The sequence below is a fragment of the Cucurbita moschata genome, unplaced genomic scaffold, assembly GCF_002738365.1.
Source record: "Cucurbita moschata cultivar Rifu unplaced genomic scaffold, Cmos_1.0 Cmo_Scf00006, whole genome shotgun sequence".
In the NCBI taxonomy this organism is placed as follows: Eukaryota; Viridiplantae; Streptophyta; class Magnoliopsida; order Cucurbitales; family Cucurbitaceae; genus Cucurbita; species Cucurbita moschata.
The window spans coordinates 6,054,646-6,116,994 of NW_019268522.1; the positions used below are offsets into that span (position 1 = coordinate 6,054,646).

General features: G+C 37.4%; 1 long non-coding RNA gene across 1 annotated transcript; it reads right to left on the reverse strand.

Moving 5' to 3' along the window:
* Positions 1–22,123: 22,123 nt before the first annotated feature.
* LOC111444216 lies at positions 22,124–49,446 on the reverse strand. The gene is made up of 4 exons (XR_002710664.1): positions 49,378–49,446; positions 47,518–47,525; positions 28,413–28,420; positions 22,124–22,134 (listed from the first exon to the last, which is right to left on the reverse strand). It is a non-coding gene; the product is annotated as an uncharacterized LOC111444216 (long non-coding RNA).
* Between the last annotated feature and the right edge of the window lie 12,903 nt (positions 49,447–62,349).

Genomic DNA, 62,349 nt, shown 5'->3' on the forward strand with positions numbered 1-62,349 from the left:
CCTTACAAATACAACATACATGGCTTTATATAGCCTCAAAATGAAAGCATTCCAAAAGTTGTAACATTCATACTTAATAACCATAATTAGCCATTATGTAAATGTAACCTATAAAGTAAATAAAATGTCTTAAAATACAATAAATCTAAATTACTCTAAATTGTAACCCACCCAAAATTTATAACCATCAAACTTCATTCCTCTTCAATGTGACATGAATTGCAACCTCTTTTGATAATTTTGACAACATTTTCTTCACATCTTCATTGAAGTATATTGTATGAATGATGTCTCTTGGTTCATATCATTGATACCAAATGATAAGATAAGGAATCAACTACAAGGGGAATAAGATTCGGATTACCTTGTTGATCGAATATCTCAAGCCAAGAACACTTTGTTTGAGATTCGAATCACTCCAGAAGCAAATTTCGATCATGTCTTGCTTCAATGATTCTTGTTGATCAAATATCTCAACACAAGAACACTTGTTTGAGATTCGAATCACTCCACAAGCAAGATTGATCATGTCGAGTTTGAATGATTCTACATGCAATCTAAACTACATAGAATTGCAAATAAACTTAGCCATTGGCTAAAGAAAAGCACAAATGCTCATTTTATATATATTTTTCAAGTCTCCCTTACAAATACAACATACATGGCTTTATATAGCCTCAAAATGAAAGCATTCCAAAAGTTGTAACATTCATACTTAATGACCATAATTAGCCATTATGTAAATGTAACCTATAAAGTAAATAAAATGTCTTAAAATACAATAACTCTAAATTACTCTAAATTGTAACCCACCCAAAATTTATAACCATCAAACTTCATTCCTCTTCAATGTGACATGAATTGCAACCTCTTTTGATAATTTTGACAACATTTTCTTCACATCTTCATTGAAGTATATTGTATGAATGATGTCTCTTGGTTCATATCAAAATACCTACACTGGTATCTTGCTGTTGCACTTTCATGGATGTCGAGATTGTTGACTTCTTCCAGGCACCTTTTGTAAAGGATGAATGGCGGGCTATTTGACGATGAGCCTCCTCAGTCTATAGAGATGAGACGGTGGGGCCTTTTCAACAGCTGCTGACGCCATAGGCTTCTTGCCTTTGTCAGAGCTTTGGGCGAAGGGGGGATGATTTTCAGAGTTTGAACTTTCGCTTGCACCTTCCTCTTTCTTTTAGGTCTTTGGGGACAAGGATCAGCAAATATGTTTGGACACCTTCTTCGAGACCTAGTATGCTGGAAATTCACCTACCTAGGATGTTTTTTCCTGATATCACAAATTAGCTTTTCTCACTGAGAACAAAAGGTGAAGGCGTCAAATGGATCGAAGAGGCCTTGAGTGGAATGCGGCTTCCGTGATAAGCATGAGATCGTCAGTCAAGGTGAGTAAGGGCGTTGGTTTGCTTCCCAAGGCTGCATTGGTTTTATGGCTCCTTGCATCAGTTTTCGAGAAGCCTTGTGTACAGGTTGGAGGAAGAATAACAGCAGCAGAGCAAAATCAGATCTAACCTCGGTCGGAGATAGCAGCTCATGAGCTGCCCTGCTCGAAGGGTCATAGCCCTAACTGACCTAGCTTTAGAAGTGGCAGCAATTGACTAAAATCGGCCGAGCGCAGTAAATAGAGTCCCAGATGCAGGAGAGGTAAAAAATCTCACTCAACCCTATTGACATAGATAGGTGTGATTGAAGCGATTGGACTGCTTTCAAATGCCTTAAATAGCTCACAATTCTGACCTCGAATAATAAGAGGCCTTAAATAGCTCACAATCACTGATCCTTACATGTCTGTCTACTATAGGGATTGGGTTGGGAAAGCTGCTTGATACTCTTGTCATTCCCCTTCCTTAAGCAGTGGATATTTGGATATAGCATTTCTTTGAGCGACTTTCTAGCCTGGATCTTCTCACTATGGTTTTGACGAATCTGGAGGATTGTCATGTGGATATAAATCTGGAGGATTGTCCATCTCTTTAAAGTAGCTTTCTCCTACTCTGTATTAGGTATCTGTTCATCAGTCTGAGGTTTCGTGTCTAATGTAGGCTTTGTCACCTCTCTTCCTTCTTCTTTTTTATCGAATTTCCTTCTTTCTTCTGTATGACTACTTTCATTATCTGCAGAGGATTTGTCAGTATTTTTCATAGGATCAACCAGTGATTTGATCTCTCTCTTGTCTTTCTCTCTTTGTGGAGATAATTTCTCATTGTATTTTTTTCATTCTCTTTTCTCAGCAGAATTTCTTATTATTTGTCCAATTGACCTTTGAAAACAAGATGAATTGGTTAAGCCATGCTTTGGGATATTGCGGATCTACCCTTTCACCCCTTTCTTATCAACAGGTATCCTCCCCAGCGCCAGGCCAAGCGTAAGTCGATTCTTGATGATTTTCCGACTTTTCAAATCAACGCGGGATACCCGAACCTCTTTTTTTTTTTTTTTTTGTACGAAATGGATCTGCGTACTGTGACTCAAACCATTCTTTATTGACAAAAGCCTTTCGCAAGATCAGTTATTAAATCAGGTTGTTTCGGGGACAAGAGAAGAGAGTCAATTCAATCCTCAGCAGTACCGAGTCTTTGAATAGTGAAACCCCAATTCAAGGGAGAAAGAGAAGTTCAAGAATAAATAGGGAGAGGACAAATCTTTCTTCGAATAACTCACCATATAACTTCAGGGAATAAAACAAAGCTAAAGCTAGAAAGGCTAAGACAGAAGGTAACCAACCAGCTTTTAAAGGAGTTAAAGAAGATCAAGAATGAATAAGGAGTTGAGTCTTAGTTAGTTTACAATGAAAGAAGGATTGAAGGAGAGAAGCCCAGTTACCTAGTTCAATGACCTCTTTCTCTTTAATAGGGAATAGCGGTGATTGAGCTGATTTTTCTTTCCCCTTTCTCTTTGTCTTTTCTTTACTCTACTGTAAAGTCGAATGAATCTTGTCTTGCTTGCTTTCGGCTTTCCTTTCTCCTTTTGCTTTTTTCTTCTTCTTATCTTTCACAAGCTAAATAGGTCTTTCTTTGGTAATATCGTATAAGGTGAAGGTTGAACTATCTCTTTTCTTTGAGAGACTCTCCAGTAAAGCAGCTAATGTTTCGGCTTTCCTCTCCTATTCCGGAGTAAGTAAGTAGCTCGACCGATAGGGACAGTCAAAGGCAAAGGTGAATAAGTAGAGAGAGGTTAATGAGTTTGTTTACAGTTCAAGCGAAGAGAAGAGACCGAAAAACACCTATTCCATTTACCTCGTAAAAGAGTGAAAAAAATCATCCTCCTGTTTACCTCAATAAATAAGGGAAGGGAATCGAGTCAAAGGCTCCAGAGGGAGCGAAGCGAACATCCTTTCATTTTCTTTGACCTTGTCTTTGAAGGAATAAATAGAAAGAGGTTAATGAGTTTACAGTGAAAGAACAGAGAAGAGACCGTACCGTAAGGGATAGGTTCAGGTTCCTGGAAGGGTTTCATTCAATACGCTTCCGGTCATATCGAGGCAGGGTGAAATAGCTAATTAATGAATTTACTCGACTCGTTAGGTTCAGTAGTTCAATTAGTAGGTTCACTCTCAGTCATAAGGAGTTGATTGAGTGTTTACAGTTCATGAATAACAGAACAATAAGTCTCATGAGTGAAATCAGTAGGAGAAGGAGGTTGAGTCTGAACTCTCATTCATCTTTCTTACGGGGACTATCGGAAAAGGCGAATGCATAGGAGTAAGTCGCTCTCCTGTCCTGTTCCGGATTGAACTGTAAATAAAGGATAGTCAAACAAAGGGTCGAAGACATGAAACCGTATGCGGTGAAGGGGCAGGATCATTCATCTTTCATTTTCTTCTTCAATCAATGAATTAGCTTACTCGACTCCCCCCTTCTATTTACCTCGTGTTTGAATAAATAGGTGAATGAGTTTACCGAGTTCAATCAGGTGAAGGAGAAAGAAAGAAACAAACACACACCTCTTCTTGTATAAGAAAGCAGTAAGGATACCAGAAGATGCTAACACCTATTTACTTACCTCGGTTACTGTGAAAGAAGGGAATAAAAGAAAGCTAGCAAAGGCTAAGACAGAGAGAGAGTAGCGAAGACGAGTTGGAGAGGTTCTGGGGTTCAGTTTCATTCATCTCTATCTTTTCGTCAGGTTCCGAAGTTCCGTTTCATCTCTTTTCTTTCCTGTAAAGGGATCAAGAAGAAATAGGAGTAAGTAGCTCGACTGTCAAGTTCAGGGATGGGCATATCGCGGAAGGAGCTCTTAAGTTTGGTTCTCCCTATTCTTTCACTGTAAAGAATCGATCATCTTTCTTTCTATTCTATTTACCGAGTCTTTGAATAAATGCGTTCAGGAGCGAAGCGAAGCAATGAGACCTATAAAGAATGAGCTTGACCTTTCATCTAGCCCCTTTACTTACCTTACCTTGTGTTTGAGTGAAAGAAGGTGAATGAGTTTACTGTTCAAGAATGAATCAATAGGTATAGGTTCAGGGCGAGTCCATGAATTAGAAGATTAGCTGCCTTACCTCGTTCAATTAGGAAAATTGGTTGTTCATCAAGTCGTAAAATAGAATGAATCTTGAGTCTTCCTCAGCCCTTCCGATTCAGTCTCATTCATAAGCTTTCGTCTTTGTTTACTCTTCGTTCAATCAGGGATAGGATCAAGAACCAAACAAACAAACACCTCCTCCTGTATAAGTTCAAGGATAAAAGATAGCAGTCCAGAAGATGAAAGAAAAAATAGGGAGAAGTGAATGAGTAAGTACATGAAGACGCTGCTTTACCTTTTGAATAAATAGGTAATGGCTCAGGTTCTTCTTCTAGCTTGACCTTGTTTACAGTTCCAGAATAAATAGGTGAATGAATGGGCGAAGCAATGAGACAGACCTATAGGTTCAGTCGCTAATCTTTCTTTCCTTTCTCTTTTGCTTTTACCAACTGACTGTAAATGAACAAGAGCTGACGGGAATAGAGGTTCAGGAGTGAGATCAATAGAATTAGATATAGATAGGTTGGTTGAGTCGTTAGAATAGGTGGTTGGTTGAGTCTCATTCATAAGGAGCAAACAAAAGCTGTGAGACCGAGTTTACCTCCTGAAATAAGAGAAGGGAATAAAGGTTCAGGTTTTCTCTTTTGTCTTTCCTTGAAACACTTGAAGGGGAAGGTGAAGGAGAAGATTATAGACCGTCTGGCTAGCTTCTTGTTTCGTCTATCCTTAATAATGAATTAATTACCTTGACTAGATTTGATCCCCAAAAATACGGGGGGGGGGGGGGGGGGGNGGCCGATAGAATTTCTTTTCTTGAAGCTCCAGCTATTAGGGGAAAACCGCTTTTAATGTTTTACAGTTATATGGAGATAGAATTTCTTTTCTTTTTGCTGCTGCTATTAGGGAAAAAAGTCTTTTAATGTTTTACCCCTATGCTGGATAGAATTTATTTCTTGAAGCTTCAGCTGTTAGGGAAAAAGCTCTTTTAATGTTTTACCCCTATATAGGATAAAAAAAGATTTTCTTTCAGCGGCTCGACTGTAAAGGAGAGGATCAGCAATGGAATTGTAAGACCGACAATGAATAGATTCAGGAGTTTTCTTTACTGTCGAGAAGGAATCGGAGAATGCATAAAGAGTCTTGGCTTGTAATAGAGGAAAGGGAGTCAAAGAAGGTAGAGGTTCAAGTTCAGTAGTTAAGTCTCATTAATTCTTGAGGTCAGTCTTTCCTTTCAACCACTTGATTCATAAGGAGAAAGATCAGACAGAGACAGAGCTCAGATTCCCAGCCAGTGTGATACGATAAGGAATCAATACAAGGGGAATAAGATTCGGATTACCTTGTTGATCGATTGTCTCAAGTCAAGAACACTTGATTGAGATTCGAATCACTCCACAAGCAAGATCGATCATGTCTAGCTTGAATGATTCTTGTTGATCAAATATCTCAACGCAAGAACACTTGTTTGAGATCCGAATCACTCCACAAGCAAGATTGATCATGTCGAGCTTGAATGATTCTACATGCAATCTAAACTACATAGAATTGCAAAGAAACTTAGCCATTGGCTAAAGAAAAGCACAAATGCTTTTTTTTACTATATTTTTCAAGTGTTCCTTACAAATACAACATACATGGCTTTATATAGCCTCAAAATGAAAGCATTCCAAAAGTTGTAACATTCATACTTAATGACCATAATTAGCCATTATGTAAATGTAACCTATAAAGTAAATAAAATGTCTTAAAATACAATAACTCTAAATTACTCTAAATTGTAACCCACCCAAAATTTATAACCATCAAACTTCATTCCTCTTCAATGTGACATGAATTGCAACCTCTTTTGATAATTTTGACAACATTTTCTTCACATCTTCATTGAAGTATATTGTATGAATGATGTCTCTTGGTTCATATCACAGTGCTTACAGTGAAAGAAGGGAAAGAACAAGAACTGATGCTAATACAATAGAATAGAGAGAGGAAAAGGAGTGAAATGACCTCAAATACTGGGAAAATGGCATAGCCCTCAAAATAGGGAGAGGAGTCAATTGAACTCTCATTCATCCTTCTATAAGTCTTTCCTTTTTCTTAATGCTAGCTTGACCGAGTGAATAACATAGGCAGTAGGTTCAGGCAGGAGAATTCTTCTTTCTTACATACATTCTCGTCAGGTTCCGGTGAATGGGCTTGACCCTCTTCCCATCCAGCTTACCTAGGAAAAGAAGAAATAGGGGGCCAGAGTGAGGTTCGTAAACTAACTCTCTCTCATGAATAAGGAGTAAAGTCTTTACAGTTCATAAATAGGTTCAGGAATCAATCGGAAAAGGAGCGAAAGCAGTGAGACCAAGAAAGAGGGAGAGGAGTGAAGGAGTTTCCCTTACTGGTCTTGAAGGGAAAGAACAAGAACTGATGCTAATAGAGGCAGAGGTGACGGTTATGGAGAAAGAATCTATCAATAGATAGGGTCAGTAGTTTAGTAAGTATAATTCATAAGTAAGGTGCGAAGCGAACATCCTTTCATTTGTTTACAGGAGAGGAGTAAATTCATTAGCTGCTTGACCTCCTTACAGAATCCATAGGCGAAGGAGTGAAGGATACTTAATAAGTAGGTTCAGTAGTTCAGGCAATAGAGGCAAAGGAAAGGAGCTCAGCCAAAGACTGAAACAAAGGAGAGGCAATTCAATTGTGAGACCCGGAGGGCGAAGAGGCGAAGACACGAGAAGAGGTGGTTCAGCAGGGGCAGGGTCATTAGTTAAGTAGTAGGGAAGGGAGAGGGAGGAGTAAAGATCCGTTAAAGAATTAATCTTTATTACAAGGGGAGGAGGAAAAGATAGATTGAAGAATACTCGGGGAGTGGCACGGCCAAACAAGGATCATCCCAGCCAGAAGTGAATCCGCTTACCATCTGTTTACTGTGAGTGTTTGAAGGGAAAGAAGAACAAGAACAAAATTCAGGGAATAGACTCAAAGAGCAAATCATCCTCCTGCTGCTTTACCTCGTTCAAGAAGAAATAGGGTCAGGATCAAGAAGAAATGAAATAGGTATCGGAGCTTGACCTTCAGATCCTCCTATTTACCTCCTCCTCTACAACTCTCTCTCATTCTTTAGGCTTGACTTCCTTACTTAATGCAATAACATCAGGTAATAAAGGTTACGGTTCAGGAGTGCACTCTCATTCATCTTTCATCTTTCCTTTCAACACTTGATGATTCATAAGTAGAAAGATCAGAGCTAAGATTCCTAGTTGTTTACAGTCTTCTTTCGTCTGAACTTGATTAATAAGGCAGAGATTCAGTAGCTTGACCTTCTCTTACAATGAAAGCAAGAAAAAAGCAGCCGAGATTCAGGAGAAAGAACAAACACACCTATTACCGAGGGAAAGAGTCTTTGAAGGGATCTTGCTTGAGTTGGTTGAGTCCTTCCTTTCAACACTTGATTCATAAGCAGAAAGAGAAGTTCAATATCAGGTTCAGGGTCAGGTAATATAGTGATATGAATCCAACAACTGATCACTTTCATATACCCGAACGGGCAATTACAAGAAGCAATACAAAGAAGATTCAAGAATCAAATCAAGAAAATAATGGAGTGGCTGATATTGAAAAGTAATTAGAAGACTTGCCTTTGGTAGTTGAACTACCAATTAAGACAATTTATGAATGCCTTATTTTCTTCAATTTATATTTAATAGCATTTATTAATAGTTTGTATGAATTGCCTTATATTCTTCAATTTGTATTTAATAGCATTTATTAGCATTTATTAGTGGTTGGTGGCTGAACTTTATTTTGTTAGGGTTGTCTTTTGGGTCTATTTAAAGGCATGTAATACTCATGTTTGGGAGATTTTGTTGAATACAGAAAAAACCTTTGTGTTTTCTTGATACCCTTTTGGTGTTATTCTTTTTCAAACCTTGCTTTAGGTTTGATGTTTAAACCGATTCATTGAATTAGTTTTGATCAAGCTAATTCTGGAGTGAATTGTCTTGGTATCTAAGAGTGACCATCATAGATTCCAAGTTCGATCTAAGAGTCATTCATCTTCTAACCAACTCTTGGTTGGAATCAATCCGTTAAGTTAGCTTTCTCTGTGAGCGTTTTGCAAGGATTCTAGAAGGACCTCTAGCTTTGCAAATTCCAGCATTGTAGGCGCTTATCATTGTTCCACGGAGAATGCATCTTGTCTGGTTTTCGTCTTTCAAAGCAGCCAGCTAATTAATATCCCTCACTGTAAAAAGGAGTTCAAAAATAAGGTTTCGGTTCAGTCTTTCCCTTTAATTACCGAATGAAAGAAGAAGAAGGTGAACGAGAGAATAGGAACAAGAGAAGGAATCCTTCGTCCTTCTTGACTTTCAACACTAATAAGGGAGAAAGAGTATACGGAAATCAGGGAAGGGAATATCGTAAGCTGGGAAAAGAGTGAAATCAAAGACCTATTACCGAGGGAAATCAGTCAAAGAATAAGAATACATAGGGAAAGGGCATTCATTGTAAAGGGGCGAAGACAGATGCTCGAACATCCATCCTTGAATTTTCTTAGTTTACCATGGTTGAAGGTAAGTAAATGAATATGCTTGCAATGAATAAGGAATCTTTCCTTGGATGATTCAAGATTCTTCTTTTCATAATGAGATTTCCTTGTTATCAACTCTTAGCTTACTACTTTCATTATCAACTCTTAACTTACTACTCTCATCTGATTTAATAAGGAAGAAAAAGAGAAAGAAAAGAAAGGGATAGGAAAATAGTTAAGATTCCCTGTTTACAGTTAAAGAAAGAAGGTGAAAGAGAGAAGTTCGTAAACGAATAAACACCTATTACAGAGTGAAATCAGGTTCAGGAGAGAAGTTCGTAAACAAAACAGGTGAAATCAAGGGACATTACTTTCATGCTACAGCGCGAAGAAATGATGAAAAGGGATGGCTATCTTTGCTCGAGAATTGGGAGTTCCTATCGTAATGCACGACTACTCCACAGGTGGATTCACTGCAAATACTAGCTTGGCTCATTATTGCCGAGATAATGGTCTACTTCTTCACATTCACCGTGCAATGCATGTCGTTATTCATAGATAGAAGAATCATGGTATGTGCTTCCCTTCTGTGTACTAGCTAAAGGGTTACGTTTGTCTGGTGGAGACCATATTCCCGCTGGTACCGTAGTAGGTAAACTTCAAGGGAAAGAGACATCACTTTCTTTAGGCTTTGTTGATTTATACTACGTGATGATTCTCTTGAAAAAGATCGAACGGTATTTATTTCACTCAAGATTGGGTCTCTTTCTTTACCAGGTGTTCTGTCAGTGGCTTCCGGTGGTATTCACATTTGGGATATGCCTGCTCTAACCGAGATGGAGATGATTCTGTACTCCAATTCGGCGGAGGAACTTTGGGGCTGGGGGGAATGCACCAGGTGCTGTAGCTAACCGAGTAGCTCTAGAAGGATGTGTACAAGCTCGTAATGAGGGACGTGATCTTGCTCGTGAGGGTGAATTATCGATGAGGCTAGTAACTGGAGTCCTGAACTAGCTGCTGTTTGTGAAGTATGAAAGGCGATCATATTCTAATTTGAGTAGAGACTTTGTAACGCATGAATGAATGACTCTTCGTTCTTTTCATTGACTTTCAATTAAAGAAAACTCGGCCCCCACCCAATCTTTTACTAAAAGGATTGAGCCGAATACAATACAAAGATACTATTGGATAGCTTTTTACTAGATATACAAAATGCAAGAAATCCAAATCTAAGAGAACATAAACGTTTTTGTTGTTGTGCCGGATCATCTGCAATTAAGTAAGCCTATGGATCCTTAGAATTGGTGTAGTCGTTTAATATCTTATATCCCCCGTCGTTTCAGATCATGGATCGAGCCAAGTATTACAACTTCTTCTACCCATCCTGTATATTGTCCTTTCTTTTTGTTCTGTCTTGGAATACCCATTTGGTAGTAAAGGAGATTTTACGAAAAAAGTTCTTCATATGAATAGGGGGAACAACCAACCCTTCTTTTTTAAGACCGACTCGTTAGTAATAATCCGAGTGAATGGATTTAGATCCTATTCTTGATAGGAAATGAGATATTCATCAAATGATTGATTTTTGATCGAATGACTAATATTGTATTTGGATGGAAATAGGGGCAAGAAAGCTCTATGGAAAAAAGATGGTGAAATTCGAGGTTGGCCAACGGGGAGTTAGAATACAGGTATAAGCTAAGTAAATCAATCAATAGTCTTGGTCCTATTGAAAGTGAAGGATCAATAATAATATGAATCAAAAGATTCCTAGTCATAGTGACAATTCGAGTTATAGTACCGTTGATGATTTAGTCGGCCGGCATTCGGACATATCTGATGACACCTTTTTCGTTAGGGATAGTAATAGCTGCTGCAGTTATTCCATATATTTGGATAGTGCAAATCTAATACTGCTTGAGATTGACAATGATCCTTCTTTTGTAAGTGAACTAGAAAGTTATAGTTTTCCGAACGGAACTCTACTTATAAAAAGAATCCATCTAAGAGTGATGAGAGAGACTATGATCGTTACATAGATGATACTAAATATAGTTGGAATAATCACATTAATGCATTGACAGTTATCTTAGGGCTCAAATTCGTATTGATACTGACTTTTTCAGTGGTAGTCACACACAATTAGAGTGAGAGTGACGTTTATAGTGACATTTGGGGTTAAGGTGCAAATAGTAGTGAAGTTGAGAGTTCTAGTATAAGAACTAGCACGGATGGAAGTGATTTAACTAGAACGGAGAGTGATACCTCAAGTGATACCTCAAGTTCTACGGAAAGTTCTATCTCAAGTGATACCTCAAGTTCTAATGATCTAGATGGAACTGAAACAGGCATTTGTGGGTTCAATGCGCAAATTGGTTATGGATTCAATTATAAGAAGGATTTGAAAAAAAAATGAATAGTGTTCACAATGTGGATACCATTTTCAAATGAGTAGTTCATAGATAGAATCGAACTTTTGATTGATCGAGCAAGGTACTTGGGACCCTATGGATAAAGACATGGTCTCTTTCTTTGGATCCCATCGAATTTCATTCGGATGAGGAACCTTATAAAGATCGTATTGAGTCTTATCAAATAAAGACAAGATTAACAGCTGATGAGGCTATTCAAAGAGGCACAGGTAAATGAACCGGTATTCCCATAGCAATTGGGATTATAGATTTTCCGTTTATGGGGGTGGTATCTGTAGTAGGCGAGAGAATCACCCCTTTGATCGGCTGGCTACTTGACCTCTGATTTGAGTGTGTCCTTCCGTAGGAGGAGGCATGCAAGAAGGAAGAAAGTGTGAGCTTGATGCAAATAGCAAAAATATCTTCTTCTGCTTTATATGATTATCAATCAAATAAAAGATTCTTCTATGTAGCAATCCTTACATCTCCTACTACTGGTGGGGTGACAGCTAGTTTTGGTATCTGGGGGGATATCATTATTGCCGAACCCAATGCCTACATCACGTTTGCTGGTAAAAGAGTAATTAATTGAAGAACAAAGATTGAATACGAGAGTGAGTCCGGAAGGTTCCCAGGTGGCTGACGTTCGATAAGGGCTTATTCGATCTAAACCACGTAATCCTTTAAAAGGTGTTTGAGTGAGTTATTTCAGCTCTAGGCTTTCGTTCCCTCGAATCAAAATTCAATCAAGTCAAACCTTACTTAAAACTCTTTCAAAATTAATTCCTTGTAAGTATTTGTAAGGAACAAGTAGCTATTGAGTTTATAGGAATCAAAGTCCAAATTCGAAGAATGTATTTTTCTTTGGTAACATAAGATGAAATTGTAAAAGAATCATGCGTAGAAATGAGTTTGACCAATATTCCTGATTAGTAATTAGGAAGCCCCTATTGAATAAAAGAGCTAATTCTTTCTTCTGCTAAATTAGGTAGGCGGGAATAAAATGAATTTCATGCTCTCTTCCTTCTTACATTACATGTGGATATATAATCCAACTACAGCAAATAGCGGCATAGAGTCTTGCATCTTTCAACATCTCTAGAATATCTCTAGTTTGACTACGAATCCCTGTTGTTGGATCGGATTATAACGAACTTTTGGGTAACAAGTAGATATTACTTAGTGTAATTCTATATGAATTAGTTTAATTATCCGATACCTTTTATAACAATAAATAAATAACAGGTAAATTAATATACAATAAATAAGAGGTACAAATATTAAGTCGAGGTATCCATTTTATGACAAACTTACCCTCTCTCTACTTTTGTGCCTTTAGTAGGCCTAGTATTTCCGGCAATTGGAATGGCTTCTTTATCTCTTCATGTTCAAAAAAAGAAGATTATTTATGCTACACGTCTATTTGTTTTTTTTTTCAAAACTTAGATTTTGACACGATAACACAGTTATCTATTTAGTAGACGACAGTCGAAGATGTGGCTGACTCCAAACATAAGCGATTATACATGCGTAAAAATGATATCTGAGGAAATGAATTATCAAGTATTTGCTCTAATCTCCAATATATAACTGATCGGGCGACAAATGGTTTAGATGTCAAATCAATATATCTATATGGATGTAGGTATCCATAGGGAATCATATAAAGGTGATGCTATAATTTGAGATCTAAGTAATTCGATGAGTTACTCCATCAGTCAAGGTTTACATCAAAATAGTGCTAGTTGATTAGAGTGACTACTTTGGAAACAAAAAAAGGCAAATATCCGTTATTCTATCAATTCTAATAAAATGCAACGAGATCTAGTATGAGTTAGCGATCAGAACACATGGATAGAATTTATAAGAAAAAAGAGGATCTCAAAAGCAATTTCCGATGGGCCTTTATCTATCCATTTTTTAGGTTCATTCATTAGGGGTTTTGTTGGTTGGAACTTCCAGTTATCTTGCTTGGTAGGAATTTGATATCTTGATTTCCATGTCTCAGCAAAGAATTAGTTTGTTTGTTTTCTACAGGGGATCGTGATGTCTTTCTATGGGATTGCAGGTCTCTTTATTAACTCCTTCCTATTTGTGGTGCACCATTTTGTGGAATGTAGGTAGCGGTTATGATCGATTCTATAGAAAAGAAGGAATAGTGTCTATTTTGGGGGGTTTCTTAGACAAAATCCTAGAATCTGACTCTGATTCCTTATGAAAGACATTCAGTCCATCAGAATAGAAGTGAAAGAGGGTATTTATGCACGGTCGTGTCCTTTATATGGAAATCAGAGGCCAAGGGTTGACTCGTACCGATCAGAATCTGACCCACCGCCACACGAGAGAGAAAGACGAAATTGAGCAAAAGGCTGCTGAATTGGCTGGCCTATTTCTTGCGTGTACCAATTGAAGTTTCCTTGAGGAAGTTCAGAATGACTGCTTTCTTAGTTCGTAGCGAGAGGGATAAAACGGAAAATAAAGAATAGTCTTTTTTACCTAGTCTAACTTAACGGGAATTTCTGAAGAATGCTCATTCATTTGAGCCAAAGCAGCCGTATAGGGAACAGACGGAAAACAGTCTTTCTTTGTCCGAAATTATGATGCGTCTGTAACTCCACAGTAAGAAAAGTGGATTCTTTGATATTTGCTTTCTGTATTATTTCGAAATTCAAGGATTAACTAATGAACAGGGAATGGATAAATAATAGTATCCATATAACTTTACATAGAACTTATGTTTGATATAAATATTAGTAGTGTAGAGAGGTAACGAATGAAGTGAGTTCATTAACAAATCAAAGACGAATGGCAAACAAGAAAGCATTCATTCCCCTTCTATATCTTGCATCTATAGTCTTTTTGCGGTGTATCTCTTTTTAATAAAAGCCTAAAATCTTGGGTTACTCGTTGGTGGAATATTGGTCAATTCGAAATGTTCTTGAATGATATGAAAGAAAAGAGTATTATAACAAAAGTGAGAGAATTAGAGGAACTCTTTCCCTTGGACGAAATGTTAAAGGAATACCCAGAAAGACATCTATCTACAAAAGCTTCGTATCGGAATCTACAAAGAAAGGATCTATCCAACAAGATGCACAATGAATGAGGAGTGTATCCATACGATTTTGCACTTTTCGACAAAGGAAATCTCTTTCATTATTCTAAGTGGTTATTATCTATTCTTGGTAATTCAGAACAACTTGTTATTCTTCACTCTTGGGTTCACTAGTTCCTATATAATTTAAGCGACACAATCAAAGCTTTTTCTATTCTATTATTCTTTTATCAACCGATTTATGTATAGGTATAGGATTCCATTCGCCCCATGGTTGGTAACTAATGATTGGTTCTGTCTACAAAGATTTTTGATTTTCTCATAATAACGATCAAAGTCTATCCGGTCTTCTTTCCACTTTTCCGGTCATTCTGGACACAGCAAATATTGGATCTTCTGTTATTTAAATCGTCTATCTCCGGCACTTGTAGTTATTCTTCATTCAATTCATGACTGCAAAATCTAATCTTTGTTACTTTGTCCATAAGTAAAACATTCAAAATTCTACTTATTCCTTCTACCCGTCCAGAAGGATGCCTCCTATATTCGAGTCAGATTCTTATTTTAGTGTAAATAGCAGAATCATAGAGAACTATACTAGGGACCTACCTAATTTGATTAATGATTGGACCATGCAAACTCGAAATACCTTTTCTTCGATAAAGGAAGAGATTACTCGATCTATTTCCGTATCTATCACTCATGCATGATATATATAATAACTTGGGCACCTGTTTCAAATGCATATCCCATTTTGATTTAGCAGGGTTATGAAAATCTACGAGAAGCAACCAACCCAACCGGCCGTATTGTCTGCGCCAACTGCCATTTAGCTAATAAGCCCGTGTCGAGGTTCCACAAGGGGTACTTCCTGATCCTGTATTTGAAGCAGTTGTTCTTATTCCTTATGATATGCCAACTGAAACAAGTTCTTGTGAATGGGAAAAGGGTTTGAATGTGTTGGCTGTTCTTATTTTACCCGAAGGGTTTGAAGTAGCCCCCCGATCGTATTTCTCCCGAGATTAAAGAAAAAGCAATCCGTCTTTTCCAAGCTATCGTCCCACTAAATAAAAGATTCTTGTGATAGGGCCCGTTCCTGGTCAGAAATATAGTGAAATAACCTTTCCTATTCTTTCCTCGGACCTTGCGACTAAGAAAGATGTTCACTTCTGAAACTATCCCATATACGTAGGCGGGAATAGTGGAAGGGGTCAGATTTACCCGGGAGTCAGAGTAGTCATAATAATGTTTATAATGCTACACAGGTATAGTAAGAAAAATAATACGAAAAGAAAAGGGAGGATATGAAATAACCATAGTGTATGCATCGAATGAGTGGGAAGTGGTTGATATTATCCCTCTAGGACCAGAACTTCTTGTTTCAGAGGGCGAATCATCCATCAAAATCAACCATTAACGAGCAATCCTACTAAACTAATCTGGGATGATTTGGTCAGGGAGATGCGGAAATAGTCCTTCAAGATCCATTACGTGTCCAAGGCCTTTTGTTCTTTTATCTATTATAAGGTTCAATTGTCCGAAATGTCTAAATCCGCGTATTTATCAACATCAAGTTCGTAAAAAAAAAAACCCAATTAGTGTAGTGTTGGAAATTCTCTAATTTCAGTATGATCACAAAGACTTTTTCCTTGTTTTTGTTTATATTCTTTTTTTACCCTTTCTACCGTATTTCGGGAATGACTTGTACCGCATTACTAGTCATAGTATGGATATTGTGAGGAAGACTATTTGACCTACCTCTTCTTTATTTCTTTGTTTTTTACAATGCAAATAGGAGGACGGTATTATTATGTCACTGGTGCCAGATTGAAATGTCATTGAATGTATCCATTTTGATTCTTATAGAATGAAAGAAAGGAGAATAAAGAAAAGGGAACAAAGGATTCTAGAAGGGATGATTGATTCATCTTCCTAGTCTTTGATACCAGCTAAATTCCTTTTCTTGTTCTTGTGTCGAAATAAGAAAATAATTACTAATTCTTGATCCGGTTCGTCACCCTATTCTTGGTTTCCATTTTGACAGGTTTATCAGAACCCTTTGTTTAATTTATTACATAAGTCGTGAACAAATTCAATGAATGGAGAAATTCTATATTTTCTATTCAAATAACTAGAGAAAATTCAATTAGTATATTTTACTATATTAAAGTGATATGAACCAAGAGACATCAATCATACAATATGCTTCAATGAAGATGTGAAGAAAAGGTTGTCAAAATTATCAAAAGATGTTTCAATTCATGCTACATTGAAGAAGAATAAAGTTTGATTGCTGTAAATTTTGGGTGGGTTATAATTTAGAGTAATTTAGAGTTATTGTATTTTAAGACTTTTTATTTAATTTCGGTTACATTTACATAATGGCTAATTATGGCCATAAAGTGTGAATGTTACAACTTTTGAAATGCCTTTAATAGTTTCATTTTGAGGCTATATAAAGCCATGTATGTTGTATTTGTAAGGTAGACTTGGAAAATATATTAAAAGAAGCATTTGTGCTTTTCTTTAGCCAATGGCTAAGTTTCTTTTGCAATTCTATGTAGTTTAGGTTGCATGTAGAATCATTCAAGCTCGATATGATCAATCTTGCTTGTGGAATGATTCGAATCTCAAACAAGTGTTCTTGCGTTGAGATATTTGATCAACAAGAATCATTCAAGCTAGACATGATCGATCTTGCTTGTGGAGTGATTCGAATCTCAATCAAGTGTTCTTGCCTTGAGATATTCGATCGACAAGGTAATCCGAATCTTACCCCCTTGTAGTTGATTCCTTATCGTATCATTAAAGGGTTTGTGATATCTGATAGATAGAAATCTATTATTGTTCTATTGGGCGTGGGATTTTGTTATCCAGAAAGAGGGCATCGAGTGATTCTCTCTTTCTTTTGTTTGAGCTTTGAAAGTCTCGACCGAGACTCTCGTGAGATGGTCTCAATCAATTGAAGCAATTCAGAATCAGAAAGAAGACCTTTGGTGAAACATCAGAAAGATCCATTTTGTCATTTATATTAATAAATTCTTCTAACTAATTAGTAAGAGCTCAACGGGACCTACTCCCTTTTTATGATTCAAGGGGGATCCTGGTGAGTTCTTACGCTTTCATCTCTACAACTCAGTTCATACGATTATTACAGAGATGAACCTAATCCAGAATATGAACCATAAAAGAAAATATCGACTAAACCGATCACAGGAATACCTTTGACAGTACCTATTATACAAAGAGGAATGAATCCTTACAGTAGGATCGTTCATTTGTCCCACTTCCCTCCCCATTTCATCAAGTGGTCGTGCGGCAGACAGAAAGAGTCATATTATGAGATGATATCCTTCCGAATGGGATAAGATAATTCGTACTATTATTTAGTCTTTTCTTTTATTGAAGAAAGAATTGAAAAATCAAAGAGCAAGTAAAAAAATTAGGAATAATCCCCACCCAATAATGACAAGTACAATTCCATTCAACATTGTGTTCGTTCGGATTTGATTGTGTCATAGCTTGATAATTCGGATTATGATATGAACCAAGAGACATCAATCATACAATATGCTTCAATGAAGATGTGAAGAAAAGGTTGTCAAAATTATCAAAAGATGTTTCAATTCATGCTACATTGAAGAAGAATAAAGTTTGATTGTTGTAAATTTTGGGTGGGTTATAATTTAGAGTAATTTAGAGTTATTGTATTTTAAGACTTTTCATTTAATTTCGGTTACATTTACATAATGGCTAATTATGGCCATAAAGTGTGAATGTTACAACTTTGGAATGCCTTTAATAGTTTCATTTTGAAGCTATATAAAGCCATCTATGTTGTATTTGTAAGGGAGACTTGAAAAATATAGTAAAAAAAGCATTTGTGCTTTTCTTTAGCCAATGGCTAAGTTTCTTTGCAATTCTATGTAGTTTAGATTGCATGTAGAATCATTCAAGCTCGACATGATCAATCTTGCTTGTGGAGTGATTCGGATCTCAAACAAGTATTCTTGCGTTGAGATATTTGATCAACAAGAATCATTGAAGCTAGACATGATCGATCTTGCTTCTGGAGTGATTCGAATCTCAAACAAGTGTTCTTGACTTGAGATATTCTATCAACAAGGTAATCCGAATCTTATTCCCCTTGTATTGATTCCTTATCTTATCATTTGGTATCAGAGCTTCAGGCTCAAGATCGGATATATGTTTCCTTTGCGTTTCTTCTCAATTTGATTTTTATTTATTTTCATCTTTTTAGTTTTTAATCGACCCAAAGTTCAAAATTCAATCTTTGCTCTATTTAAAATTTTGAGAGGTGAGAATGAGAGCTTCATTTGTGTAAATGAGTGCAAACAGAGTGGCCTAAAATTCCTTGAGTGTATACACGTGAGAGAGTGTTGTGAGGTCCTTTGTATTTCCATAACTTATTTTTTGCAGCAAAGTTTCACAAATAGATTCGAGGACGAATCCTCTTGAAGAAGTGGAGAATGATATGAACCAAGAGACATCAATCATACAATATGCTTCAATGAAGATGTGAAGAAAAGGTTGTCAAAATTATCAAAAGATGTTTCAATTCATGCTACATTGAAGAAGAATAAAGTTTGATTGTTGTAAATTTTGGGTGGGTTATAATTTAGAGTTATTGTGTTTTAAGACTTTTTATTTAATTTCGGTTACATTTACATAATGGCTAATTATGGCCATAAAGTGTGAATGTTACAACTTTGGAATGCCTTTAATAGTTTCATTTTGAAGCTATATAAAGCCATCTATGTTGTATTTGTAATAAGACTTAGAAGATATATCAAAAGAAGCATTTGTGCTTTTCTTTAGCCAATGGCTAAGTTTCTTTGCAATTCTATGTAGTTTAGATTGCATGTAGAATCATTCAAGCTCGACATGATCAATCTTGCTTGTGGAGTGATTCGGATCTCAAACAAGTATTCTTGCGTTGAGATATTTGATCAACAAGAATCATTCAAGCTAGACATGATCGATCTTGCTTGTGGAGTGATTCGAATCTCAATCAAGTGTTCTTGACTTGAGACAATCGATCAACAAGGTAATCCGAATCTTATTCCCCTTGTATTGATTCCTTATCATATCATTTTGGTAATGATATGAACCAAAAGACATCAACCCTACAATATCCTTCAATGGAGATGTGAAGAAAAGATTGTCAAAATTATCAAAAAGATGTTTCAATTCATGCCACATTGAAGAAGAATGAAGTTTGATTGTTATAAATTTTGGGTGGGTTATAATTTAGAGTAATTTAGAGTTATTGTATTTCATTAATGTAGTTTAAGACTTTTAATTTACTTTAGGTTACAATTACATAATGGTTAATTATTGCCATTAAGTATGAATGTTACAACTCTTGGAATGCCTTTAGTAGTTTCATTTTGAGGCTATATAAAGTCATGTATGTTGTATTTGTAAGTAGAGTTGGAAGATATATTAAAAGAAGCATTTGTGCTTTTTCTTAGCCAATGGCTGAGTTTGTTTGCAATTCTATGTAGTTTAGATTGCATGTAGAATCATTCAAGCTCGACATGATCAATCTTGCTTGTGGAGTGATTCGAATCTCAAACAAGTGTTTGAGATATTTGATCAACAAGAATCATTGAAGCTAGACATGATCGATCTTGCTTCTGGAGTGATTCGAATCTCAAACAAAGTGTTCTTGGCTTGAGATATTCGATCTACAAGGTAATCCGAATCTTACCCCCTTGTAGTTGATTCCTTATCGTATCAGATTAGCTTTCTCGTGAACTGCATTGCTGACATTGCCCCTAAAAATTAAAGGGTAGGTACAGCTAGTCCGTGAACAGCCAACCATCACACTGTCAAAATAGGATAAGTTTGATCGATAGTCATTTGTTAAAAATATCTACTAAATTCATAGAGTTGTTGATACGATAAGGAATCAATACAAGGGGAATAAGATTCGGATTACCTTGTCGATCGAATATCTCAAGGCAAGAACACTTGATTGAGATTCGAATCACTCCACAAGCAAGATCGATCATGTCTAGCTTGAATGATTCTTGTTGATCAAATATCTCAACGCAAGGACACTTGTTTGAGATCCGAATCACTCCACAAGCAAGATTGATCATGTCGAGCTTGAATGATTCTACATGCAATCTAAACTACATAGAATTGGAAAGAAACTTAGCCATCTGCTAAAGAAAAGCACCAATGCTTCTTTTAATATATTTTCCAAGTCTCCCTTACAAATATAACATACATGACTTTATATAGCCTCAAAATGAAATTCCAAAAGTTGTAACATTCATACTTAATGGCCATAATTAGCCATTATGTAAATGTAACCTAAAGTAAATAAAATGTCTTAAAATACAATAACTCTAAATTACTCTAAATTGTAACCCACCCAAAATTTATAACCATCAAACTTCATTCCTCTTCAATGTGGCATGAATTGCAACCTCTTTTGATAACATTTTCTTCACATCTTCATTGAAGTATATTGTATGATTGATGTCTCTTGGTTCTTATCAGTTGTTCCAAAGAATCAAAACGGCCAGTTATTAATGGAAGGAATTCCTTGTCAGCTCTCTGTAAAATACTCATTTGGACGAGGGCTGCCAAAAACATCGTAAGCTAAACCAACCCACAATGAATAGAGAAGGTATAGTAATGCTATGAATGACCCAATTTTGAATACTGGTGATAATATCAGCAAAAGAAAAGAACGTTCTCCTGTGCTTCCTGCCGAGCTCCACATATTTACAGTCAAAAGGGGATGGATCGATTCCGTAAAAGATGAGATCAGGAAATGGAGAAATTAATAGAAATTTACTCTTTGGTTGATCGTCAATATTGTACCGAGGGTTTTTTAGAGTATACCAATGTAGTATAGCTATCCTTCTTCTGACGCAGCAAGGCAATTTCACAATCAATATCAAAATGAAGCACTAACTAAAGAATTTCTTTCTTCTTTTCTTGGTGCTTGTCGATGGAGAATCATGTACCATAGAAAATTCCTCAATTTCATTCCTCTCGTGCGAGACTTTTCTTCTTCCGAGTGAGATATAGATATTATGTGTCATTTCAAAACCTATGAATCTAATGAGTAAAAGTCAAGGCAAAGTCTTAGTTGGTCATTGTTCCAAAATAGAAAAAGTATTCGATTTAACTATTTCTTTAAAAAAGAGTTGCCATATCTCCGAGGTCTCTTGATTCGGAATCATAATCAGGAATCACAGGATGAGTAGATGTAACTGATTGAGCATTAATCCATTTTCTTTTTCTCTCTCTCACTCTATCTTTGTTAGTGTCCTTTCTCATTATTTGGTATTTTGTCTTAGGGCAATTTAGTCAAAACTATTAAACGTCTTACTTAGTTTGAATATATAAGATTAACCTCTCTCATTTAGCTCCTTCATGCCTACTATACTCTAACTAGTTATTTCGGTTTTCTATTGGTTGGCAGCTTCAAACTCTTTGTTCCCCAGCTCTTTTGATTGGTCTAAGCAAGAAAGATGCATTTTGATTCATTGTTAGTTAATCCAAATTAATCTTTCTGTGAGATTCATGGTATTCCAGAGTTCCTTCCCGCGGCAATTTCCAATTCTTGTTAATTTAGATTCATGGGCAATTTGAATGGTTATTTAGGTTTGGAACTCTCTCTTTTCTTTTTTCCCCTTTCAATCAAACAAATCTCTATGATTTCCGTCTGGTTTTCTATTTTGAATCCCGTGAGGTATAGTTCCTATTATTTTGGCTTGATTATGCGTAACTACATATTTCCAATACAACCGCGGTGATCAGTTCGACCTTTGATATTAATTAACATCTCTTTTTTGACCTACTCCTTTCTTGTTGCTTTAAGAGATAAGGGAAGGCAAATTAAGGTTGCTCTTCAAGTTAGTGAAGTTCGCATTGTAATTAGACCTAACAGGGAATCACGGTAGGATTTGAACCTACGACATCGGGGGAGACCCACCTTCTACCGAACTGAACGTAGAGTCTTATTAAAGTAGATACGACTAGAAAGTAAAGAAAAGGATGATAAAAAAGAATATGCCCTTTCCATAAGCGAGGCTTTCCCCATCGAATTGCATGCGAGAGAGATACCAATTCCGTGTATCTGGTTAAGTGAGCTTCCACCCAGACAAAAAAGGTGAGCGCTAGGGATGATTTAGTCGGGGGACACTTTGACTTGACTTTCACTCATTAGATTCAGTAGTAGGGTTTTCCTAAATTGGCTTGGTTACACCACCGAGAACAAATGCAGATGGAAAGATTTCGGAATCATGGCACCCCAGACATTTCACCCGAGAGAATGGCCAGGTTAGTGGGACAGATTTTGGCTCCGCTTCAATATCGTGAGAAGTTATTCTACCAGTACCAAAAGAGATCTCAATCTCAAGAGGTACCATATCATATGTGTAACAAAAACAGACATGACACAGAAAGTTGCTAGTATAGTATAACTTGCTCACACAGAGGGGTCTGAAAGAAAGCTTTTCAGGAAAGACTGGTCAGGGCTCTGGAGAGGAAGAAATAATCTACATCGTGATCGACGCGAGCAACAAAGTAATGAATGGTGTTGATATGATAAGGAATCAATACAAGGGGAATAAGATTCGGATTACCTTGTTGATCGAATATCTCAAGCCAAGAACACTTTTTTTGAGATTCGAATCACTCCAGAAGCAAGATCGATCATGTCTAGCTTCAATGATTCTTGTTGATCAAATATCTCAAGACAAGAACACTTGATTGAGATTCGAATCACTCCACAAGCAAGATTGATCATGTCGAGCTTGAATGATTCTACATGCAACCTAAACTACATAGAGTTGCAAAGAAACTTAGCCATTGGCTAAGGAAAAGCACAAATGCTTCTTTTAATATATTTTCCAAGTCTACCTTACAAATACAACATACATGGCTTTATATAGCCTCAAAATGAAACTATTAAAGGCATTCCAAAAGTTGTAACATTCATACTTAATGACCATAATTAGCTATTATGTAAATGTAACCTAAAGTAAATAAAATGTCTTAAAATACAATAACTCTAAATTATTCTAAATTGTAACCCACCCAAAATTTATAACCATCAAACTTCATTCCTCTTCAATGTGACATGAATTGCAACCTCTTTTGATAATTTTGACAACATTTTCTTCACATCTTCATTGAAGTATATTGTATGAATGATGTCTCTTGGTTCATATCAGGTGTCCTCTCGGTCTCATTGCTTTGCTCCTAAACCTGAACCTATCCTTTAGGGTCTATCTCTTTTATTTCAGGAACTGTAAACATTCCTTCTCCTTATGCATTCTCCTGAATCTTTACAGTCTCACCACATATGAAAGAGCTAAAATAAAGCAGTTATCGGTCTCACTCCTTCAAGCGCATAAAAGTCAATGTGAGCTACCACAGAAGAATTGTTCATTCGCTTCCTTCTCATCTATCTTGCATTTCTCTTTTCTTCTTTCATGAGGTAAAACAGCTAATTCATTTACTCGACTCTAAGGGTTTAACTATTTAACGGTCTCTGATCTTTTCTTTCCATTCAAACACAGTAAACGAAGAAAGACGAAAGAGTTGGAGAACTGAACTATTGAACCTGTCCTTTACAGTCTTTGAATAAATAGGGAGACGAAAGAAAGAGAAATTCTCCTCTTTACAATTCTAAATCATAAGACAAAGAGAAAGAAGGAAGAAGACTCAGAAAACATTCTCCTTCACTCCTTCACCTGTCGGTTGAACAATTCCATTGCCTGCCCCTCCCCTTAAGGTAAAGCGGCTTCGTTCGCTCCTTCCCTTCGCTCCTGTTCGTTCCTATTCTCTGGTTCACCTGTATTACCATCAGTTATTGCACTTGGTCCTGCTCTTGAACTACTAAACCTGACCCTATTGATTCTTGAACAGTAAAGAAGGGAACCAGCCGACCCTATTCTTTAACTGCTCTTTGCTTTCCTCTCCTGTCTGTAAGCAAGATTCGTTGTCCTGAACCTGTATTACCATATGTTATTATTCATTATTCAAAGACTGTAAACTCGGGAAAGCTATTTGAAGAACCTGCCCCTCTCGATATTACCGGGCCTGACCCTATGTCCAAGAAAATAATAGCTGGAGCTTCAAGAAAATAAATTCTATCTCCATATAACTGTAAAACATTAAAAGACCTTTTTCCCTAATAGCAGGAGCTCAAAGAAAAGACCCCCCCCCCCCCCCCCCCCCCCCCNTATTTTCAGGGATAAAATAGTCCATTTGACCCTATTTCCCTTGGTAACTCGACTGTAAACACTCAAAAAACTAGAAAAAAGCTATCCTCCCCCGTATTTTTAGGGATAAAAGTCTATCTTTACCCTATTTTGAGGGATAAAAGAGAGGTATTTTGGGCCGAGGTAATTAAGAAGTAGAAGGAAAGACTACCGAAGAATCAATGATCGTTCACTGGAAGTCAATCCTCAAGATTCCTTATTGATCTTGATCTTCTCCGAAACTCTCTCTTCATTCTACTTAACTACTGCCCCTCTCCCTACCGGTCGAGCTGTTTGACCCCTCTCCCTATTTTTGCTTTCATTTCCCGAGGACTAGGTAAGCTGGATGATCCTGTCTGTCTTCCCCTCTCCCTGATTAAACTCGGTAAAGCATATTCTGTAGCTCTTTTCTCCTTCACCTTCTGGAACTGTAAGAAAACAAGGTCAAGCTCATTCATTCACTCGCATATGAAATCCTTCTTTCACTCTTTTCCTCTCCTGTAACCACTCCTTATTCATTCTCACCTATTCATTATTGGTCTCAGAATTCCATTGCCTGATTCATTATTTTCTTTCCAACGGAATCCAACAGAAAGAATCCGGGACTTCCTTGAGGAACCACATCTTTCCAACCCAGTTCATCCGATTCATTCGGCCCAGCTTCTTCTTCTTCTTCTTTTCATATTGCGTTTCGGACTCAGCCACTGACTTCTCTTCCATTTTCTCAAAAGGCAGGGGTCTGACAGCGAGGACTGAATAAGACCCCAACCAACCAAAACCAAATTCGCGCAAGGCCCCCTCATTCAATTCATTGTTTCTTTCATTATAAGACCGATCCTAATTAAATCGTGGCTGCTCAGCTCAAAAGGTCAGCCATTCATTCTTCTTCTTTGTGTGTCAGAAATAGGCGTGAGGAAACTACGTTCCCTTTCTTTGTTGCAATCAGACTGTTCGGATTTTTCTTCCTTCTTTCGAACCCCATAGAATTTTGTGTTCTTTCTTCTTTCTATTTATTCATCGTTCATTCTAATCAGTGCGATGGGCATTCTGGCTAGATCATTTTGTTCTAGGATTCTCTTCATCTCAATCTGTATTTGACTTTTTTTCTTTGTTGTTTATTGGAGCAGAAGTAAAGAGATGAATTTCTCGGGAATCCTACTTTAGACAAGATCGGATTTTAGCTTTCTGAAGCAGATCGACAATCAGATCCCCTTCGCCCATCAATCAATGGGGTATACCTTTTTCAGGGGGCGGCGGTCAACCAGCCACATGCATTGAACTATGCGTCTCACTAAGACTTTCTGACCATCTCGTACTCAGACGTTTTTCTTCCCTTCAAGAGTCGACAGTGCGCCATAGATTGTGATTCTTCCTTCGTCTGATCTTCAGGGTAAGAGTGAGTCTTTGACAGATTTCGACCCCAACCTTTGAACAGGATCTGCTATTGCTGGTAGATAAAGGGCTTTCCCTTTTGCGGGCAGTGTGGGAGGCGACTTTCCAGTAGGGCGAGTGTCTAAAGCCTGGGTTATCTCTCTGAATCAGCTTATTCACTGGACTATTAAGCCATCGAGTCCTCTAGCGTTGATCGACCCCTTTCAAGAAGATTCATCCAAGACACTAACCGGTAATTCTAAGGAGGAACACATTCCATAAGGAAGATTAGAGGAAGGCATACATACATAGTTGGCTGGTTATTTGTCTTTACCATTCCTGCTGCTTCTGAAGGTACTCAGAATTCATGGATTCTCTGGTAGAGGGGAGTCGAGGTTGAATTCTTTGGTGGGCTGGCTTAAAAGAAAGAAGACACCAATTGCAATTGTAGTAGGAGTAGCTACTTGTTTCATGGCTTTCATTTGAGCTTTAGATAGAGAATATCTACATAAATGGGTATGACTGGTTAAGGTGACCGACCTGCTTTCTTTGTGCGGCAACCGCAAGTTAAGGTACTCTGGATTTGTTATAGCACCACCATTTCACAATATACATTGGTCGGGAAAGCTAGTCTTGGGATTTCTCTTTTATCCTACTGAAGCGAACATTAGGAAAGTTGAGGCTTGACTTGATGAATAAGAAGAAGAAAGATCACAACAAAGAAGAAATAGGTGAAAGAAGGGAATGAGAAAGAAGAAGAAATAAAATAGGTGAAGGAGCAAAGAGACCTATAGAAAGAAAGAAAAGGTTTGAGCTTGAGTCTTTGTTTACAGTGAAGGCAGAGGCAAAGAGGGAAATCAGTCCAATGCAGGGGAAGGGTTTCTCTTTGATAAATGTGTAGGAATGAAAGAAGGGACAAGTGATTGATTAAGTGAAGGATCAAGACTAGAATGAATCTTTCGTGGAGTCTTAGTTTGAAGTGAAAGAAGGTTCGGTCAGTAGGTCAGGCAAGGCAATGGGTTCAACCGAGAGGTTCATGAGTTTACCTTGTGAAAGAATCATCCTCCAATTTCCCGAGTTTACTGTTCAATTCCATCCTCAGTTTACCTAGTGAAAGAAGAAATAGGAAAAGGAGAATGAGCTGATCCCCCAGTTTCCCTTCTAGACTGTGAAAGAATATCGGTTCAGGTTCCGGGGAAAAAATCAATCCATAGAGAGTGAAGGAGTTTACCGTGAAAGAAGGGACAGGTGCAGGAGTAAGTAGCGAGACTGTCAAGGCACAGGCAAAGGAGATTAGCATCCAGCCGCTTCACCAAGTTCAATAAGGGAATATCAGTTCTGGAGAATGCTGCTTTAGAGTGTTTGAAGGAAAAGAAGGGTGTCGGTTCAGTCTTGACTTACAAATTACCGAGTTCAATAAGGTCAGGTCATAGAGGTTCTTGTTTCTTCTTCTTTTCTTACTGTGAAAGAAGGTCAGGTCATATCAGAAAAGAAAAGGTTCTGGAGAAAGAATATGCTTTACCTTGTTCAATCAGGGAGAGTCCATTCAATACGAAGCTGCTTTACCTCCGAGTAAGTGATAGAATCACATCCTCCCGTTTACCTCGTTCAATCAGAGTCCAATTTAGGGTTACTCTCAGAGCTTCTCTTTATCTCACTGTAAACTCTTCTCTTTCTTTCATTCTCTAATTCATTCATTCACTCTCATTAATGTGTTGAGTCTTGCTTTCGTCTTTCTTTTATTAACATTACCTCGGTCAATCAAAGAGCTATTCTATTCATTCTATTTACCTCCTCGTAAACAAAGAAGGTGAATGAGCGGAGCAACTCGACCATAAAGAATAGGTTGATGAGCTTGAGCTTCTCTTTCTTGTTCTTAGTGCTTGCTTTACCGAGTGAATAAATAGGTGGGAGTTCTGTCTCATTAATCTTCTTCTCGAACATCCTTTTATTTTCTTAGTTTACAGTTCAAGAAAGAAAAGAGACGGTATGATGGTGTTAATATAACACATGCGGAAGCAATTTGGATCTTAGGCACTTTTAGAACATTAATTATAGTATATAAATAGCATGTTCATAAGTATTAAAACTTAATTAGTTTAGATACTAACCTTTTGTAGTTCAAACTCCTTTTTCCTCACGAACAGGTTTCGAACCACCACTAGTGTCTTCTCCACTATCCTCCGGCCTTAGAACAGAATTGTGGAATCCGGTGAGTGACTAAACTTGGGAGGGATTTTGTATATGTGAAGAGAGTGTTTGTGAGAGGTTTTTCTCAAGGTTTTCCACCAAGAAGAAGAAGATCTTCCATGTACCATGATCACTCTATATAAAGAGTCATGTTTGCATGTTCATGCAAATTTAAGATCACCAAATTTTGACACTTAAAATTCCACTCAAATGTTTGGGATTATGTGGCAAGCATGCATGTTTGAGTTAAACAAAATTTTGACACCTCAAAATTCCACTAACATGGATTTTTCCATTAAATGAAGTCAACATTTTGACTTTCTTCATTTTAATTCAACAATTAATTTGAATAATGAGTTTCAAATTAAAGTAACATTAAATGATTAATTAATATTTAATATTAATTCAAATGCCAATCCCAATCAATTCCGACACATAATTAATTAAGATATTTAAATCTTATTTAAATATCTCAGATTCTCTCCTTTTGTTTAATTCGTAAATAAAACAAAAATGCGGTTAAATATATCGTATATATGTAGCGCATATTCCCTAATTTGAATTCGAACACTTCGAACTCACTCGTCACACTGTTCTATGGTTTAGTCCGATATGTGTTAGCAGAGGGACCTAATGGACCTATAGATCATGGGCTCCAACGATCCAAGATTAACCGGCTAAACTCATTAACCTTGTTAACCAACATTCGGTAACTACTAGGACACTCTACTATAGCCTAGTAGTTGTACTCCCCTCACTCTAGATATATTTCTGTCCATCTGATATAACCATGATTAGTAAGTCGATCCTTCACAAGTTGTTCGTAACTAGAGCTGGGTCAATTTACCGTTTTACCCCTAAAGTTACTTCTTGTTCCTTATGTTTCACTGATCCTCTAATGAACAATTGGTTTGTGGTCCAACCAGTAAATCGAATCCCTCTCAGGCCAATGAGAGGGTGGGGCCCCTTGTTCAAGACCTGGAGTCAGTGCTTAAGGGAACTACCTTTCTTCTATCCCTAAAAGTGGGTAGGAGTGAATTCCATCTTGCACCCCACGTCCCCAGCCATTCACCCAGTCTTACCCCTGAAATGGGAGGCCTATTGAGTCGGCGAACTAGAGCCACTCTCACCCATGCAAATCTAAGGATAATTTCGAATAAACAGGAGTTCATGGTTAGCTCAGGATTAAGACCGAGTTACCTAGGTTATCGAATGAAAAGAAAATCAGTCTCAACAGTAAACGATATTATAAAGTGAGAGTGGTTTTCTTCATGGTCCGATCTTATGCAATACTCACTGCATAGGACGCCCCCACTCACATGTCTCCACATGTACAATTTAGTGATCACATTGTTTATATCATATACAAAAGTGGGTTGCATCCATAGTGTCCCCAGAATAAGGTACTCAGCCTTATCCTTATACTATAGATCATTTTGACTATATACTTGAACTTGATTCCCTCTTATGTCTGTACATATAGTTCAAGTAATCATACTAGCCAGAGTGTTCTTAGTTTATTGGATTTAGATTAATGATCATAAAGTTCACTTTATTCAATAACATACTGAATAAATAACAATAATGACTTTATTGAAAATAGAATATGTTTTTGTTTACAAACTATGAGTTTTAGGACATAAAACTCAACACCGTAAAGTCCAATGTTTGAAGAGTTCATGAGCTTGACCTGATGATTGATCGTCCTATTTATCTCGTTCAAGAATAAGGAGGAAAGAGAGTAAATTCATTAGTGGCTTTATCGAGTTCCATTAGTCAAAGGCAAAGCTAAATAAGTAGGGGGGAGAGGTTAATGAGTTTACAGTTCAAGAAAAGAGAAGAGACACTAAAATAGTTCAACCCGAGTAAAAGAGTGAAGTAGGGATCAGTCTTGTAATAGCCCAAAAATAAATAACGAAATAAACAAATAAAAATAATTATAAAAAAAATAGTTAAAATAATAAAATAATAAATAAAAATTAAAAGACCAAAAACATTTGGTAACCTATCCCTCCTTCCTTCAATCTCTCACCACTCCTTCCCTAAAAATAAATCTGGCAACAAATCATGAATCTCTCTTCTGTAAAAACAACTGTAGATTTACCTAGAATTCTTCCTTCCTACAAAAACAAATAGAAAAAATAAAACAAAAGATTTAAGCAGACTAGCTCCATCGAGGAGATATGTCATTTGAAGAGGTTGACTCGGATTTCAAAGGACGGAATCGAACTTTCATTAAAGATATATTTGTGACAACGACTCAAGCTAGCCAGGTAAGTGACCTTACTATCGGCATGGTTATATTTGATGTTGACACGTGCCCTGTGGTTTGACACGTGTCATATATATTGATATGTGTGAATTGTCTGTGGATCGATATACTTCCTATATGTTATGTTATGATATAATATGTGGATTGTATGATAATAATTATGGTACGATGTGCTCTAAGAGATGTTTGAGATAGGATACGAGAAGAATGCACAAAACGAAATGTAACGATAGGAGTAAGATACGTTCATGAAACGTTGGAGTTAGGTTACATACCGGAGTGCTATGGATAGGAGAGATTGATGAAAGAATACGGTTAGGTTATGGGTAGAAAGGGATAGGTTTGTGATAGATTGATAGAACGATAGCGTTAGGGTACGTTCTTGTGACGATATGACTAACGTACGTCACGTAATGATATGTCTGTGATAGGTATAAGAACGTTAAGGCTATGGTAAGTTAGAGAACGATATGACTATGAAGTGTTTACGTTATTGACTTGGTTATGATATGATACATTGTATGCTAGATTATGGTGCTTAAGTACGAAATCATGTGAACATGAATGTATGTTATTTATGCTGCTTAGTTGATGTGATATGAATGCATGTGATGATGTGTGGCCCTTGTACGATCTTCCGAAGAGCTTCTTCCCCTCGGTGGCAGTTGCTCTAACTCTCTAAAGTATCGTTGCAAATTAATAATGATTTGGGTACATTATTACATTTGCTAAAACTGATTGGATTAAACAGGATTAAGTCAAATCACTAATAGAATTTTCTTTATATCACAGCATGACAAACTCAATAGTACAATTACTCGCTTCTGAGAAATTAAACGGCGACAACTACACAACTTGGAAATCAAACCTAAACACAATACTGGTCATTGATGATTTAAAGTTTGTTTTAACTAAGGAGTGTCCTCCAAACCCCAACTCAAATGCAAACCGAACAGTTCGGGATGCATATGACAGATGGATAAAGGCAAATGACAAAGCCCGAGTGTACATTCTAGCCAGCATATCTGATGTTTTGGCTAAGAAACACGATGTTATGGGTACTGCTAAAGAGATTATGGAATCTCTAAAAGGGATGTTTGGACAACCGTCCTTCTCCCTTAGACATGAAGCCATAAAATACATTTACAACTGCCGTATGAAAGAAGGGACCTCAGTTAGAGAACATGTCCTGAACATGATGGTCCATTTCAATGTGGCAGAAGAAAATGAAGCTGTCATTGATGGAAGAGTCAAGTCAGTTTTATCATGATGTCTCTTCCGAAGAGCTTCTTCTAGTTCCGCACCAATGTGGTAATGAACAAAATAGAATATAACTTGACTGCTCTTCTCAATGAGCTACAGACTTATCAGTCCCTCTTAACGAACAAGGGACAAACAGGAGAAGCAAATGTTGTCATCTCCAAGAAATTACTACGAGGATCGTCCTCCAAAAATAAGTTTGGACCTTCAACTTCTAAAAGTGTTTTGATGAAGAAGGGAAAAAGGGAAAAATAAGATTCCTACTAACCGCAAGAACAAGGTTCAAAAAGCAGATAAAGGAAAATGTTTCCATTGCAACGAAAATGAGCACTGGAAGAGAAACTGCCCAAAATACCTTGCAGAGAAGAAAGCCGAAAAGACACAACAAGGTAAATATGATTTACTCGTTGTAGAAATATGTTTAGTAGAGTATGACAACTCAACTTGGATACTAGATTCAGGGGTGACTAATCATATTTGTTCTTTTTACCAGGAAACTAGCTCCTAGAGAATGCTTGCGGACGGCGAGATAACACTAAGAGTTAGAACAGGAGAGGTTGTCTCAGCAAGATCAGTAGGAAATTTAAAGTTGTTTTTTGGAGATAGATTCATTATATTAGATAATGTACTTTTTGTTCCTGGAATGAAAAGAAATCTAATATCCATCTCTTGTTTATTAGAACAGTTGTATAAAGTATCTTTTGAAATCAATGAAGTGTTCATTTGCAAAAGAGGTATTCATATTTGTTCTGCAAAACTAGAAAACAACTTATATATGTTAAAATCGAGGAAAACAAAAGCTATTTTAAATACTGAGATGTTTAAAACAGCTAAAACTCAAAATAAACGACAAAAGATTTCTCCTAATACCTATCTTTGGCACTTAAGACTAGGCCACATTAATCTCAATAGGATTGAGAGATTGGTTAAAAGAGGACTTCTAAATAAGTTAGAAGACAATTTTTTACCTCCATGTGAGTCTTGTCTTGAGGGTAAAATGACTAAACGATCATTTTCCGAAAAAGGTTATAGAGCCAAAGAAACCTTAGAACTCGTGCATACAGATCTCTGTGGTCCAATGAATGTCAAAGCACGAGGAGGGTATGAATATTTCATCAGTTTTATTGATGATTATTCAAGGTATGGCTATCTTTACCTAATGCATCACAAGTCCGAAGCTCTTGAAAAATTCAGAGAGTATAAGACTGAGGTTGAGAATCTATTAGGTAAAACTATTAAAACACTTCAATCAGATCGAGAAGGAGAGTACATGGACTTAAGATTTCAGGACTATATGATAGAACATGGAATAAGGTCTCAACTCTCAGCCCCTGGTATGCCTCAACAAAATGGTGTATCAGAAAGGAGAAATAGAACTCTATTAGACATGGTCCGGTCTATGATGAGTTTCGCTCAGTTACCCGATCCGTTTTGGGGATATGCAGTGGAGACTGCTACATACATTTTGAACATGGTTCCTACTAAGAGTGTTTCAGAAACACCTTATGAGTTATGGAAAGGGCGTAAAGGTAGTTTACGTCACTTTAGAATTTGGGGATGTCCAGCACATGTGTTGTTGCAAAATCCTAAGAAATTAGAACGTCGTTCAAAATTATGTCTATTCGTAGGATACCCCAAAGAGACGAAAGGTGGTTTTTTTTATGATCCTCAAGAAAATAGAGTGTTTGTATCAACGAACGCTACATTCTTAGAGGAAGACCACGTAAGAAATCATCAACCTCGTAGCAAACTAGTATTAAGTGAGATTTCTAAAGAAGCTACTGATAAAACAACAAGAGTTGTTGATCAAGCTGGTCCTTCAACCAGAGTTGTTGATGGAGCAGACACTTTTGGTCAATCATATCCTTCTCAAGAGTTGAGAATGCCTCGACGTAGTGGGAGGGTTATAACTCAACCCGATCGTTACTTGGGTTTGGCAGAAACTCAAGTCATCATACCTGATGATGGCGTTGAGGATCCATTGACCTATAAACAGGCAATGAATGATGAGGATAGAGATCAGTGGATTAAAGCCATGAATCTTGAAATGGAGTCAATGTACTTCAATTCAGTCTGGGAACTTGTAGATCAACCAGATGGGGTAAAACCTATTGGTTGCAAATAGATCTATAAGAGGAAACGAGACCAAACCGGTAAGTTACAGACCTTTGAAGTACGACTAGTAGCAAAGGGTTATACCCAAAGAGAGGGGGTGGACTATGAAGAAACCTTCTCTCCTGTTGCTATGCTTAAATCAATTAGAATACTCTTATCTATTGCCACATTTTATGATTATGAAATTTGGCAAATGGATATTAAGACAGCTTTTCTAAATGGCAATCTTGAAGAGAGTATCTATATGGCTCAACTAGAGGGGTTCATTGAATAGGATCACGAGCAAAGGGTTTGCAAGCTTAAAAGATCCATTTATGGGTTGAAGCAAGCATCTTGATCCTGGAATATAAAGTTTGATACTGCGATCAAATCTTATGGCTTTAAACAGAATGTTGACGAACCTTGTGTTTATAAAAGGATAGTCAACTCTACAGTAGCTTTCCTGGTGTTGTACGTTGACGATATCCTACTCATTGGAAATGATGTGAGAATTCTGACTGACATTAAGCATTGGCTGGCGACACAATTCCAAATGAAAGATTTGGGAGAGGCTCAGTTTGTTCTTGGAATCCAAATTATTCGGAATCGCAAGAACAAAACACTAGCATTGTCTCAAGCATCGTACATCGACAAAATGTTGATTCGATATAAGATGCAGGACTCCAAGAAAGGATTATTACTTTTCAGGCATGGAGTTCATTTGTCGAAGAAACAAAGTCCTAAGACACCTCAAGAAGTTGAGGATATGAAACACATTCCCTATGCATCAGCGGTCGGTAGTCTGATGTATGCCATGCTATGTACCCAACCCGACATATGCTATGCTGTGGGAATTGTCAGTAGATATCAGTCCAATCCGGGACGTGCTCATTGGACTGCCGTTAAGAATATCCTCAAGTATCTTAGGAGAACAAGGGACTATATGCTAATGTACGGTGCTAAGGATCTGATCCTTACAAGGTACACTGACTCAGATTTTCAGACCGATGTAGATTCGAGGAAATCGATATCAGGATCTGTCTTCACTCTGAACAGAGGAGCAATAATATGGAGAAGCATAAAGCAAGGTTGCATTGCTGATTCCACCATGGAGGCTGAGTATGTTGCTGCTTGTGAAGCAGCGAAAGAATTTGTATGGCTTAGGAAGTTCTTAACTGATTTGGAAGTCGTTCCAAATATGCATCTTCCCGTCACTCTTTATTGTGATAACAGTGGAGCAGTTGCAAATTCAAAAGAGCCAAGAAGCCATAAGCGAGGAAAACATATTGAGCGCAAATATCATCTCATAAGGGAGATTGTGCAACGAGGAGATGTGATCGTCACACAGATAGCTTCAGAGCACAACATTGCTGATCCATTTACAAAGCCCCTCACCGCTGAAGTGTTTGAAGGGCACCTAGTGAGTCTAGGACTACGAGTTATGTAATCTAGGGCAAGTGGGAGAAAAGGCATGAGTATGTGATACCCTAGTTTATTGTATTTCTCTCTACTCAACGTTATAAAACCCCACTAGAGTTTTAGTCCAAGTGGGAGTTTGTTGGGTTTTATGTCCTAAAACTCATAGTTTGTAAACAAAGATATATTCTATTTTCAATAAAGTTATTATTGATGTTTATTCAGTAAAAAAATATTATTGAATAAAGTGAACTTTACGATCATTAATCTAAATCCAATAAACTAAGAACACTCTGGCTATAGTATAATTACTTGAACTATATGTAGAGACATAAGAGGGGATCAAGTTCAAGTATATAGTCAAAATGATCTATAGTATAAGGATAAGGCTGAGTACCTTATTCTGGGGACACTATGGATGCGGCCCACTTTTGTATATGATATAAACAATGTGATCACTAAATTGTACATGTGAAGACATGTGAGTGGGGGCGTCCTATGCAATGAGTATTGCATAAGATCGGACCATGAAGAAAACCACTCTCACTTTATAATGTCATTTACTGTTGAGACTGATTTTCTTTTCATTCGATAACCTAGGTAACTCGGTTTTAATCCTGAGCTAACCATGAACTCCTGTTTATTCGAAATTATCCTTAGATTTGCATCGGTGAGAGTGGCTCTAGTTCGCCGACTCAACAGGCCTCCCATTTCAGGGGTAACACTGGATGAATGGCTGAGGACGTGGGGTGCAAAACGGAATTCACTCCTACCCACTTTTAGGGATAGAAGAAAGGTAGTTCCCTTAAGCACTGACTCCAGGTCTTGAACAAGGGGCCCCACCCTCTCATTGGCTTGAGAGGGATTCGGTTTACTGGTTGGACCACAAACCAATTGTTCATTAGAGGATCAGTGAGACATAAGGAACAAGAAGTAACTTTAGGGGTAAAACGGTAAATTGACCCAGCTCTAGTTACGAACAACCTGTGAAGGATCGACTTACTAATCATGGTTATATCAGATGGACAAAAATATATCTAGAGTGAGGGGAGTACAACTACTAGGCTATAGTGGAGTGTCCTAGTAGTTACCGAATGTTGGTTAACAAGGTTAATGAGTTTAGCCGGTTAATCTTGGATCGTTGGAGCCCATGATCTATAGGTCCATTAGGTCCCTCTGCTAGCACATATCGGACTAAACCATAGAACAGTGTGACGAGTGAGTTCGAAGTGTTCGAATTCAAATTAGGGAATATGCATTACATATATACGATATATTTAACCGCAATTTTGTTTTATTTACGAATTAAACAAAAAGAGAGAATCTGAGATATTTAAATAAGATTTAAATATCGTAATCAATTATGTGTCGAAATTGATTGGGATTGACATTTGAATTAATATTAAATATTAATTAAATAGTTTAATTAATCATTTAATGTTACTTTAATTTGAAATTCATTATTCAAATTAATTGTTGAATTAAAATGAAGAAAGTTAAAATGTTGACTTTCATCTAATGGAAAAATCCATGTTAGTGGAATTTTGAGGTGTCAAAATTTGGTTTAACCAAACTTGCATGTTTGCCAAATAAACCCCACAAGTTTGAGTGGAATTTTGAGTGTCAAAATTTGGTTAACTCAAACATGCATGCTTGCCACATAATCCCAAAAATTTGAGTGGAATTTGAAGTGTCAAAATTTGGTGATCTCAAATTTGCATGAACATGCAAACATGACTCTTTAAATAGAGTGATCATGATACATGGAAGGTCTTCTTCATCTTGGTGAAAAACCTTGAGAAAAACCTCTCACAAACACTCTCTTCACATATACAAAATCCCTCCCAAGTTTAGTCACTCACTGAATTCCACAATCCCGTTCTAAGGCCGGAGGATAGTGGAGAAGACACTAGTGGTGGTTCGAAACCGGTTCGTGAGACAAAAGGAGTTTGAACTACAAAAGGTTAGTATTTAACCTCATTAAGTTTTAATACGTATGAACATGCTAGTTATTTACAATAATTGATGTTCTAAAAGTGCCTAAGATCCAAATTGCTTCCGCATGTGTTATATTAACACCATCATCTACGAGTTGATGAAAGCCTTTCATTTGATTCTCTTCGATGGAAGTTTGATTTTCCCAGAATGTATCCTTTTGGCCCTAGTCTTCTTCTGATGATCGATTCAACCTCTGATCAGAGATACCTTGGTTATATTTCATCTTTTCAACAAGTTTAGTAATGAGCATAACTGAGGCTATATAAAGGCATTCCAAAAGTTGTAACATTCACACTTTATGGCCATAATTAGCCATTATGTAAATGTAACCGAAATTAAATGAAAAGTCTTAAAATACAATAACTCTAAATTACTCTAAATTATAACCCACCCAAAATTTACAACAATCAAACTTTATTCTTCTTCAATGTAGCATGAATTGAAACATCTTTTGATAATTTTGACAACCTTTTTCTTCACATCTTCATTGAAGCATATTGTATGATTGATGTCTCTTGGTTCATATAATCATAGGTTCTTCGGAGAGAAGAACCTATGATTAGCTTTTCGGGAAATTTCCATATGTTCCACTCTATGTATTCCTCTATCCGTAGAGTACATTGAATGTACAGAAATGGCTAGAACAGACTTTCTTTTATTCGTATTGACTGCTACTCTAGGAGGAGTCTTTTTATGCGGTGCTAATGATTGATTTAATAACTATCTTTGTAGCTCCAGAATCTTTCATCAGTTTATGCTCCTACCTATTATCTGGATATACCAAGAAAGATGTATGGTCTATAATGAGTCTACTGCGAAAGATTTACTCATGATGGGTGGGGCAAGCAAGTTCTTCTATTCTGGTTCATGCTTTCTCTTGGCTATATGGTTCATCTGTGGGAGAGATCGAGCTTCAAGAACTAGTAAATGGTCTATCTTCTCAATACACAAATGTATAAGAACCCAGGAATTTCCATTGAACTTATATTTATCACTGTAGGAATTGGGTTCAAGCTTTCCCCAGCCCCTTCTCATCAATGGACTCATGACGTATACGAAGGAGTGCGGTTGGTTCGTTCGAGAAATTACTACCTCTCTATCGATCTCCTAGATGTTTGGATTTTGCAAAACTTCATGGACATGTAGAAGAGAAAGACTATCTCCGCTCGGACCAAGACATAACTTTGACTTCTTCAAATAACAATTAAGGGGTGAAGCAGGGTCAGGAACAACGAATCTCTTTATGAGAAAGAGATTCATTTTGCAAGTTCGTTATTACGGATAGTTCCTACGAAGGATCAGACTAATGTATATACCTGGAATTCTCTAGATGCTACATAGTTGGTTCTCATCCTTCAGAGACTACGAGTGTAATAGGAAGGCCACAAAAGGATCACCCTAAGATGATCATCACATGGCTTGAGAAAACGAATCAAATCAGATGGTTCTATTTCTCAATCTTTCTGACTTGTGCTGCTACGGAACTAAGGGAACTAACTCCCCCTTATTATTTGAAGAAGGTTGAGCAGTTCTTGGGATTCACTCTCCTCCGAAATTGGCTTAGTCAAATCAAATACCTACACTAGTATCTTACTGTTGCACTTTCATGGATGGTTAGATTGTTGACTTCTTCCAGGCACCTTTTGTAAAGGATGAATGGCGGGCTATTTGATGATGAGCCTCCTCAGTCTATAGAGATGAGACGGTGGGGCCTTTTCAACAGCTGCTGACATCATAGGCTTCTTGCCTTTGTCAGAGCTTTGGGCGAAGGGGGGATGATTTTCAGAGTTTGAACTTTCACTTCGCACCTTCCTCTTTCTTTTTAGGTCTTTGGGGACAAGGATCAACAAATATGTTTGGACACCTTCTTCGAGACCCAGTATGCTGGAAATTCGCCTGCCTAGGATGTTTTTTTTTTTCTGATATCACAAATTAGCTTTTCTCACTGAGAATAGAAGGTGAAGGCGTCAAATGGATCGAAGAGGCCTTGAGCGGAATGCGGCTTCCGTGATTAGCATGAGATCGTCAGTCAAGGTGAGTAAGGGCATTGGTTTGCTTCCCAAGGCTGCATTGGTTTTATGGCTCCTCGCACCAGTTTTTGAGAAGCCTTGTGTACAGGTTGGAGGAAGAATAACAGCAGCAGAGCAAAATCAGACCTAACCTCGATCAGAGATAGCAGCTCATGAACTGCTCTGCTCGAAGGGTCATAGCCCTAACTAACCTAGCTTCAGAAGTGGCAGCAATTGGCTAAAATCGGCCGAGCGCAGTAAATAGAGTCCCAGATGCAGGAGAGGTTAAAGATCTCACTCAGCCCTATTGACATAGATAGGTGTGATTGAAGCGATTGGACTGCTTTCAAAGGCCTTAAATAGCTCACAATTCTGACCTCGAATAATAAGAGCTCTGTCAATCACTGATCCTTACATGTCTGTCTACTATAGGGATTGGGTTGGGAAAGCTGCTTGATACTCTTGTCATTCCCCTTCCTTAAGCAGTGGATATTTGGATATAGCATTTCTTTGAGCGACTTTCTAGCCTTGATCTTCTCACTATGGTCTTGACGAATCTGGAGGATTGTCATCTGGATATAAATCAGGGAAACAAAGATTGTCCATCTCTTTAAAGTAGCTTTCTCCTACTCTGTATTAGGTATCTGCTCGTCAGTCTGAGGTTTCGCGTCTAATGTAGGCTTTGTCACCTCTCTTCCTTCTTCTATTTTATCGAATTTCCTTCTTTCTTCTCTATGACTACTTTCATTATCTGTAGAGGATTTCTCAGTATTTTTCATAGGATCAACCAGTGATTTGATCTCTCTCTTGTCTTTCTCTCTTCGTGGAGATAATTTCTCATTGTATTTTTTTTCATTCTCTTTTCTCAGCAGAATTTCTTATTATTTATCCAATTGACCTTTGAAAACAAAATGAATTGGTTAAACCATGCATTGGGATATTGCGGATCCACCCTTTCACCCCTTTCTTATCAACAGGTATCCTCCCCAGCGCCAAGCCAAGCGTAAGTTGATTCTTGATGATTTTCCGACTTTTCAAATCAACGCGGGCTACCCGAACCTCTTTTGTTTTTGTACGAAATGGATCTACGTACTGTGACTCAAACCATTCTTTATTGACCAAAGCCTTTCGCAAGATCAGTTATTAAATCAGGTTGTTCCGGGGACAAGAGAAGAGAGTCAATTCAATCCTCAGCAGTATCGAATCTTTGAATAGTGAAACCCAGTTCAAGGGAGAAAGAGAAGTTCAAGAATAAATAGGGAGAGGACAAATCTTTCTTCGAATAACTCACCATGTAATAACTTCAAGGAATAAAACAAAGCTAAAGCTAGAAAGGCTAAGACAGAAGGTAACCAACCAACTTTTAAAGGAGTTAAAGAAGATCAAGAATGAATAAGGAGTTGAGTCTTAGTTAGTTTACAATGAAAGAAGGATTGAAGGAGAGAAGCCCAGTTACCTAGTTCAATGACCTCTTTCTCTTTAATAGGGAATAGCGGTTATTGAGCTGATCTTTCTTTCCCCTTTCTCTCTGTCTTTTCTTTACTCCACTGTAAAGTCGAATGAATCTTGTCTTGCTTGCTTTCGGCTTTCCTTTCTCCTTTTGCTTTCTTCTTCTTCTTTTCTTTCACGAGCTAAATAGGTCTTTCTTTGGTAATATCGTATAAGGTGAAGGTTGAACTATCTATTTTCTTTGAGAGACTCTCCAGTAAAGCAACTAATGTTTCGGCTTTCCTCTCCTGTTCCGGAGTAAGTAAGTAGCTCAACCGATAGGAACAGTCAAAGGCAAAGGTGAATAAGTAGGGAGAGGTTAATGAGTTTGTTTACAGTTCAAGCAAAGAGAAGAGACCGACAAACACCTATTCCATTTACCTCGTAAAAGAGTGAAAAGAATCATCCTCCTGTTTACCTCAATAAATAAGGGAAGGGAATCGAGTCAAAGGCTCCAGAGGGAGCGAAGCGAACATCCTTTCATTTTCTTTGACCTTGTCTTTGAAGGAATAAATAGAAAGAGGTTAATGAGTTTACAGTGAAAGAACAGAGCAGAGACCGTACCGTAAGGGATAGGTTCAGGTTCCGGGAAGGGTTTCATTCAGTAGTTACGCTTCCGGTCATATCGGGGCAGGGTGAAATAGTTAATTAATGAATTTACTCGACTCGTCAAGTTCAGTAGTTCAATCAGTAGGTTCACTCTCAGTCATAAGGAGTTGATTAAGTGTTTACAGTTCATGAATAACAGAACAATAAGTCTCATGAGTGAAATCTCTGAACTCTCATTCATCTTTCTTACAGGGACTATTGGAAAAGGCGAATGCATAGGAGTAAGTCGCTCTCCTGTCCTGTTCCGGATTGAACTGTAAATAAAGGATAGTCAAACAAAGGGTCGAAGACATGAAATCGTACGCGGTGAAGGGGCAGGATCATTCATCTTTCATTTTCTTCTTCAATCAATGAATTAGCTTACTCGACTCCCTCCCTTCTATTTACCTCGTGTTTGAATAAATAGGTGAATGAGTGATATGAACCAAGAGACATCAATCATACAATATACTTCAATGAAGATGTGAAGAAAAGGTTGTCAAAATTATCAAAAAGATGTTTCAATTCATGCTACATTGAAGAAGAATGAAGTTTGATTGTTGTAAATTTTGGGTGGGTTACAATTTAGAGTAATTTAGAGTTATTGTATTTTAAGACTTGTTATTTAATTTCGGTTACATTTACATAATGGCTAATTATGGCCATAAAGTAGGAATGTTACAACTTTTGGAATACCTTTAGTAGTTTCATTTTTTTAGGCTATATAAAGCCATGTATGTTGTATTTGTAAGGGAGACTGGGAAAATATAGTAAAAGAAGCATTTGTGCTTTTCTTTAGCCAATGGCTAATTTTCTTTGCAATTCTATGTAGTTTAGATTGCATGTAGAATCATTCAAGCTCGACATGATCAATCTTGCTTGTGGAGTGATTCGAATCTCAAACAAGTGTTCTTGCGTTGAGATATTTGATCAACAAGAATCATTGAAGCTAGACATGATCGATCTTGCTTCTGGAGTGATTCGAATCTCAAACAAAGTGTTCTTGGCTTGAGATATTCGATCAACAAGGTAATCCGAATCTTATTCCCCTTGTAGTTGATTCCTTATCTTATCATTTGGTATCAGAGCTTCAGGCTCAAGATCGGATATATGTTTCCTTTGCGTTTCTTTTCAATTTTTTTTTTTTTTTATCTTTTTAGTTTTTAATCGATCCAAAATAAAAAAATTCAATCTGGGCTCTACTAAAAAATTTGAGAGGTAAGAATGAAAGCTTCATTTGTGTAAAAGAGTGTTGTGAGGTCCGTCGTATTTCCATAACTTATTTTTTGCAGCAAAGTTACACAAATAGATTCGAGGACGAATCCTCTTGAAGAAGTGGAGAATGATATGAACCAAGAGACATCAATCATACAATATACTTCAATGAAGATGTGAAGAAAAGGTTGTCAAAATTATCAAAAAGATGTTTCAATTCATGCTACATTGAAGAAGAATGAAGTTTGATTGTTGTAAATTTTGGGTGGGTTACAATTTAGAGTAATTTAGAGTTATTGTATTTTAAGACTTGTTATTTAATTTCGGTTACATTTACATAATGGCTAATTATGGCCATAAAGTAGGAATGTTACAACTTTTGGAATACCTTTAGTAGTTTCATTTTTTAGGCTATATAAAGCCATGTATGTTGTATTTGTAAGGGAGACTGGGAAAATATAGTAAAAGAAGCATTTGTGCTTTTCTTTAGCCAATGGCTAATTTTCTTTGCAATTCTATGTAGTTTAGATTGCATGTAGAATCATTCAAGCTCGACATGATCAATCTTGCTTGTGGAGTGATTCGAATCTCAAACAAGTGTTCTTGCGTTGAGATATTTGATCAACAAGAATCATTCAAGCTAGACATGATCGATCTTGCTTGTGGAGTGGTTCGAATCTCAAACAATGTTCTTGCCTTGAGATATTCGATCAACAAGGTAATCCGAATCTTATTCCCCTTGTAGTTGATTCCTTATCTTATCAATGAGTTTATCGAGTTCAATCAGGTGAAGGAGAAAGAAAGAAACAAACACACACCTCTTCCTGTATAAGAAAGCAGTAAGGATACCAGAAGATGCTAACACCTATTTACTTACCTCGGTTACTGTGAAAGAAGGGAATAAAAGAAAGCTAGCAAAGGCTAAGATAGAGAGAGAGGAGGGAAGACGAGTTGGAGAGGTTCCGGGGTTCAGTTCCATTCATCTCTATCTTTTCTCAAGTTCCAGAGTTTTGTTTCATCTCTTTTCTTTCCTGTAAAGGGATCAAGAAGAAATAGGAGTAAGTAGCTCGACTGTCAAGTTCAGGGAAGGCATATCGCGGAAGGAGATCTTAAGTTTGGTTCTCCCTATTCTTTCACTGTAAAGAATCGATCATCTTTCTTTCTATTCTATTTACCGAGTCTTTGAATAAATGGGTTCAGGAGCGAAGCGAAGCAATGAGACCTATAAAGAATATGCTTGACCTTTCATCCAGCCCATTTACTTACCTTACCTTGTGTTTGAGTGAAAGAAGGTGAATGAGTTTACTGTTCAAGAATGAATCAATAGGTATAGGTTCAGGGCGAGTCCATGAATTAGATTAGCTGCCTTACCTCGTTCAATCAGGGAAATAGGTTGTTCATCAGGTCGTAAACTAGAATGAATCTTGAGTCTTCCTCAGCCCTTTCGGTTCAGTCTCATTCATAAGCCTTCGTCTTTGTTTACTCTTCGTTCAATCAGGGACAGGATCAAGAACCAAACAAACAAACACCTCCTCCTGTATAAGTTCAAGGATAAAAGATAGCAGTCCGGAAGATGAAAGAAAAAATAGGGAGAAGTGAATGAGTAAGTACATGAAGACGGTTCTTTACCTTTTGAATAAATAGGTAATGGCTCAGGTTCTTCTTCTAGCTTAATCTTGTTTACAGTTCCAGAATAAATAGGTGAATGAATGGGCAGAGCAATGAGACAGACCTATAGGTTTAGTCGCTGATCTTTCTTTCCTTTCTCTTTTGCTTTTACCGACTGACTGTAAATGAACAAGAGATGACGGGAATAGAGGTTCAGGAGTGAGATCAATAGAATTAGATATAGATAGGTTTGTTGACTCATTAAAATAGGTGGTTGGTTGAGTCTCATTCATAAGGAGCAAACAAAAGCTGTGAGACCGAGTTTACCTCCTGAAATAAGAGAAGGGAATAAAGGTTCAGGTTTTCTCTTTCGTCTTTCCTTGAAACACTTGAAGGGGAAGGTGAAGGAGAAGATCAGAGAACGGCCGGCTGGCTACTTGTTTCATCTTTCCTTAATAATGAATTAGTGGGGGGGGATAGAATTTCTTTTCTTGAAGCTCCAGCTATTAGGGGAAAACCGCTTTTAATGTTTTACAGTTATATGGAGATAAAATTTCTTTTCTTCTTGCTGCTGCTATTAGGGAAAAAGTCTTTTAATGTTTTACCCCTATGCTGGATAGAATTTATTTTCTTGAAGCTTCAGCTGTTAGGGAAAAAGCTTTTTTAATGTTTTACCCCTATATAGGATAAAAAAGATTTTCTTTCAGCGGCTCGACTGTAAAGGAGAGGATCAGCAATGGAATTGTAAGACCGACAATGAATAGGTTCAGGAGTTTCCTTTACTGTCAAGAAGGAATCGGAGAATGCATAAGGAGTCTTGGCTTGTAATAGAGGAAAGGGAGTCAAAGAAGGCAGAGGTTCAGGTTCAGTAGTTAAGTCTCATTAATTCTTGAGGTCAGTCTTTCCTTTCAACCACTTGATTCATAAGGAGAAAGATCATACAGAGACAGAGCTCAGATTCCCAGCCAGTGCTTACTGTGAAAGAAGGAAAAGAACAAGAACGGATGCTAATACAATAGAATAGAGAGAGGAAAAGGAGTGAAATGACCTCAAATACCGGGAAAATGGCATAACCCTCAAAATAGGGAGAGGAGTCAACTGAACTCTCATTCATCCTTCTAAGTCTTTCCTTTTTCTTAGTGCTAGCTTGACCGAGTGAATAACATAGGCAGCAGGTTCAGGCAGGAGAATTCTTCTTTCTTACATACATTCTTGTCAGGTTTCGGTGAATGGGCTTGACCCTCTTCTCATCCAGCTTACCTAGGAAAAGAAGAAATAGGGGCCGGAGTGAGGTTCGTAAACTAACTCTCTCTCATGAATAAGGAGTAAAGTTTTTACAGTTCATAAATAGGTTCAGGAATCAATCGGAAAAGGAGCGAAAGTAGTGAGACCAAGAAAGAGGGAGAGGAGTGAAGGAGTTTCCCTTACTGGTCTTGAAGGGAAAGAACAAGAACTGATGCTAATAGAGGCAGAGGTGACGGTTACGGAGAAAGAATCCATCAATAGATAAGGTCAGTAGTTTAGTAAGTATAATTCATAAGTAAGGTGCGAAGCAAACATCCTTTCATTTGTTTACAGGAGAGGAGTAAATTCATTAGCTGCTTGACCTCCTTAAAGAATCCATAGGCGAAGGAGTGAAGGATACTTAATAAGTAGGTTCAGTAGTTCAGGCAATAGAGGCAAAGGAAAGGAGCTCAGCCAAAGAGTGAAACAAAGGAGAGGCAATTCAATTGTGAGACTCGGAGGGCAAAGAGGCGAAGACACGAGAAGAGGTGGTTCAGCAGAGGCAGGGTCATTAGTTAAGTAGTAGGGAAGGGAGAGGGAGGAGTAAAGATCCGTTAAAGAATTAATCTTTATTACAAGGTGAGGAGGAAAAGATAGATTGAAGAATACTCGGGGAGTGGCACAGCCAAACAAGGATCATCCCAGCCAGAAGTGAATCCGCTTACCATCTGTTTATTGTGAGTGTTTAAAGGGAAAGAAGAACAAGAACAGAATTCAGGGAATAGACTCAAAGAGCGAATCATCCTCCTGCCACTTTACCTCGTTCAAGAAGAAATAGGGTCAGGATCAAGAAGAAATGAAATAGGTTCCGGAGCTTGACCTTCATATCCTCCTGTTTACATCCTCCTCTACAACTCTCTCTCATTCTTTAGGCTTGACTTCCTTACTTAATGCAATAACATCAGGTAATAAAGGTTACGGTTCAGGAGTGCACTCTCATTCATCTTTCGTCTTTCCTTTCAACACTTGATGATTCATAAGCAGAAAGATCAGAGCTAAGATTCCCAGTTGTTTACGGTCTTCTTTCGTCTGAACTTGGTTAATAAGGCAGAGGTTCAGTAGCTTGACCTTCTAGTAGTGAAAGCAAGAAAAAAGCAGCCAAGATTCAGGAGAAAGAACAAACACACCTATTATCGAGGGAAAGAGTCTTTGAAGGGAACTTGCTTGAGTTGGTTGAGTCCTTCCTTTCAACACTTGATTCATAAGCGGAAAGAGAAGTTCAATATCAGGTTCAGGGTCAGGTAATATGGGTTCCCCGGAGAATGCATCTTGTCTGATTTTTGTCTTTCAAAGCAGCCAGCTAATTAATATCCCTCACTGTAAACACTAAAAAGGAGTTCAAGAATAAGATTTCGGTTCAGTCTTTCCCGTTAATTACCAAATGAAAGAAGAAGAAGGTGAACGAGAGAATAGGAACAAGAGAAGGTGATATGATAAGGAATCAATACAAGGAGAATAAGATTTGGATTACCTTGTTGATCGAATATCTCAAGGCAAGAACATTGTTTGAGATTCGAATCACTCCAGAAGCAAAGATCGATCATGTCTAGCTTCAATGATTCTTGTTGATCAAATATCTCAACGCAAGAACACTTGATTGAGATTCGAATCACTCCACAAGCAAGATTGATCATGTCGAGCTTGAATGATTCTACATGCAACCTAAACTACATAGAGTTGCAAAGAAACTTAGCCATTGGCTAAAGAAAAGCACAAATGCTCCTTTTACTATATTTTCCAAGTCTACCTTACAAATACAACATACATGGCTTTATATAGCCTCAAAATGAAACTATTAAAGGCATTCCAAAAGTTGTAACATTCATACTTAATGACCATAATTAGCCATTAGGTAAATGTAACCTAAAGTAAATAAAATGTCTTAAAATACAATAACTCTAAATTACTTTAAATTGTAACCCACCCAAAATTTATAACCATCAAACTTCATTCCTCTTCAATGTGACATGAATTGCAACCTATTTTGATAATTTTGACAACATTTTCTTCACATCTTCATTGAAGTATATTGTATGAATGATGTCTCTTGGTTCATATCAGAAGGAATCCTTCGTCCGTCTTGACTTTCAACACTAATAAGGGAGAAAGAGTATACGGAAAATCAGGGAAGGGAATATCGTAAGCCGGGAAAAGAGTGAAATCAAAGACCTATTACCGAGGGAAATCAGTCAAAGAATAAGAATACATAGGGAAAGGGGCATTCATCGTAGAGGGGCGAAGACGCTCAACGAGAAAAGGGAGAAGAGGGGTGAAGACAGACGCTCGAACATCCATCCTTGAATTTTCTTAGTTTATTAGTGGTTGAAGGTAAGTAAATGAATATGCTTTCAATGAATAAGGAATCTTTCCTTGGATGATTCAAGATTCTTCTTTTCATAATGAGATTTCCTTGTTATCAACTCTTAGCTTACTACTCTCATCTGATTTAATAAGGAAGAAAAAGAGAAAGAAAAGAAAGGGGATAAGAAAATAATTAAGATTCCCTGTTTACAGTTAAAGAAAGAAGGTGAAAGAGAGAAGTTCGTAAACAAATAAACACCTATTACAGAGTGAAATCAGGTTCAGGAGAGAAGTTCATAAACAAAACAGGTGAAATCAAGGGACATTACTTTCATGCTACTGCGCGAAGAAATGATGAAAAGGGCTGGCTATCTTTGCTCGAGAATTGGGAGTTCCTATCGTAATGCACGACTACTCCACAGGTGGATTCATTGCAAATACTAGCTTGGCTCATTATTGCCGAGATAATGGTCTACTTCTTCACATTCACCGTGCAATGCATGTCGTTATTCATTGACAGAAGAATCATGGTATGCGCTTCCCTTCCGTGTACTAGTTAAAGGGTTACGTCTGTCTGGTGGAAACCATATTCCCGCTGGTACCGTAGTAGGTAAACTTCAAGGGGAAAGAGACATCACTTTCTTTAGGCTTTGTTGATTTATACTACGTGATGATTCTCTTGAAAAAGATCGAACGGTATTTATTTCACTCAAGATTGGGTCTCTTTCTTTACCAGGTGTTCTGTTAGTGGCTTCCGGTGGTATTCACATTTGGGATATGCCTGCTCTAACCGAGATGGAGATGATTCTGTACTCCAATTCGGCGGAGGAACTTTGGGGCTGGGGGGAATGCACTAGGTGCCGTAGCTAACCAAGTAGCTCTAGAAGGATGTGTACAAGCTCGTAATGAGGGACGTGATCTTGCTCATGAGGGTGAATTATCGGTGAGGCTAGTAACTGGAGTCATGAACTAGCTGCTGCTTGTGAAGTATGGAAGGCGATCAAATTCTAATTTGAGTAGAGACTTTGTAACGCAGGAATGAATGACTCTTCGTTCTTTTCATTGACTTTCAATTAAAGAAAACTCGGCCCCCACCCAATCTTTTACTAAAAGGAATGAGCCGAATACAATACAAAGATACTATTGGATAGCTTTTTACTAGATATACAAAATGCAAGAAATCAAAATCTAAGAGAACGTAAACATTTTTGTTGTTGTGCCGGATCATCCGCAATTAAGTAAGCCTATGGATCCTTAGAATTGGTGTAGTCGTTTAATATCTTATATCCCCCGTCGTTTCAGATCATGGATCGAGCCAAGTATCACAACTTCTTCTACCCATCCTGTATATTGTCCTTTCTTTTTGTTATTTCTTGGAATACCCATTTGGTAGTAAAGGAGATTTTACGAAAAAAGTTCTTCATATGAATAGGGGGAACAACCAACCCTTCTTTTTTAAGACCGACTCGTTAGTAATAATCCGAGTGATTGGATTTAGATCCTATTTCTGATAGGAAATGAGATATTCATCAAATGATTGATTTTTGATCGAATGACTATTCATTGTATTTTGATGGAAATAGGGGCAAGAAAGCTCTATGGAAAAAAGATGGTGAAATTCGAGGTTGGCTAACGGGGAGTTAGAATACAGGTATAAGCTAAGTAAATCAATCAATAGTCTTGGTCCTATTGAAAGTGAAGGATCAATAATAATATGAATCAAAAGATTACTAGTCATAGTGACAATTCGAGTTACAGTACCGTTATGATTTAGTCGGCCGGCATTCGGTCGTATCTGATGACACCTTTTTAGTTAGGGATAGTAATAGCTACTGCAGTTATTCCATATATTTGGATAGTGCAAATCTAATACTGCTTGAGATTGACAATAATCCTTCTTTTGTAAGTGAACTAGAAAGCTATAGTTTTTCGAACCGAACTCTACTTATAAAAAGAATCCATCTAAGAGTGATGAGAGAGACTATGATCGTTACATAGATGATACTAAATATAGTTGGAATAATCACATTAATGCATTGACGGTTATTTTAGGGCTCAAATCCGTATTGATACTGACTTTTTCAGTGGTAGTCACACACAATTAGAGTGAGAGTGACGTTTATAGTGACATTTGGGGTTCAGGTGCAAATAGTAGTGAAAGTGAGAGTTCCAGTATAAGAACTAGCACGGATGGAAGTGATATAACTAGAACGGAGAGTGATACCTCAAGTTCTACGGAAAGTTCTATCTCAAGTGATACCTCAAGTTCTAATGATCTAGATTGAACTGAAATGGGCGTGGGTTCAATGCGCAAATTGGTTATGGATTCAATTATAAGAAGGATTTGAAATAAAAAAATGAATAGTTGTTCACAATGTGGATACCATTTTCAAATGAGTAGTTCACAGATAGAATCGAACTTTTGATTGATCGAGTCAGGTACTTGGGACCCTATGGATGAAGACATGGTCTCTTTCTTTGGATCCCATTGAATTTCATTCGGAGGAGGAACCTTATAAAGATCGTATTGAGTCTTATCAAATAAAGAAAGGATTAACAGCTGATGAGGCTATTCAAAGAGGCACAGGTAAATGAACCGGTATTCCCATAGCAATTGGGATTATAAATTTTCGTTTATGGGGGTGGTATCTGTAGTAGGCGAGAGAATCACCCCTTTGATCGGCTGGCTACCTGACCTCTGATTTGAGTGTGTACTTCTGTAGGAGGAGGCATGCAAGAAGGAAGGAAGTGTGAGCTTGATGCAAATGGCAAAAAGATCTTCTGCTTTATATGATTATCAATCAAATAAAAGATTCTTCTATGTAGCAATCCTTACATCTCCTACTACGGGTGGGGTGACAGCTAGTTTTGGTATCTTGGGGGATATCATTATTGCCGAACCCAATGCCTACATCACATTTGCGGGTAAAAGAGTAATTGATTGAAGAACAAAGATTGAATACGAGAGTCAGTCCGGAGGGTTCCCAGGTGGCTGACATTCGATAAGGGCTTATTCGATCTAAACCACGTAATCCTTTAAAAGGTATTTGAGTGAGTTATTTCAGCTCCAGGCTTTCGTTCCCTCGAATCAAAATTCAATCAAGTAAAACCTTACTTAAAACTCTTCTAAAATTAATTCCTTGTAAGTATTTGTAAGGAACAAGTAGTTATTTAGTTTATAGGAATCAAAGTCCAAATTCGAAAAATGTATTTTTCTTTGGTAACATAAGATGAAATTGTAGAAAGAATCATGCGTAGAAATGGGTTTGACCAATATTCCTGATTAGTAATTAGGAAGCCCCTATTGAATAAAAGAGCTAATTCTTTCTTCTGCTAAATTAGGTAGGTGGGAATAAAATGAATTTCATGCTCCCTTCCTTCTTACGTTACATGTGGATATATAATCCAACTATAGCAAATAGCGGCATAGAGTCTTTCATCTTTCTACATCTCTAGAGTATCTCTAGTTTGACTACGAATCCCTGTTGTTGGATCGGATTATAACGAACTTTTGGGTAACAAGTAGATATTACTTAGTGTAATTCTATATGAATTAGTATAATTATCAGATACCTTTTATAACAAGAAATAAATAACAGGTAAATTAATATAACAATAAATAAGAGGTATAAATATTAAGTCGAGGTATCCATTCTATGACAAACTTACCCTCTCTCTACTTTTGTGCCTTTAGTAGGCCTAGTATTTCCGGCAATTGGAATGACTTCTTTATCTCTTCATGTTCAAAAAAAGAAGCTTATTTATGCTACACGTCTATTTGTTTTTTTTCAAAACTTAGACTTTGACACGATAACACAGCTATCTATTTAGTAGACGGCAGTCAAAGATGTGGCTGACTCCAAACATAAGCGATTATACATGCCTAAAAATGATATCTGAGGAAATGAATTATTAAGTATTATCTCTAATCTCCAATATATAACTGATCGGGCGACGAATGGTTGAGATGTCAAATCAATATATCTATATGGATGTAGGTATCCATAGGGAATCATATAAAGGTGATGCTATTATTTGAGATCTAAGTAATTCGATGAGTTACTCCGTCGGTCAAGGTTCACATCAAAATAGTGCTAGTTGATTAGAGTGACTACTTTGGAAACAAAAAAAAGGCAAATATCCGTTATTCTATCAATTCCAATAAAAAATGCAACGAGATCTAGTATGAGTTAGCGATCAGAACATATATGGATAGAACTTATAAGAAAAAAGAGGATCTCAAAAGCAATTTCCACTGGGCTTTTATCTATCCTTTTCTGAGGTTCATTCATTAGGGGTTTTGTTGGTTGGAACTTCCAGTTATCTTGCTTGGTAGGGATTTGATATCTTGATTTTCGTGTCTCTGCAAAGAATTAGTTTGTTTGTTTTTTATATGAACCAAGAGACATCAATCATACAATATACTTCAAAGAAGATGTGAAGAAAAGGTTGTCAAAATTATCAAAAGATGTTTTCAATTCATGCTACATTGAAGAAGAATGAAGTTTGATTGTTGTAAATTTTGGATGGGTTACAATTTAGAGTAATTTAGAGTTATTGTATTTTAAGACTTTTTATTTAATTTCGGTTACATTTACATAATGGCTAATTATGGCCATAGAGTAGGAATGTTACAACTCTTGGAATACCTTTAGTAGTTTCATTTTTGAGGTTGTATAAAGCCTTATATGTTGTATTTGTAAGCAGACTTGGAAAATATAGAAAGAAGCATTTGTGCTTTCTTTAGCCAATGGCTAAGTTTCTTTGCAATTCTATGTAGTTTAGGTTGCATGTAGAATCATTCAAGCTCGACATGATCAATCTTGCTTGTGGAATGATTCGAATCTCAAACAAGTGTTCTTGTGTTGAGATATTTGATCAACAAGAATCATTCAAGCTAGACATGATCGATCTTGCTTGTGGAGTGATTCGAATCTCAAACAATGTTCTTGCCTTGAGATATTCGATCAACAAGGTAATCCGTTCCATACTTTCCCTTGTATTGATTCCTTATCTTACCAGTTTTCCACAAGGGATCGTAATGTCTTTCTATGGGATTGCAGGTCAATTTATTAGCTCCTTCCTATTTGTGGTACACCATTTTGTGGAATGTAGGTAGCGGTTATGATCGATTCGATAGAAAAGAAGGAATAGTGTCTATTTTGGGGGGTTTCCTGGATAAAATCCTAGAATCTGACTCCGATTCCTTATGAAGGACATTTAGTCCATCAGAATAGAAGTGAAAGAGGGTATTTATGCACAGTCGTGTCCTTTATATGGAAATCAGAGGCCAAGGGTTGACTCGTACCGATCAGAATCTGACCCACCACCACACGAGAGAGAAAGACGAAATTGAGCAAAAGGCTGCCGAATTGGCTGGCCTATTTCTTTCATGTACCAATTGAAGTTTCCTTGAGGAAGTTCAGAATGACTGCTTTCTTAGTTCGTAGCAAGAGGGATCAAACGGAAAAGAAAGAATAGTCTTTTTTACCTAGTCTAACTTAACGGGAATTTCTGAAGAATGCTCATTCATTTGAGCCAAAGAAGTCGTATAGGGAACAAACGGAAAACAGTCTTTCTTTGTCCGAAATTATGATGCGTATGTAACTCCACAGTAAGAAAAGTGGATTCTTTGATATTTGCTTTCTGTATTATTTCGAAATTCAAGGATTAACTAATGAACAGGGAATGGATGAATAATAGTATCCATATAACTTTACATAGAACTTATGTTTGATATAAATATTAGTAGTGTAGAGAGGTAACGAATGAAGTGAGTTCATTAACAAATCAAAGACGAATGGCAAACAAGAAAGCATTCATTCCCCTTCTATATCTTGCATCTATAGTCTTTTTGCGGTGTATCTCTATTTAATAAAAGCCTAGAATCTTGGGTTACTCGTTGGTGGAATACTGGTCAATCCGAAATGTTCTTGAATGATATGAAAGAAAAGAGTATTATAACAAAAGTGAGAGAATTAGAGGAACTCTTTCCCTTGGACGAAATGTTAAAGGAATACCCAGAAAGACATCTATCTACAAAAGCTTTGTATCGGAATCTACAAAGAAAGGATCCATCCAACAAGATGCACAATGAATGAGGAGCGTATCCATACAATTTTGCACTTTTCGACAAATGGAATCTCTTTCATTATTCTAAGTGGTTATTATCTATTCTTGGTAATTCAGAACAACTTGTTATTCTTCACTCTTGGGTTCCTATATAATTTAAGCGACACAATCAAAGCTTTTTCTATGATTCCATTCGCCCCATGGTTGGTAACTAATGATTGGTTCTGTCTACAAAGATTTTTTATTTTCTCATAATAACGATCAAAGTCTATCCGGTCTTCTTTCCACTTTTCCGGTCATTCTGTTCACAGCAAATATTGGATCTTCTGTTATTTAAATCGTCTATCTCCGGCACTTGTAGTTATTCTTCATTCAATTCATGACTGCAAAATCTAATCTTTGTTACTTTGTCCATAAGTAAAACATTCAAAATTCTACTTATTCCCTCTACCCATCCAAAAGGATGCCTCCTATATTCGAGTCAGATTCTTATTTTAGTGTAAATAGCAGAATCATAGGGAACTATACTAGGGACCTATCTAATTTGATTAATGATTGGACCATGCAAACTCGAAATACCTTTTCTTCGATAAAGGAAGAGATTACTCGATCTATTTCCGTATCTATCACTCATGCATGATATATATAATAACTTGGCACCTGTTTCAAATGCATATCCCATTTTGATTTAGCAGGTTTATGAAAATCCACGAGAAGCAACCAACCCAACCGGCCGTATTGTCTGCGCCAACTGCCATTTAGCTAATAAGCCCGTGTTGAGGTTCCACAAGGGGTACTTCCTGATACTGTATTTGAAGCAGTTGTTCTTATTCCTTATGATATGCCAACTGAAACAAGTTCTTGCGAATGGAAAAAGGGTTTGAATGTGTCGGCTGTTCTTATTTTACCCGAAGGGTTTGAAGTAGCCCCCCGATTGTATTTCTCACGAGATTAAAGAAAAAGCAATCCGTCTTTTCCGAGCTATCGTCCTACTAAATAAAAGATTCTTGTGATAGGGCCCGTTCTTGGTCAGAAATATAGTGAAATAACTTTTCCTATTCTTTCCCCGGACCTTGCGACTAAGAAAGATGTTCACTTCTGAAACTATCCCATATACGTAAGCGGGAATAGTGGAAGGGGTCAGATTTACCCGGGAGTCAGAGTAGTCATAATAATGTTTTAATGCTACACAGGTATAGTAAGAAAAATAATACGAAAAGAAAAGGGAGGATATGAAATAACCATAGTGTATGCATCGAATGAGCGGGAAGTGGTTGATATTATCCCTCCAGGACCAGAACTTCTTGTTTCAGAGGGTGAATCATCCATCAAAATCAACCATTAACGAGTAATCCTACTAAACTAATCTGGGAGGATTTGGTCAGGGAGATGCGGAAATAGTCCTTCAAGATCCATTATGTGTCCAAGGCCTTTTGTTCTTTTATCTGTTATAAGGTTCAATTGTCCGAAATGTCTAAATCCGCGTATTTATCAACATCAAGTTCGTAAAAAAACCCCAATTAGTGTAGTGTTGGAAATTCTCTAATTTCAGTATGATCACAAAGACTTTTTCCTTGTTTTTGTTTATATTCTTTTTTTTACCCTTTCTACTGTATTTCGGGAATGACTTGTACCGCATTACTAGTCATAGTATGGATATTGTGAGGAAGACTATTTGACCTACCTCTTCTATATTTCTTTGTTTTTTACAATGCAAATAGGAGGGCGGTATTATTATATCACTGGTGCCAGATTGAAATGTCATTGAATGTATCCATTTTGATTCTTATAGAATGAAAGAAAGGAGAATAAAGAAAAGGGAACAAAGGATTCTAGAAGGGATGATTGATTCATCTTCCTAGTCTTTGATACCAGCTAAATTCCTTTTCTTGTTCTTGTGTTGAAATAAGAAAATAATTACTAATTCTTGATCCCGTTCGTCACCCTATTCTTGGTTTCCATTTTGACAGGTTTATCAAAACCCTTTGGTTGATTTATTACATAAGTCGTGAACAAATTCAATGAATGGAGAAATTCTATATTTTCTATTCAAATAATTAGAGAAAATTCAATTAGTATATTTGACTATATTAAAGGGTTTGTGATATCTGATAGATAGAAATCTATTATTGTTCTATTGGGCGTGGGATTTTGTTATCCAGAAAGAGGGCATCGAGTGATTCTCTCTTTCTTTTGTTTGAGCTTTGAAAGTCTCGACCGAGACTCTCGCGAGATGGTCTGAATCAATTGAAGCAATTCAGGATCAGAAAGAAAGACCTTTTGTGAAACATCGGAAAGATCCATTTTGTCATTTATATTAATAAATTCTTCTAACTAATTAGTAAGAGCTCAACGGGACCTACCCCTTTTTATGATTCGAGGGGGATCCTGGTGAGTTCTTACGCTTTCATGTCTACAACTAAGTTCGTACGATTATTACAGAGATGAACCTAATCCAGAATATGAACCATAAAAGAAAATACCGACTAAACCGATCACAGGAATACCTTTGACAGTACCTATTATACAAAGAGGAATGAATCCTTACAGTAGGATCGGCCATTTGTCCCACTTCCCTCCCCATTTCATCAAGTGGTCGTGCGGCAGACGGAAAGAGTCATATTATGAGATGATATCCTTCCGAGTGGGATAAGATAATTCGTACTATTATTTAGTCTTTTCTTTTATTGAAGAAAGAATTGAAAAATCAAAGAGCAAGTACAAAAATTAGGAATAACCCCCACCCAGTAAAGACAAGTACGATTCCATTCAACATTGTGTTCGTTCGGATTTGATTGTGTCATAGCTCGATAATTCGGATTAGCTTTCTCGTGAACTGCATTGCTGATATTGCCCCTAAAAAAGAAAGGGTAGGTACAGCTAGTCCATGAATAGCCAACCATCGCACTGTCAAAATAGGATAAGTTTGATCGATAGTCATTTTTAAAAAGATCTACTAAATTCATAGAGTTGTTCCAAAGAATCAAAACGGCCAGTTATTAATGGAAGGAATTCCTTGTCGGCTCTCTGTAAAATACTCAGTTGGACAAGGGCCGCCAAAAACATCGTAAGCTAAACCAACCCACAATGAATAGAGAAGGTATAGTAATGCTATGAATGACCCAGTATCGAATACTGGTGATAATATCAGCAAAAGAAAAGAACGTTCTCCTGTGCTTCCTGCTGAACTCCACATATTTACAGTCAAAAGGGGATGGATCGATTCCGTAAAAGATGAGATTAGGAAATGGAGAAATTAACTGAAATTTACTCTTTGGTTGATCGTCAATATTGTACCGAGGGTTTTTTAAGAGTATACCAATGCAGTATAGCTATCCTTCTTCTGACGCAACAAGGCAATTTCACAATCAATATCGAAATGAAGCACTAACTAAAGAATTCCTTTCTTCTTTTCTTGGTGCTTGTCGATGGAGAATCATGTACCATAGAAAATTCCTCAATTTCATTCCTCTCGTGCAAGACTTTTCTTCTTTCGAGCGAGATATAGATATTATGTGTCATTTCAAAACCTATGAATCTAATGAGTGAAAGTCAAGGCAAAGTCTTAGTTGGTCGTTGTTCCAAAATAGAAAAAGTATTCGATTGGACTATTTCTTTAAAAAAGAGTTGCCATATCTCCGAGGTCTCTTGACTCGGAATCACGGGATGAGTAGATGTAACTGATTGAGCATTAATCCATTTTCTTTTTCTCTCTCTCACTCTATCTTTGTTAGTGCCCTTTCTCATTATTTGGTATTTTGTCTTAGGGCAATTTAGTCAAAACTATTAAACGTCTTACTTAGTTCGAATATATAAGATTAACCTCTCTCATTTAGCTCCTTCATGCCTACTATACTCTAACTAGTTATTTCGGTTTTCTATTGGTGGCTTCAAACTCTTTGTTCCCCAGCTCTTTTGATTGGTCTAAGCAAGAAAGATGCATTTTGATTCATTGTTAGTTAATCCAAATTAATCTTTATGTGAGATTCATGGTATTCCAGAGTTCCTTCCCGCGGAAATTTCCAATTCTTGTTCATTTAGATTCATGGACAATTTGGATGGTTATTTAGATTTGGAACTCTCTCTTTTCTTTTTTCCCCTTTCAATCAAACAAATCTCAATGATTTCCGTCTGGTTTTCTATTTTGAATCCCGTGAGGTATAATTCCTATTATTTTGGCTTGATTATGCGTAACTGCATATTTCCAATACAACCGCGGTGATCAGTTCGACCTTTGATTAATTAACATCTCTTTTTTGACCTACTCCTTTCTTGTTGCTTTAAGAGATAAGGGAGAGCAAATTCAGGTTGCTCTTCAAGTTAGTGAAGTTCGCATTGTAATTAGACCTAACAGAGAATCACGGTAGGATTTGAACATACGACATCAGGGGAGACCCACCTTTTACCGAACTGAACGTAGAGTCTTATTAAAGTAGATACGACTAGAAAGTAAAGAAAAGGATGATAAAAAAGAATACGCCCTTTCCATAAGGGAGGATTTCCCCATCGAATTGCATGCGAGAGAGATACCAATTCCGTGTATCCGGTTAAGCGAGCCTCCACCCAGACAAAAAAGGTCAGCGCCAGGGATGATTTAGTCGGGGGACACTTTGACTTGACTTTCACTCATTAGATTCAATAGTAGGATTTTCCTAAATTGGCTTGGTTACACCACCGAGAACAAATGCAGATGGAAAGATTTTGGAATCATGGCACCCCAGACATTTCACCCGAGAGATTGGCCAGGTTAGTGGTACAGATTTTGGCTCCGCTTCAACCTCATGAGAAGTTATTCTACCAGTACCAAAAGAGATCTCAGTCTCAAGAGGTACCATATCATATGTGTAACGAAAGCAGACATGACACAGAAAGTTGCTAGTATAGCATAACTTGCTCACACAGAGGGGTCTGAAAGAAAGCTTTTCAGGAAAGACTGGTCGGGGCTCTGGAGAGGAAGAAATAATCTACATCGTGATCGATGCGAGCAACAAAGTAATGAATGGTGTCCTCTCGGTCTCATTGCTTTGCTCCTAAACCTGAACCTATCCTTTAGGATCTCTCTTTTATTTCAGGAACCGTAAACATTCCTTCTCCTTATGCATTCTCCTGAACCTTTACAGTCTCACCACATATGAAAGAGCTAAAATAAAAGCAGCTATCGGTCTCACTCCTTCAAGCGCGTAAAAGTCAATGTGAGCTACCACAGAAGAATTGTTCGTTTGTTTCCTTCTCATCTATCTTGCATTTCTCTTTTCTTCTTTCATGAGGTAAAGCAGCTAATTCATTTACTCGACTCTAAGGGTTTAACTATTTGACGGTCTCTGATCTTTTCTTTCCCTTCAAACACAGTAAACGAAGAAAGAAGAAAGAGTTGGAGAATTGAACTACTGAACCTGTCCTTTACAGTCTTTGAATAAATAGGGAGACGAAAGAAAGAGAAATTCTCCTCTTTACAATTCTAAATCATAAGACAAAGAGAAAGAAGGAAGAAGACTCAGAAAACATTCTCCTTCACTCCTTCGCCTGTCGGTTGAACAATTCCATTGCCTGCCCCTCCCCTTAAGGTAAAGCGGCTTCGTTCGCTCCTTCCCCGATATTCCTTCCCTTCGCTCCTGTTCGTTCCTATTTTCTGGTTCACCTGTATTACCATCAGTTATTGCACTCGGTCCTGCTCTTGAACTACTAAACCTGACCCTATTGATTCTTGAACAGTAAAGAAGAGAACCAGCCGGCCCTATTCTTTAACTACTCTTTGCTTGCCTCTCCTGTCTGTAAGCAAGATTCGTTATCTTGAACCTGTATTACCATCTTTTATTATTCATTATTCAAAGACTTTAAACTCGGGAAAGCTATTTGAAGAACCTGCCCCTCTCGATATTACCAGGCCTGACCCTATGTTCTTCTTTTTCTTGTCTTTCTCCTTATTCTCTTCCTATGAAATCCTTTTCCTTTCTAGTGGAGTCAAAGAATGAAATGAAACCCCTATTTATTTAGTTCGTGAAAGAATAGTGAAACCCTTGTTGGCGAGGTGAAGGAGAAAGAACCGAAGATCGATGCATTAGATTGAACTTCAAAATATCTGGTAGAGGAGAAAACTTCTTATCGGCTTCCCTTCCCTTCTTTCACTCTGTAAACTCATGAACTACTTCCCGAACTAGATTGAACTCTTGAACCTTTCCAGTCGGTAAAGCCTATTCTTGATCCGCCACCTATTCGTCTAGAATTGCCTCTCCTCTCTTGTCCCCAGTTCCTTGTCTGACTGCTTGCTTGGCTCCTGCCCCTGTCCCTTCTTTCACTCCTGTCCTAGATGGAACTGTCTGTAAAGTGTCTTGGCTGATTCGGTTCTTCAACTCGGGTTGAACAAGGGAAATAGGCAGAATAGGATGATCAGCTCCTTCGCCCTATTGGTCTCACAGCTTCGCTCCTTCCCTTCTCCCTGTCGAGTTGCTGGGTGGGCTCGCTCCTCTTTATTCTTGAACTGATCTTTCTCCTTAACCTCTATGATGAGCTACTGAATCGACACCCTTTTCTTTCCTTCTTTCCCCCTTTCTTTCCTATTATTGATCCTTCTCCTTCCTTTGATTTGACGATATTCCCTTCCCTTCTTGAGTGGCTGGCTTCGCTACTTGTCTTTCTCTTTGATTGAGACTACGGGCGGCGTGCGTATATATATACTAAACTGTGTTCTTTATCTTTAAGTCATGTTTCATTCAATCAGGAAAGGGGAACCGGACTCGGTCATTCACCTATTTATTGAGGAAATGATCTTGCTTGATCCTTTCTTGAACTGTAAAGTGGCTTCGCTCATTCGGCTATTCTATGTGGTTGGTCTCACAGCTGGTTTCGCTCCTTCACCTTCAACCACCTATTCCATTTACTGGGTGGTTGATTGAACTTGGTTTGTTCTCTTTTCTTTCCCTTCCCCTATTTCTGGAGGTAAAGCTGCTAATTCATTGCCTCCCCCTGAGAGAAGAACTGTCAAAGATCAATACTCTACCTTAAACCTTTGCTTTGACTAATGGAACTACTCTTGATCTTGAGCTTATTCTTTCTGGTCTCATTGCTCTGCTCCTTCACAAGAATTCTCCTGACTGACCGGATTGAACTCGTAACAGCTTCTCTCCTGCCTGTAAGAACCCAGAATGAGACTTTACAGTAAGGAAAGAAGAAAGAAAAGAGAACAAAAAAGAGATAGTGAAACCGGAACCTCTCCTCTTGGAGTCGGTAAAGCAGCTGGATGAGAGGAAAGCTATTCCATTGCCTTCTATACCTATTTATTCAAAGACTGATCTTTCTCGTCTCACTACTTACACCGGAACCTTATACTGATTGAACTAGACTCAGTAAAGCAGTTTAGCTTCTCTCCTTCACTCTTTCTTGAACAAGGTAAAGCATATTCAGTATCTCTGCTCTTTTCTTTCACCTATTTCTTCTTGAACTGTAAACTGGAGGAAAAGAAGAAGAAACCGAAACAAACCCTAAACCTTCAAACACTTTGATACTATCCTGTAAGAAAGAAGAATGAGACAAAGAGAGAAAAAACCTTAAAGACAGATTGAACTCGGTAAAGCAGCCAGCTGGCTTCTCTCCTTCACCCCTCTCCCGTTGGTCGAGTGGTTTCACCCTTCTATTCCTTGAACTTGCCAGTCGAGCTACTTACTCCTATTTATTTTTGATCCTTCATCACCTTTACAGGAAAGAAAAGAGATGAAACGGAACTCCGAAACCTTCGCCCCTTTACCTGCCCCTTCACCGCGTACGATAAAGTGTCTGTCTTCGCCTCTCCTCTTCTTTATGGTCTTTGCCTGAACCTTTATGACCTGAGCTACTTTTTCACCTATGGGTCTGTCTCATTGCTTCGTTCGTTCCTTAACCGATTTCTTATTTAACTGATCGATCTGATATGAACCAAGAGACATCATTCATACAATATACTTCAATGAAGATGTGAAGAAAATGTTGTCAAAATTATCAAAAGAGGTTGCAATTCATGTCACATTGAAGAGGAATGAAGTTTGATGGTTATAAATTTTGGGTGGGTTACAATTTAGAGTAATTTAGAGTTATTGTATTTTAAGACATTTTATTTTGAAATTAAGAATAGAATTTCTATTTTAGCTTTGTTGAGAGCTGAACTTTCTTTGCAAATTCTATGTAGTTTAGGTTGCATGTAGAATCATTCAAGCTCGACATGATCAATCTTGCTTGTGGAGTGATTCGAATCTCAAACAAGTGTTTGAGATATTTGATCAACAAGAATCATTCAAGCTAGATGTTAGGCTATGGAGCCTGATACTTATTTATAGCTTGGTCAACGGTTATATCCGGTAAAGCTATATTTGGTAAGCTATATATAGTAAAGCTATATATGGTAAAGCTATATCCGGTAAAGCTATATATGGTAAATAGTTATATATAGTAGATGGCTAAATCTGGTAAAGCTATATATAGTAAACT